Here is a 72,089-nt window from a genome sequence, read left to right on the forward strand (position 1 = left end):
CCTCTTGGTCACTAGGGATATCAGGACCAACTCCTCTCCATGCCAACCTCTTCACACCAGGGGAGTGGGGCAACTAATAGTCTTATAGTCCTTGGCTACAAAGTACTTTATTTGATATTCACAGTATCTCTAGGAGGGAATAGGAGTATCAAAAAATTTGAGAACTGGAAGAGAACTTAGTGGTCATCTAGTCCCAATGGGAAAACCTATTCAAATATACCTGACAAGTGGTCATTCAGCCTCTGTCTGAACAAGGAGGAACTCACTACTGTCTGAATATTAGCATTGCCTTTCTAGATGGATAAAAATAGGTAAAGAGAGTTCAAGTTGGTATGGCATGGAATGGAGTGGATAGAGAGTAAGAAGATCTATGTTTGAGCTCAGATTATGCGTGTGATCTTGGGGAACCCTTTGAATCTCTCCAAGTTTTGGTTTCCTCATCTAGAAAATTATGAGGTTGGAGTAGATTATTTCTAAAGTTGTTTCTAGCTCAAAAATCTGATTGATGATCTTAAATGACTTATCATCATACAAGTAAAGGCCAGAGACAAGTCAGGTCTGACACCCAATTCAGTGTGTTATTCCTGATTTATCAGAAGGTGCTTAATTAACATAGAGTCCAAACAGATTTCAGGGGGTCCAGGAATTTAGATGAAAAAAAAGTTACATCTTTATTGTCACTAACTTCTAACTGAAATTTAGCATTTCCTTCAGTTATGATTTTTCCACTGGATTACTAAAGGGGTCCATGACACAAAAAAGTTTAACTCCTGCATTATATCATGCTGCCTTCCCTGAGAGAGGATGAAGCATGGGTAATGTTTTTAGAAAGAATATCCCAAAGCCTTTCCTTAAATCTGGATCTAAGTGGGGTCTGTGGTCCCCAAAGATCTCTTGGTAATGTTCACATAAGGGAGGCTAGTTGCCCCTAAAACAAGTGCAGGGCAGACCTGGAGCTTGGTACTGCCTTCTCCAGGAACACCAGCCAGCTTACTCACTGGAATCAGTTTCTTCTATTACAAGTTGTCAACTTCAACCCAAAGGCATGGCAAGGGCCTAAATGAAAGGAGACTACTAAGAACTTTTCAACAGGTCTTTATTTTTGCATTATATTTGTTACACAGTGTTTGAAACCTAAAGAAATACATTTTTTCTCTTCAAATTGATGTGTATATAAATATCATTTGTTAAGTCTGTACTCATCGCGCTCAACTCCACGGTCTGTCTTTGCCCTGTGTCCAGTCTAGAATTTCCCAGCTGTGGCTAATGAATGCCAAAGGGCCTCTAAGAACATTTGGGATTTGTGGGTGGAAGGTAACATAGCCAGATGTGCTGAAGAACCATAAAGAAAAATAAACACTTTAGTATAAAAGGAAAACCAGCCAACATTGCTGGGCTGGTTTCTGGAGGGAAGGAAGGGAACCTGCCTGGGGCACAAGCTTGTTTCACTCACTCTTCTCCCCTAGTGGTTTGTAGCAGGAAGATGCCATAGACTGGGGTAAGTAAACATCCAGTAACAATGAACCCCAGCCCCCATTCCTCGGCCAAAACCGGTCTCAGAGTCTACGATTCTTCTCTTGGTAGGGAATAAGTTTGTGAAAGCTAAGCTTTGACTTGGACAGTTGTGAGGCAGAGGGTCCCAGGTGTGTATGTGTATATCTCTTTCCATACAAATCTGTCTTGATCCTTGAAATAATGATCCCACCTCCACCCTGGGATTGTTCAGAGATAGGTTTTGCAGACCACTAAGGATAGTGTGAACTACTTGCCCTGCACTGGCAGGAAGAAAGGTTTAGGGGTCCCTAGATGCCTATCATAAGCCACCCGAGGTGACCTCTGAGGGAGGGTGGGAAGAAGAGGGAAGCTTACTCTATGGCTTAAAGCAGCCAATAATTCCTCTACTGATCACCTTGGTGAAAGGCCTCTTTGCCTGCTGGTTCTTTACCTCTTGCCCTGGCTAGGGATGGGAGTGTCAGATGCTTGATGAACAAGTCTGGAGTAAAACCTGCAGGTGGAGACTCAGAAGCCATGGGTTTGAGAACCCAAAGCTAAGACATAGAAGAAGCTGGATCAGTGTAAAAGGACTGAGCTGAAAACATACTCCACTTCTGCTTCTAGAAGGTCCTGCCTGATTGACTTGCCTCAAGTCCGTGATCTTTCCAGAATACAAATGCATTCACTGTATCAACCCCCAATCCTTGACACTCAGAGGAGGCGGCTGCTGGCAAGGACGTCAGCTGAAGGCACGCATGCACACACAGGCACACGCAGGCACATGCGCGTGCACACACGTTTTTTCTCTCTCTCTCTCGCCACCTGTCTCCCATTTCCCTGCCCCTATGTACTCCAGGGCCGGGGCCAGGGCCAGTTTGTCATGGGTATCATCAGTGGAGAAGCCTGAGAGGCACTGGCAGGCAAGGACAGAATGAACATGCTGGTGACTTTGGCACAGGACAGAAGCTGATGGTTCCAAAGGTGGGAGCCCAGGTTCCCCCACAGCCCTTGGCCACTGTCCCTTTTCTCAGATAACTCAGGAAAGAAAGAGGTGATTTAGGGAATCCAGGCAGCTACAGGGGTCGGAGGCATCTCTAGCACAGAATCCGTAGGCCTCTCCCGGGCTGGGTTTTCTTTCAAAGCATCTGCATCTGTCATAACAAGGGGATTCTCTAGTTCATGACGCAAAAGCATATGGGGACTTGCACATGCCAACAGTGCTGACCCAGAGAGGAAGAACATGTTACAGAACAAATCTCATGAACACTTTGAATTCTTCCATAAACACAATCTCCCTATAACGCTCCCCAAATTCAGAAGAGTGTCTAGGACAGAAACAACTTCCAGGGTGGACAAAGAATTTTCTGAGAATCAGTATAGATTAGAGTTCAAAAGGCTGCTGGGGGAGGGGGATTCCTAAGGTCCCTGGGGAGTTGAGAGAAGCCTTGGCACACGTTCCTGCTTGCAAAGGGAAAAATCAGTGCAAGTCCTGAAAGAAGGTGGGATAGAGCTACCAAAAATCCACAAAACACTACTTGCATCTAAAGAAAGGTGTGAAGTAATTTGGGGAGGAGGGCCAGACCTCAGGAGTCCGGACATGATGATCAAGGGGTTAGAACTGGACCTTTTGGGCTAAATGGACCAGAAAGATGAGATGGCTGATGATTCAGTGGCTCATTCAGTTAAGAAATATCATCCTACTCCTCTCAGGTCCTTGTGTATATTTTCTCGGAGTACTAACAAAAAAACTTAGATCCTAAGTCTTTGATTATGGGTCATCTCCCTGCCAAACCCAAATTTAAGTCCTGAAAAATGCTTCAGAGGCTGACTGCGAAGGCAGCTGCTTTGATTCCCTTCAATAACAGGTCTGCAGATCTACACTCCTCCTCAGACCACTTCCTTACCTTCCATGTCGTCACCATTCCAGTCCCCCAAGCTCAGACTCATTCAGAGCCTACAGACTTAAGCTTGGAGACCTGGGCATTAATAGCTAAAGCTGCCAAGAAACCAGTGATAGGCTAGGGGCAGAGAGAGAGGTGCTATCAGGCAAGACTACTTTGGGATGTACAGGAACCTTGTAAGAAATAAAAATGAAGAAGGGCTGAGAACTATCAGAGAAGGAGGAGTCAGCCAAGTGAGGCATGAGACAAACCAAAGGAATCAGCCCTCTCTGGTTTGGGAGCATACACGCAAGGAATGAAGATGGAGTCACTATCTCCCTAAGATAGAGGAGCAGGAGAATGGCTAAAGACCAAAGAAAAGCCTGACAAAGCCAATCTGCAGTCAGTATTTCCCTAGCTTTGAGCAATGGCCCGAGGGCCATGCAAATCTTCTGCTGTCTGAACTACTGGGCTCATAGTCAGATGGGTTTTGGGGTGCCAAGATGAAGGATATTTTAATCACAAGGAGTTTCAGAGGCTGAAATGCTGCTCGACATGGATTTTTCTGAAATACTGTCACTCTTCAGATCAAAAATACCAATAAAAAAAGTTTTTCTCCTGATTTGAGGAAAGATAATCTTGTGAATGACACGGGGCTTGTTGAAACAGAGAGTTCCAGTCCTCCTACCTTCTGAGGAACTGGGCAGTCACCCCCAGGATTCCATAAGAGCTCAGTGTTCATCGGTTTATAAAAGGGTAGGGAAATCTCTGATATGTGCCTCTTACTATAGCTACCAATGTAACAACTGCTAGGATAGTGTCAGAGCGATGTATCTTGGGGTAGAGAGGGAAGAAAAGGGCAAATAAGAAACTCTTGGCCAATGAAACAACTCCCTTTAAGATATGAGAGGGAGGACACATGGATTCTCCTTGGCCTGCCTGGGTCAAGATAGCAGGTGCCTCGTTGCCTAAAAGGGCCTGGGGGTAGAGGGGGCAATGTAGAGAACTCTGCTTGTGGTCTTAGGTTCAAAATCAACAAAAATGGCCAATCTGTGCAAAAGCATCCTTTTTTCTTTTTCCAAGTGGGAGGAGGCGTACATTCGGGAGAGCACCTAATTCTGTCCAACTACATGGAAGACAGATTGAGCTGCTCGTTGAAGTCTGAGTATAAAGCTTCACCTGCCATCTGCCCCCACTGACGTAGCCTTACAGAGGCCAGAGCTTAAGCCCTTCCCTTGGGTCCTGGTTCCCTGCCTTCACTATTTCAGAGTCACTTGGTCAGCAGCAAATATCTCCTCTTTGCAGCTTTAGGCAAAGAAACACAGACAGTGCTTTGAGGAGTAAAGAGGCAACTGTTCCTTGGGGTAAATTCTAGCTGCTAAGTGCACAAAAAGCCTGAAGAAGGGAACTGAAAGAGGAAAAATCTCATCTTTCATTACTGTAAGAAGAAGGCTTCTAGTCTAGAAGGAGAGTGGGGATTTATGGTCACTGTATGAAGGGTGGGGATGGGGGGAGGTTACTTGAGTCATCAGATGCTAATGGTAGCTGGGCTTGGTCCAGACCTCCTGCTCTTTCTCTGACCTCAGGGTTACAAAGAGTGCAGCAGGACTAAGAAGCATGTTCTTCCCTTAGGTACCCCCTCCCCTTCTAAGATCTTTTCTTTACAACCCCATGGCCATCTTGTGCTTGGCTAGGTGAAAATCCTGGGTCAACTCATGCCTGATCTGGCTTTGGGCCACGAGAGCTCAGGCAAGAAGGGAGAAGGACTGGAACCTATTAAGTGTGAGGGAGATATCATCACCAGGCTCTGTCTGCCTCACAGCATCCTATTTATAGAAATTAAGACAGCTCATAGATCTGTTCCTCCCAAAACCAATTAAGACTCACCTACCTAATATATAGAATATAAAAAATACAGAGCTTTGACATTCTCTCCTTTTTAAGTAAAATTAACATGATCCAGCTGTGGAGGAGGAGCAAGAACGGCTAGACACAAGTCTCCAGCAATCCTGATATGTGTCGCCACCTCTGTGGGAAACCAGGCTGAACCTTGTTGTTCCTTTCCTCCAATAAAGGAAAGAGACCATCACCCGCCATGGATCAGGAGAAAATGTCACCACCTCAGGGCAAGTCCCACCACTGAGGGCAAATTTCAAGTAAACAATGAAGTTAGGGGTTGCACCATTTTGACAGCTGGGTGGAGGGAGTTTTGGAAAAGCAGGATCAGTAGCTATATCTGGGTCGTTTCACCTGAGGGCCTTTACCATCCCCTTTCCTAAGGCCAACCTTGTAACCACAAGACGGCCCATCTCCCAAACCAGGGAAGGTGGGACTGGTTCTCCCAAAGGCCCCCCAGCCCTGAGAAGGCAGAAAGGCAGAAGGGAAGGCAACCAGAATGGTAACATCACAGCCATAGTGTACCAGCCACTGATGAGGGCCAGGTACCCTACTCTTAGAGACCCAAGGATGTCCCAGAAATACCAGGAGGAATTATAATACAAGTAAAATGTGCAAAAGGAAAAAGAAAAAGCTTCAATGACTCAATCCAAGCATCCAGGATTAATATTCCATCAGAGCATGAACACTTATTTTTTTTTTGGATTCTCTCCCTCTCCCCCCGCCACTGGAATATTCCATCTGCTCAAGTACCCAAAGTAAGACTGACACAGTCTGGGGCAGGGGCCAGGGAGGGACGAAGGGAAGGACGAAGAGAAAAATCACCACAAAAGAAAAAAAAAGGTGCAAATTGGTTACCTCAGTCCTCCTTTTTCCACCCTGGGCTCCTGGGTTAGACAGGTATGCAGCAAAAATATAGTGGGTAAGGAGGAAAAACAAGCCCCCTTCTCTCCACGAAAGCAAAGCCTTGGCCTTGGCCTGTCTTCAGAGGGGCCTCCTGGGAAAGGAGGGAGGGAGTGGGCAGCAAGGGCAGTCTCCAGGGCTGGGGCAGAAAGCCTGGCTGTTCTTCCCTGCTGCCGCCACCACTGCCAATGCTGCCACCACCACTGCTGCCACCACCACTGTCAAGGACTGTATGGGCCAGTCTGTGGTGCTTTCCTCTCTTCTCCCTCCCCTCCCCTCCCTTGGGCAGGCATTATAGCTGGAAGCCCTCCATGGGGGCCTCAGGCTGCTGAAAGATGAACTGCTGCTGCGTCTCATCCACCCGAGGAGTCAGGCCTGTGTCTTCATCTTCCACGCCAAAGTAGTGCTCAATGAGGTCAAAGGCCTTCTGGTAGATCTCTTGGTTTTCATGGCTCTGGAGAAACTCAATCTTGTCCAAGCCTGGGGGGATGGAGAAAAGGGAAGTGGAATGAATATTCTCCACTTGAACAGAAACTACAGACACCCAGGCTAGAAGGGACCTCAGAGACCCAGCCTCTACATGCCTAGGAAGAGCATCCACGCCGCCCCCCTCCCCAATTCTTCATCCAAGTGGTTACCCCATCTCCAGGAGAAATCTGCTCCATTTCTGGACAGTTGTAAACATCACCAGTTTTCCCTGACAGGAGCCAAGTCTGTCTCTGGGAGTTCTACCCAACATACCAACGTCCACCTCCAGGGACAAGTAGAACTAGTCTAAAAACTCATCCACATGATGAGACTTCATGTGCCCCTTATGTTCCTTCTCCTCCAGACTAAGCCCCCCAGTTCTTCTAACAGATCTTCATAAGACAGTCTCCAGTCTGCTCATCAACAGTGGCATTTTATAAAAGGACTTCTAACATGTGACCCAGAAACAGAAAATTCTCCACATGAGGGATGACCAGGACAAAGGGCAGGTGGCAGATGGAGGCCCTCCCTCAAGGGGAATGTGGGACTTGGGGCACATGCTGCCTCCAGCCTACAAAGGCCTACTATCCTTTTATCCCTTAAGGATAATGTGTCTTATGTAAATTCTTCCTAGATTAAGGTGGCTGCCCCCCTCCCCCCGCCCCGACATAAAATATTTATTTTCTCACATTCCCTCAAAAGTATACCTACACTAATACATTATCTTGGCATTAAAAAAAAACACCTCATGCCATATGTTTTCCTTTATCTATTAACTGCTTTAGAAGGCAGAAGCCATATCTTTGAGACTGGCAACCACACTTAGAATTCCTAAGACCCAAATAACATTTGCTATATGGATGAGTAATTACTGACAATAGCTGGAGAGGCTAGAAAAGTCACCTTAGCCTTATCCACAGAAGTAAAAGAAATGTGGAGGACTATCAGGACAGAAGCAATGGGATACAGCAGAGAGAATGCTGAACTGGCAGTTCAGCCTAGGTTCTAGTCATGGCTCTGAAACTTATTAGCCAGGTGACCCTGGGCAAGTCACTTTACTGTCTGAGCCTCGTTATTGCTGTTACAGATAAATACTACCTACTTCATAAGGCTGGTGTGAGGAAAATGTTTTGTAAATATGAAAGAACTATAGAAAGCAAACTAATCGCTATCATGACTTATTAGCTAAGCTATTTGAGCCTGTTTCTTCTTTTGTAAAAAAAAAAAAACCAACATACTTAACTTGGTTATGAGGAAACAAATGAAAATACTAAATACAAAGCCCCTTAAGAGTATTATTAAAGGAGGGGGAATGGTCCTAACCTTAAAGGGCTAGAGATACTACCTACCATAAGCTTCTTCAATGAGGCCACAGTAGGGGTTGACCCCTGTGCCTGTCCGCTTAGCCTCTTGCTCACCCAACCGTAGGATGTTTTCCAGGCCATTGAGAGCGACCTGTACGATCTTAGAGTCCATCACAGTCAGCAAGTCACACAGGGGTTTGATGCAACCCAATGTAACCAGGTACCTGGGAGCCAACAGTAAGGCAAATGCGACAGGTTAACATGTACCAACACACCAATAGTTTTTGGCTTATGGGCTTCCTGAGCTCCCTAAAATTCCTCCTGTGGAGGGTTAGATTCCAGACCCATCATAAGAAATTATCTGCAAGGAAACTCAGTCACTCTTTTAGGCATTGATGATCTTTGCCCTACTGAGTCCCAACCCAATTCTCCCCAGCAGCTTTCTGGGCTGCTTCTTTGACCACTTCACAAGGTGTATTTTAAGAATACAAAAGAGCATTTGCTTCTGTCAAAGACAGGCACAGTGCATGGCTTCAGCTTGTTGGATATTATCTAAGCTAAATATAAAGTATATTTTCCATCCACTACTGTGAAACTGACCATTTTCAACTGTCCAAAAGACGAAAAATATTTAACAATATTTGTGGCAAGTATATGTCACTGGGAAAGCACAGCATCCAATCTTTTCTTAGGTTCCACCATTTCTAGTGGGATTCTCATTTCAGGATTCCCATGAAAATCCAGCTTGCCCTCCCTCCCTATCTGTGTTTAAGCTAGAACGGAGGAGGGGCTTCTCAGGCAATGGAGGCTTGGAGGTTTGTGTTCATGTGATGTCAAATGGCTGTACTGGGGGATACCACCTAGTGCCGGAGAGCAGGAGGAGGGAGTGTGTGGTAAATGTCATGGGGAAGGGACTGCCAAGTACCTGATCTGCTCAGGAGTTCCCCCTGATGTGGCATTAGTGATGGCCCAGGCAGCCTCTTTCCTTGTGCGGAACTCAGCTTTCTGCAGGATCTCGATCAATACAGGAAAAATATTTGCATCTATGACAGCCTGGAGCAGGGGGAAGAAAATGGAGCGTGTGGAGGTAGGCGGATCACTCTAGCTAAGGACTTCCTTACTCATGAGAATGGACCACAGAGAAGATCGTGCCAATCACAAGACTTACATCTCTGGGGATTTTCAGCTACAGCATCTAGAACTATGGACTCTCACAGAGATAAGGACAAGGAACAGTAGACTATTTGGCTTAAGTCTTATGGACCACTAGGTTCAACAGCTGCCTTCACTTCTAAGAGTAAAGATAAAATCCTGCCCTTTGGAAGTAAACACCCTGAGGCTCTTCTGCTTGGACTTCCCACAGAGAACCAAAGACTCATAAGGGGCCCTTCTATTTCTTCTCTACCTGTATCTGGGCCCTGTTTCCAGCTGTGATGTTTGAAATTGTCCAGCAAGCTTCTTTCCGTATTGACTCCTTGGGGCTACTCAGTAAGTGAAGCAGACAAGGTAGGGCTGCGCAGTTGAGAATCACCTGAAGAAAACGCGTACAGAGTTAGTGCTGGCAACTTTCCTCTGTCACTCGAATAGTCCCAGTGCCCCAGGACACAGAGAAATCCCTGGCTCAGGACTGTTCTTATCTGCCAGGCCCTGCCTTTGTACGTCCACTTCCCAGGGGGTGGCCTGAGGAAGATGGGGCACAGGCTACTCCTTACCTGGGTCTGGATGTCATCACCAGTGACAATGTTGCCCACTGCTCGAAGGGCGGGGGAGGCCACTTTGTAATCATTGTGCCTGCAGAGAAAGGGCAATCCCCAAAGAGACTGGGTGAGTCTGGGATAAATACCTAAAGCACAGCTTGTTGTCTTTAAGGGTAGTAGGAAAAAAAAGCAATTAGAGAATCTAGACTAGAGAAAAAAAGACCTTATAAATCACCTCACCACCTTATTTTGCAGATGATAAAATGGAGGCCTACAAAGGTTAAATTATTTGCTCAACACTGCAGAGGTAAAGAGCTAGGATTGGAACCTCGGTTCTGACTTCAAATCTAATGAGCTTTCTACTAAATCAAGTTAACTTCACAGGTACTAGTCCACCTTTCAGTTGACAATAAATCCCACCTACAACATTCCCTGTGAGGCCACAGGCTGTTCTACGTCCCATCTAGGAAGGAAAGCTCCCGTCTGGATGGCTCTAACCACAAGCCGAAACAAAACTGGCCTTGTCTGCAGTCTTAGCCATCACTCGACCCATTTAATAATAGAGAATAGGCAGCACTTACATACTTCTTTAAAGCTGGCTAGGTGCTTTTTAGGGACTCCCTCATTTACTTTTTTTTTTTGCTTTCCTCAGAAACTGAAGGACAGTGATCAAATTCACCCTAAGTTTTCTTGCACATTTCCAGGTGGGCAACCTTGATGTCCCCCACGGCTCCTCACTCTCACTTACCCCATGTATCTAATGAGCTGCCGAATCTTGCCATTTTTACCTCCACTGCTTTCCTCATATTTATCCCCTTCTCAGTACTTAGCTCAAGCCTTCGTCATCTCCCTCCTGGGCTATTTCAAGGTCTCTCCCCCTCCCATTCATCCTCAATGATGCTTCCAAAGTGATTTTCCTGAAGTGCAGTTCTAACCATGTCACTTATTCCAATCCCCATGGTTCTAGCTGCCTCTAGAATAAAATACAAATGTCCATTTAGCTTTAAAGCCTACCCAACCGTAGCTCCAATTATACAGAGTGTCCCAAAAGTCTTAGTGCAGCTATTAAAGCTTAAAATTGCACAGAGCCTTTGGGGATGCCCTGCACCTTATTTCTTTTTTTTTTTTTTTTCCCCTTTTCTAACTTAACAGGCCTTCTGGCTGTTTCTCACACTCTATCTCTGGGCCTTTCCTTTTTTTTTTGGGGGGGGGGGGCAAATTAAGATTTTATTGATATCCTCTGTTTCTTATATAATCATAGTTATTCCAGGTATTCTTCCCCATCTTATAACAAATAGTATTTTTTAGAGAAGAAAAAAAAATCAGCATAACCGAGCCAAACACTGAAAAAGTCTTCAAACCCAATGCAACATGTGATATCCAAAGGCCTCCCACCTCCACAAAGGGGCAGGCTATGGGAATCTTCTCATAGCTTTGTGCCTTTTTAGGCCCTTGTGCCCCATCTCCTTCTAGAATCTCAGCTCAAGCACAGGCTCCGATATGAAGCCTGGCCTGATGCCAACAGCAAGTGTCCTTCCTCCACTCTCTCAAATGCCTGGCATTTATTGTTATGGTAAACTTGAGAGCAAAGATTGATTCATTTCTGTCTTGGTATCCCCAGCACTCTGCACAAGACCTGGCACAGGGCTAGCCTTGCACACAGTAGGAACTTAAAAATTCTCTTCTCAGGCTAAATACTCTACTCCTCCAGTAATACCACCAATGATAACTATTAGTATCTCGTAGAAAGCAGGACAAATGTCATTACCCCTATTTAAGAGATGGCAAAATTTAGGCTCAGGGAGCTTCAGTAGTTTGCCCAAGGTCAAATAATTTGAAAGCAACAGTGCCAGGACTGGGACTCAGCCTGCTGACCCCAAGATCAGTATTCTTTCCACTAAAGAAACTGGTTGGGAGGATTTTCCAGAACCATGCAGACACGAAGCTCCATCTGTTCATAACCAATCTGAGGCTACAAGTAAGTTTGGGGGAGGTGTCCTTGCATGCCACACCCCAATTCAGTGGAGCCTTATGAATGACTTCTCTTTGCTGAGAGTCAGGTTGGCTATCCAGCACTCACATTAAGAGCTCCACCAGTCTCCGACAGACCCCAGAGTCTATGACAGCTTGAATCTTCTCATTGGGACCGTCGGACAGATAGGAGAGGGCCCAGCATGCATCTGCCAGCAAGTCTGAGTCACTGCTGAACAGCAGGCGGGACAGCACAGGCAAACAGGGAGACACCTGCAAAGGCACAGGGAGAGCAGCTCAGACTGGGCAGTGAAGCAAGGGTGGTCCAAGGCCACAAGGCACTTCTGGCAAGCATCTGTTTTGCCTTCTCCCCAGAGCTCTAGCCCCCAAGCCATCTCTTAGGAACACAGACTACACCCCTGATGGGTCCTTTGTGGCTTATCACATGCTTCCTGTGCAACCTTGTAACTGACAGGATTCTTCTCTTCTCCCCATTTTACAGATGAGAAAATGGAAGCTGGCTCAGGGAAGTGAGGTGACTTGCCTAGAGTTACACAGCTAACTGTTCACAGAGCCAGGATTTTCAACAACTCTTTCAGACTAACACTAGTGTTCTTTCCACCACCACCTCACCATGCTAAGACCCTTTTCTAAGAACTCCCCCCAAACCCCAATGAACAAGGCTGACTCTAATAATACAGTAGCCAAGGAAAAGCTCCCTCTCTGGATCCATTCTCCACAGAGAGCTGACAGCTCTCTGGCTCTGTGTAGTGGCCAGAGGCAGAGCAGAGGCACAGGGGGCTCACCTTCTCAAACTCGGGGGGCGGGTTCTTTCCTCGGCACAGGTTTGACAGGGCCCAGACAGCATTCCGAGTCATCGTCACACGTGTGGATTTGGTGAGGAGTCTGAGGGAAATGCAGCATCAGGAAATCAAGCTTGGGGTGCTTAGGCCTGGGTGCAAAGCCTGGAGGAGACTCTTTGGGGATTTTCTCCCATATACTCAGCACGACTGAGACTCTAAGTGGGTCAGGAAGCTGAGTTGGGTGCCACTGCCATCTTATACCTGACAGTGGAGGCTAGAGAAGCTTGGACTTCAGAGACCGTGGGTGTAAAAGCCCCACATTCTCACTTTCTGAGGTGGTTCAGATGTGGCCAGTCATTCACTGTTTGCTTACTATGCATAAGGAATTGTATGCTGTTGACTTTGGAAAGCTGTTATTTCATAGGCGCTAGAAGTCTCATCACAGGACATATTTAGAGCTGAAGGGACCCCAAGAGATCATCATTTTACATATGAGGAAAATGAGGGAGGTGATGTGAGGTGCCCAGGATCTCTCAGGTAGTAAACCTTACAGATGGGATTTGAACTCAAGTCCAGAAATCATGTTCTTTCCACTGTATCCCATCTTTCTCCAAATCGTAGCACCTTCATGCTTTAGTAGAGGGTCTCATGAATTGCTATGGCCAACCTTCTAATGATAAGCCTCTCTGTTCTTTGCCAGGCCAGTTCTTAGTATAATTAGTCCCTGGGCCTGTTTTCAAGGTCTTTTCAGCTGAGTGGAACAGTTCATTACATGGAGCATTCTGGTCCTAGGGCACATGCACAAAATGATGGTTCTGGAAACCACAAGAAAGGGCCCCTGAGACTTGCCAGAGCTTCTTGCCTACCAAGATTCAGAATCTCATCAGACAAAGAGATGTGATTAAGAAACAGCAACAATCATGGAAGGTGGTGACTTGCATAATGAGCATAAACATCACCCACCTGTTTAGTCTAAAAGCAAACTAACTCTGGCAACCATAATGACAATTTTCAAGAATTACAGAATGCCCAAGTTGGACCAGAGAAGTCATCTGTTCAATGCCCTCATTTTACACATCGAGAAACTGAGACCCAAGAAAGTACAGTGACCTGCTCTGTCTTGCCCAGGAAGTGAGCAGGGGAACTGTGACTTGAGATGACGTCCTCGTATTTAAAATTTTTCTTTCCTCATCACACCATGCAGCCTCTTAGAAACTCCAAATCCAGAAGCTTTTGCCTGCAGTGTTCCCTTCTACTCTACAACCCAGAGGCCACCCAGCTGCCCACTATTCCACAAGTCCAGAGATGCCCTGGGCTGAGGGGCCTGTGGTTACTCACATCAACAACGGTGGGAGGATGGCACAGTTCAGGACATAGTCTCTGCACACAGAGCTGTCACCAGCTATGTTTCCCAGGGCCCAGACTGCCTGAAAGGAATAAAATGGGCTTCTTAACAACTGGCTACAGAGAATGTTTGGGTCATCTGGTTCACCCCGGACTCATTTTATGGCTGAGGACAAGGACTCACTAACCCAGAAGGGTGAATGGTTTGCTCTAGGACACACAGGTATTAAACAGAGCTAGGATTCAAACCCAGTGATCTTCTCATGGCACCACAGTGTCTATGTAAACAGGCATTCAAGCATGGCTCACAGGGCCAGAGTAAGTTCTGTATGGCTTAGCTCTCAAGCCCAGTCACTTTCTCCACCACTTTCTCTAAACCTCAGTAACTCCAAAGACAGTCCAACCCAGATCTTCCTGGAATGAGGGGGAGATCAGCCTGGTAGCAGCATCTGTAGAGCACCTTGAACAAGACCTTAACAATTATGAGTGACTAAACATCTGGTCACAGCCTCAGTCAGAAACTGGGGGGGCAGGGAGACTGTCTTGTCACTGGACTCGGCCCTACCACTCATCCCCAACCAGCTCATTACCTGTTCTTGTACATCCTCAAAGTCAGAGTTAAGCAATTCTATGAAGATAGGGACAGCTCCAGCTTCGATGACAATTTTGGTCTGTTGCGAGGTTCCTGAGGCAATGTTGGTCAGGGCCCAGGCAGCTTCAAACTGAAAGAGGTATGGTGGGAAATGGATTATTGGTGTCTGTGTTGGGGAGACTGGAACTGCCAAGTGTGAGACAGGGTGCACCATTAAATGTATCCCACGGTTCAGGAGGATCCCTCCCCCCTTACGTGGAACAGAACCCAGATGTTGGTGATCAAGAACTGATAGAAACTGTCTGCTTCCTCCAAAGGAGCCCCAAGCCAGACATGCAGTAGGACCCTCCCTAGAGGTCAGGCTGGGAATGTTAGCGCTGAAAGGGACCTTAGAGATCATTCAGCCCAACCTCCTCATTTTACAGGACTCGAACCCAGGTCTCCTGACTCCCAGTCCGGTGCTCTTTCCATGACACCACGCTGCCTCCCACTCGAGGCTGCCTGGTTTCAGGTGGTCTTGAGGGCGAGGGGGCAGATCCCATTTCTTGCCAGCTGCCTGAGGGGTGTGGGGGAAAGCCCTGTCACACCCTCTCGCTCCCTCCCTCCCCCACCATCCACAGCATAACACAGCACTTGAGGCAGGCAGCAACCAGCACCTCCCCCAGAGTCACCTGTAGTGTGCAGCTCTCGCTCCTCTTCAGAAATTCCACAAACCTGTCCACTACTCCAGGGGTGTTAATCACCTCGTCTATGGGAGGATTTGGCTCTGAGGGGAAAGGCTGAGAATTAAGAGAGGTCTAGGCTACACCCACTCCCTGGCTGACTCCATTCCATCTAGTGATCATGGCAACACAAATATGTGACCCTCAAACAAAATTTTGAGTCTCTTTGTAGGTAAAATGTCTGGGCTATATATAGGCAGTCAGCACTAAGTAGTTTTATGTGAGCAGGTCACCAAAAAAGTTCTACGTGGGTAAAGTGAGGGGAAGGCAACTAAACCGAATGAGGAATATCAAGGACTCATAAGCATTTGTTGTACACTTCATGAACAAATCCCTCTCCCCCTGCCATCTGTGAGTGCCTTAGTTTCCTCATGTGTACCATGGGGAATATTACTCAGCTACCTCTACCTTCACAGGGAATGCCATAGAAATGTTGACTTTTGTTATTCAGAAAGCAAGAGGCCCTGAAAGATAAGCGTTCTTTTCTTTGGGACTACTCTGCTCTCAAGGCTCAGAAAAGCTTCTGGAACCAGCAGAACTTAATGGAATATAACAGGCCTAGAGTGGAATCTTTAAGGAAGATGGAATTTCACAGGGTGCTAAAGCTCAGAGTTGGAAAGGGGCTTCAGAAGACGTCTAGCACAAATCAGACCTGCATGAGGACGCCCTCTAAAACCTTCCTGGCTAGTTAGCATTCAGCCTTTAGCTAACGGTGTGCAGGGAGGACCTCCTGAGGCAGGTGAGGGCAATCTCTAATGACTACTGAGCTGGAGCCATCCCCTCCTCTCATCTGGGGCCTCTGCCCCTTCCAGTATCTGAGGGGTTTATAGATGGTGATCTGGCTTCTATTTTCCATGCTAATATCTCTAGTTCCTTAAAGAGAGAAATGTACTGCCAAACTGTGCCACTATTTCCTTCCCAAGCTGAAGAGCATCTTACCCTTTGAGAGCAGCTTGCGGAATTTCTGTGTGGTTGCTAACTGCAGGTCAGAGTCTTCAGAAAAGAGCATCTCCACCATCTCTCTTGTGATCACTCTATCCTAAAGGAAAAGGATAGAGCTGGGATTTGATAAGTAACCAGAAAATCCAGTTTCCAAGTCCCAAGAGCCCCTTTGTGCTCATTCCCAGAGCATCTACTATGGAAAGGCTCTTAGGTGTAGCATGAAAGTGCAAATAAAAATACTGTTATAGGATCTAATGTTAGAAGTGATATTCGAAATCATTTAGTCCAACTCTCTCATTATAAAGAATAGACAATCAGGCCTTTGCCAATGTCAAACTGGTTCTAAGTAGCAGAACAAACCCTAGCCCCTTCAGGCCAAACCTAGAACTCTGTCTACTATATCTACTCCCTTCATGCTCACTGTATAGAGAAATTCACAGGATATAAAGATCACTCAACAAAGAAAATCCCTCTGAGTTTTATCTCATCTACTGCTGCCACATAGCTTAATGAGGGAAAAAGCTCTGGGATGCTCAAAATTCTGTTCTTACTCCTCAGGATTCTGGGATGGAGAACAATTATCACTACTTTTCAAATGACTTCTCTTGGTGCCTGGTGACCTATAAGGACTATTGGGATGACAAATAGTGACAACATAGAAGAATCTCTCCTAGTATAATTAGGGGTGTTAACAGGAACTGATGTGACATGCCCAATCTTAGGAAATCTCTAATACTGTACATTCAGGCCTTACCCCAGTGGTGGAACTAACATAGGAATCCATGAGTAGTGTGTCAAACATGGCGGCGTCTTCACTGATTAGTTCTACATTTCTTCGTTTAAAAAGCTGAAAGTAAAAGTTAAAAGGGTCAACAGTAAGTATATCTGTTTGTTAGCAGACTCATACATAATATCCAAGGCCAGTCCAGGCCAGCCCTTCCTCTGTCTGTAGCTAATCAATGATAGTCAGACAGCTTGTCCAGAAGATGAACCAATTTGGACAGAACTGATAAGTGTAGAGGCATATAACTTAATAAGCTCCAAACTCATACCAAGAGCCAAGAAGAAACTCATTTGGTAGGGAAACCGTAAGACGATGAAACTAACCGAAATCAGAATTGCCAGCTCTGCCTACAGCATTAGAAAGGGTGGATCTGGGAGTTCCTAGCAGATGGTAGGGGTGATGAATAAGAGTTTAAGTGTCACTTTGTTTTCATCTTATGAATGAATATCTGTATGGAAGAAACTGACAACAACAAGAGAAGGGGCCACAAACAGGTGTTTTAGATGGATACAGGATATGTAAGACATGGCCATAGCCCTTAAGTTTATAGACTATTTGAGGAGGCAGATAAATGAAAATAATGTATGTGCTATGATTTTGACACAAGTTCTAGATGAGTTCTGAGGGCAAAGAAATTACTTGGAGCCATGATGGTTAAGTAAAGCTTCATTAAGAGGTAGGACTAATGCTGAACTTTAAAGGCCAGGTAACAAACAGACAACTAGAGAGGACTCAAGGCAGGGGAGGTGGCGCAAGCTGGGGGGCGGCATGAAAAAAAGGGAGGAAGGCAAGCACATGGCTTGTTCAGAGGGGACAAGGAACAGACTAATCTGGCGGGTGTCTTTCTTCCTTCCATCCACCTGCTTTGCAGGGAGATGCAAATAAGCATGATTAGAGATGGAGCTAACACAAAAGTTCTTGCCTTGCTTTGCAATATCTCATACCAGTCCCTTAAAAGGAGACTGCAGCAGATCCTTCCCCACTGTTTTTTCCACTTTTGCAGAAGGGGTGGTTGGTTCCATCCTTACCTGTTGCTCTCGTTTCTGCTTACGGAGCTGGATTCCTTCTTCCTCTCGCCGCCTTCTCATTTCTTCTGGGTTCAGCGCTTTGTTCTTATAGCTCTTCATCCGGTAATTGTCCTTCCCTGGGCTCGCCATGGTTTCTAGAGAAATGAAAGAATGGCAGCCACCACCCATAAGGGGAGATTCCTTTGCCTGGTTCTCTCCATCCCCCAAAGTGGGCCAAGTCAGACTACCTCCAGCCTGCTCCCAGATGCTCCCACTGGGTACAGGTCTTGCTTTTTGATGTTTGAAGAGGCACAATTAATGGCAGCAATTTGATACAAAAACTCACACTTGGAGAATTTGCAAATCAAGGAGACTGGTAAAATCTTTTTCCTAAATCCAGAAATAATAACAATAGCTTACATTTATGGAGTGTTTTAAGACTGACACAACACTAGCCCCTCTTCCTTTAATCCTCACGATAATCCTGTGTGGTAGGACACTTAAGTATTTCAATCTGCATGTCTCACATCTAATAAATGGCAGGCCCTCAGATCCCAGAATTTGGTGTTTTCCCCATCAAATTATGATGCTTTTCTATAGTAAAAAAAAAATTCTGTGTAAAAAAAAAAAAGGTTTTTCTTTATCTACCAGATGGCTAACAGAAACAATATTTTGTTGACACTGGATTCTGTAGAATGAATGATCTTATCAAAGTACTTTCTCTGGTTCCTGTCCATGTCATGGCCTCTCTGCAGAACTAAAATATAGAGTTGGTATTTTAAGCCAGAAAAAGTGAGCTGAGTTCTTTGTATTTTTTTTTCAGTTGCCACATATATCAGCAGTTATCCTTCAAATCATAGACAATCATAGCTGAAGCAAGAAGGTTACCTTGGAAATCTTAGACCAATCTGGTCCTGAAAAAAATATCTCCATTTCAATATACTCAACAATCTATGTCTAACCTCTGTTTGAAGACCTGCAATGAGAATAGACCCACTGTCTTCTGAGGCAACTCATTCCATTTTAACAATATTAAGTTTCCATATGACCAGCTTACCTTTGCCTCTTTGCAAATGCTATCTAATTCTGCCCTCTAGGACCAAGCAGTACAAGTCTGGTCTCTCTTTCACAGGATAGACTTTAAACTAGTCCTTGTATAGTATGATCAAAGCCATCTGTCATCCTAGTTGACATCCTTTGGAAGCTCAACACCCTTCCTAAAAGGTGGCATTCACTTTTACTGAAATTTTTCCTTCAATTATCACCTCTCCAGCCCTCTACAACTCAATGGAATCATGATCTCAATGTTGGAACTCCCTCCAAAGATGCAGATCACAATCCATCCATACCATCTCAGTGTATACAATTCTTCACAACTTCCTGTGATTCTTTCACAGAAAGCCCACCGAATGTGCCAAAAGCCTATGTTACCAATGGAATACATCTATTGGTTATGGACCTTCTTTGCTAGTTATACATTTCTCTGATAAACATCATTTCTCTTGGGCAATTTTTTCATGTATCTTGGTAGGCCCTGGGGCAGCCTGCAATTTTTAATCTTAGATTTGGGTACTCCACAACTCGCTGGAATGCATCACTGGAAAAATAATGTTATCAGAAAAGATGGGCCTTTGATTCAGGGACAAATTCAGGGGGAGAGGGAAGAATGTCACTAAAAGCACTGCATCCTCTTCAATTCTTGGCCGAGCTCGCTGTTTGCAGCATCTGTCCGAGATATATGTACACTACGTATCATATTCTAAGTAAAAATTATTCATCCACTTGGTTTTCCCAGTATGGACAGTTAGGCTGAACTCAGCTCCAAATCTTTTACAGACAAACTGTTCAACAATGTCTGTCCCATTTTCTAATTATGCAGATCAGTTTCTGAACTGAAGCATAAGACTTCACCTCTCTTCCTATTGTATTTCATCTTTAACATGGTCAGCTCAAAGTTTGGGCCTGTCAAATCCCCTTTGGTTCCTGATTTTGTCATCTAAGAGGTTAACTATCCTCAGTTTTGTATCATTCCTATAATTAAGTATCCTATCTATATGATAATCCAATCTGCTGATTAAAATGTTCAATAGTATGTACAAAGCCAAGCATAGATCTATGAAACATTCCATTAGAGATCTTCTGCACTGTCATGAACTATTAATGACAGTTCTTTAGGTCCAACTGTTCAACTAATTTTGAATTCCCTAACTGTACTAATATCTAGCCCAGTACGCACAACACTGGTACGAGAGAATGCCAAATGATTTGCTAAGATCTAGGTAAACTTGTCAAAAAAATTAATAAGGTAAGTCTGGGGTGACCTGTGCTTGAAGGAATATTGGCGCTTTTGTGATGTTTCTTTTTGCAATTGTTCACTAACCATTCCTTTATGAATACAGTTCAAGAAAATTTTGTCAAGACCCAAAGTGGAACTGATTGGCCTTTATTATATAAACCTCATTCTCTCCCCACCTTTGAAAATCAGCATTTGCCCATTTCCAGGACATTTCCCATTCTCCATCACTGTTCCAAATCACTGACTGTGTGATTCAGTGACCATATCCATCAATTCCTTTAGTACTAAACAGCTAGGTGGCCAATGGACAGTGGTGAAAAATCTGAGTTCAAATTCTGTCTCAGACATTTGTGTAAGAAGTCACTCAACATCTGCTTGCCCCAGTTTCCTCACCTATAAAACCGGGATGATAAAAGCGCCTACATTCCAGGGTTGTGAGGATCAAATGAGACAAATATATAAAGCGCTGAGCACAGTGCCTGGCACACAGGAGGTACTTAATAAATGCATATTCCCTTCTCTTTCCCCTTCCCATTCTGAGCTACAGTTCTACATTCCAAACTGTCTACTAGACATTTTAAAATTGATGACATAAGCACATCAAACTCAAGCTGTCCAAAACAAAACTTATCTCCCCTGAAATCCACCCTTCTTCCAGACTCACCTGTTTCCTAGGGAAACCACCATTCCTCCAGTTACTCTGATTCACAATGTGGGTGCCAAACTTGATTCTTTATTCTCATTTACCCCATATATTCAATCAAGTGCCAATCTTGCTGTTTCTTTCTCTACAACCTCTCTCATATTCATTCCCCTTTCTCTACTTACACTACCACAATCCTCAGCACTTATCTGAATAACTATTCCCTACATTTCTCCCTTCATTCCAGTCTCTCCCCTCCATGTAGCTGCCTAAAGCACAGCTATGACCATGTTCAATAAACTCTAGTGGGTCCTTATTACTTGTAGAATCAAATACAAACTCTTCTGTTGAGCATTTAAAGCCCTTCATAAGCTGCCCTCACTTTACTTTCCCAGCATTACACTTTCCTCTCCTTTACATATTCCATAGTTCAGCCAAATTGGCCTTACTATGTCTTTTATGCATGAAGAAACTGAGGCTCAGAGAGAGCGGATGATGTGCCCAAGGTCATTTGTCAGGTACAAACTGACCTGGATGACCTTTCCTATCCCTTTGGAGTGTGTGTGGTTCTGTGATTCCTTCTAGGCCCAGTTCATGTTTACTTCCTTCATCAAGCTCTCCTTGCTCATTCTCTTTGCTTCATCTCTATATCTTGAAATCTCTAGCTCCCTTCAAGGCTCACCTCAAATGCCATCTTCTACATGAAGCTTTACCTGATACTTGCAGCTGCTAGAGTCTCCAAGCATCTCCCCCTCCCCAATAACCCTGTCTACACTCTGTCTCTCTCTGTATGTATCTGTTTTTTCTCAGAGAGTCAAATCCTGAGGACTGGGGATATTTCTCTTTTATCCTTCTAGCTCCTGAGTCTAACAGTGCCTAGCACATAGTAGGTGCTTAATAAATTCCTACTGTGAACTGATCCAGCCATTTTGGAGAGCAATTTGGAACTATGCCCAAAGAGCTATAAAAATGTTCATACCCTTTGACCCAGCAATACCACTTCTAGGGTTGTATCCTAAAGAGATCACATGAGGGGGAAAAGGACCCATATGTACAAAAATATTTATAGCGGCTCTTTTTGTGGTAGCTAAGAATTGGAAATCAAAGGGATGCCCATCAATTGGGGAATGGCTGAACAAGCTGTGGTGTATGAAAGGTAATGGAATACTATTGTGCTATAAGAAATGGGGATGATATGGACTTCATAACAACCTGGAAAAACCTACACAACATAATGCTGAGTGAGCGGAGCAGAGCCAGGAAAACATTACACACAACCACAGATATATGCATTCTGTGAGGACCAACCCTGACAGACTTTGCTCTTCTCAGCAACACAACGTGCAAAGACAACGCCACAGGACTCACGATGGAGAATGCTATCTACATCCAGAGAAAGAACTATGAAGTATGAACGCAGATTGAGGCACACTTCATGCTCGCCTTCCCCCCCTCTTTTTTTTCCTTTTGTTTTTGGGTTGGTTTTTTTTTTTTGGTTCTGTTTCTTCTTTCTCATGATTCATTCCATTGGTCATAATTCTTCTCCACAACTTGACTAGTGTGTAAATTAATTCAATGAGAAGTTATACATGGAAGTTATATGGGATTCCATGCCATCTTGGGGAGGGAGGGAAGAAAATCTGGAACTCAAAATTATGTAGAACCATGTGTTGTAAACTAAAAACAAAAAAAAACAAAAAACCTACTTGCCACCAAAACAAATAAATAAATCAAATGAATTCCTGTTGATTCACTGATTATAGCTAAGAGGAAGGAATGAACAAGGAAGGAAGGCTTCCTCAAAGTGTGGAAGAAGTATATTTCAGGCATAAACCGTCACAGAATCATACAACTGGAAAAATCAAAAAGGATGGCAAGGGTTATCTAGGTTCACCTGTACCTGATCAGTATACCTTGGACAAATCATTTCAGTTCTGTGGGATTCGGCTAAGGACCTCCAAGTCAACCAGCACTTATTAAGTACTCACTATATGCAATATTGTGCTACATAAGCATAATGTATCCCGGATACCTGAAACATAATAAAATAAAGTGCACCAAATGAAAATAATTCCTGCCCTCAAAGAGCTCATATTCTAATAGGGCAGACAAAATGCAAACAATTATGTATATAGGAGATATAGACTGTAAATTGGAGGTAAAAGGTCCATTCTATTCTTCCACAACATGCCAGTGGTTATCCAATCTTTGTTTGAAGACCTTTACTGAAATGGAAAAGAAAAGCACACTTATGTTCTAGGTACTGTGCTAAGCATTTTACAAATGCTACCTCATTTGGACATCTAAAGTGAAAGCCCTTGTTTCCTAAGGCAGCCCATTCTAATTTCAGCTAAGATCATAGTAGGAAGCTTTTCCTTAGATTGAGCTTAAATCTGACTTGCTTTAAACACTACCCTGTCTCCAAGAAGTTCCCTGAAACACCTGAACACAACTACCAGCTTTCCTTCAGCTATCTCCAGGATAAATTCATCCCCGTTTTCCAGCTAAGTCCTCAATATCTAGTCTTTCCACTAACCTCCCAGATCGGGCCCTCTTCACCTCTCACATGCACTACTGGAACAGTCTCCTAACTGGTCTTCCTGCATCTAGTCCCTGCCTTGTCCCAATTCACCCTTCCCACAACTGCCAAAGGGGCATTTCTAAAACAGATTTTATTCTATCACTCCCCTACTCAAAAAGCTTCAGGGGCTTTTCATCACCTCTAAGATAAAGTAGAAACACCTTTGTTTAGCATTTAAGGTCTTCATAATCTATCTTCAATTTACCTTTTCATACTGCTTACACAATTATTGGCTCTTAAGGTTACACTCAAGTAAAACCACCTTCAAGAGGCCTTTGCTTGTTTCCCCTAAGTCCTTAAAGTCTTTCCTCAGAAATTACTTTGTATTTATTTTGCATAATCTTGTATTTACTTATCCAGGAACTTGGCTGTATGTCTCCCCAGAAGAATGTAAGCCACTTGAGGGCACAGAATACATTTCTTTTGTTTTGTATCCCCATCACCTACCACAGCATCTACATAATAAAATAACTTCCTACCTAGATATACAGAGAATTGACTGGTCCTAAGTATCAGTCACCCGGACTTTATTTCCATCAAGAATCTTAAGGGAAATGCCTAGATAGATGCATATAAGGATGTACGGTTTAATTATAATAATTATTCATTACTATGTAATTACTAAGTGACAGAACTCTATGTCATGTCTTCTGACTTGAAAACTAGTGCTCTTTCCACTATCCCATGTTGCCTCCTGTAGAAAGAATGGGAGTTTCTGTGTTCTTTGGCTATTCTTTGGGCTGAAGAGATGAAAAGGGGAGGACCTGAAGGGTTTTAAATGCCATTAGTATTTAGGCCCAGTCCAGAGATTAGCTTTTTCCAGAATAGGGAGGGGAAAGGTGCTCACCAGAGGAGACATCTTTCTGAACTGAGTAGTCCCCTTCTCCCACTGCCCCCAACCCCAGCCCATCTACTCAACTTTCTCTGCTCAACTAGTTGCAATGACTGGCAAGAAGAGGTTTTGAAACTTCCAGTAGACAACAGATGCTAACTGCTGTTAGCTTTGACTTGCTGTGATCCATTTTACAGAAAGCCTAAGGTTTGGGTAACTCTCCCTTTCCTGTTTATGAATCTAGAGCCTTTCCACCTTCTCTGTCCTTGAAACAGTGGCTAAAAACAGCCTTTTCCTTTCCATCCTCTCCCCAACCCTGGCTATTTGTAAAGGCCATCAGGGAAATAGGTAATGATGGTTTTGATGGAGCAGAAACAGAAGTGCCCTCCTCATTTCCCATTCATAGAGTTCATCTAGTCTTTGGAATTAGAAGTAAAGGAGATCTTAAAGACTATCTAGTCCAACCTTTTTGTTTCATAGATCATAGATTCAGAGCTGGAAGGGACCCTAAAGGGCACTGACTGCAACCCTCTCATTTTACAGATGAGGAAATTGACGACCAAGAGGTCAAGGGATTCAGGGCCACACCGGTGTGAAGTAGCAGAGTGGGATCTGAACCCGGCTCTTGTAACTGCTCTTTATGTAATACCACGTTGCTTAAGGTTAAGACTAGATATGGTCTATGTTGAGATTTTAAAATTTCTTTCCATAAAAAAATTACTATAACCGCCCTCAGTTTCAAAGAACCCTACGGTGTTATAACCAACTGAGGCAAAATGTAACCTTGGTTTGTCACAGAGTGAATGTGATTTATTTCTTCAGTAGTGTTAACTACTTGGACAGATAACCTACGTTTAAAAGGCCTACAGCTATAGGAATGTTTCCTGATGGTCTAAAACTAACTTTACCATCCTCTGGGGGCCTTCCCCACTATTTTCTCACTGTCCTTGAAGAAAGAGTAAGGGTCCTTCATGGAAGAGAAGAAACAATTTATTACTTTAACCCATTCCATGAATTTTGTGGCCACAGCAACCCTTTGCTTAGGGGCCACCCTTCTGCTGATAATATGCTCTTAATTTTGCTAAGGACTATTTCAAGTGCACCTGCTGCCTGGACTTCCAGCTTGGCAGGCTCAACCAGAACCTGAGTTCTGTTACACAACTTTTGAGAAACCAAGATACAAGGCAGTAGCCCTGGTTCTGAAAGCAAAATTGGAAAAGGATGATTTCATCCTCATATTCCAGAGGTACTTGGGGTATCAAGTGCCATCTCCATCTACCTTCGAACGAAATTTCTTATTTTTGATAAGATTTTTCTGCTTCCTCTTCTCATTGTCTCAAGTACTAATACAATGTCCAATTTTTAAAGCAAGTAAATAAATATATGCACTCCCAGAAAACATAAGTTGAAAATATTAATAAAAGGAAGAAAAGTTATAGCAGTTTCTTTTTTCTCTTAATTACATGTAAATTTTTAACATTCTTTTTTTAAAAATTTTGAGTTCCAAATTTTCTCCCTCCCCTGTCCTCTCCTTGAGAACACAAGCAATTTGATATAGATTATACATATGCAGTCATGTAAAATATATTTCCATATTAGCCATGTTGCAAAAGAAAACACTGAACAAAAAACAAAAAGAAAAATAAAGTAAGTTTAAAAAGTATGCTTTGATCTGCATTTAGACTCCCCATCAGTTTTTTCTCTGGATATGGATAGCATTTTTCCTAAGTCCTTTGGATTTATAGAGGAGTTTCTTAATCTGAGATCCACGAACTTATTTTTAAAATACTGCAACAACTGTATTCTAATATAATTGATTTCCTTTGCAATCCCATATATTTTACTTAATGCATTTAAAAACATTATTCTGAGAAACTGTCCACAAGCTTCCCCAGACTTCCAAAGGGATATAATGACCCAAAAAGGTTAAGAATACTTGGTATAAATTTGTGGATGACTAATCAAGAATGGATTACAAGGAAAGCAAAAAACATAAGATTTAGACATAGAGGGTGTGGAGAAATTATCAAATCCAATTGCTCATTTTAGAGATGAGTAAACCAAGGTCCAAAAGAAAGAAGAGTGACTTGCCTAAGGTCACACATGCTTGGCACAAGGCCAAGATTTAAACCCATGTGCTCTGATTCCAAACCCAGTATTCTAGTCTACTGCACCAGAACTGTCTCCAAAGTAAGAAACATAACCAGGACTCTCCAGAGCCGGCTCCATGAGAGCTCCCTGGGGCTGAAAGGGTCATAGCTTTGAGGTTACCACCTCATATATCTAGTTACCTTTTCCTCCAAAAGGGTACCCATTAAAGTGACTAGTCCTTTGGAAAAAACCTTAAGGAAACATGGCTTTATGTAAATGAGAGAATCTCTAGCAATGAAATGGGGGGGAGGGGGGGCACCTTGCGCAGAAAGGTGAGGATGTGGCTTTCTGCCCTTTCTACAGCCAGGCTGACATCTTCAAAGGATGGATGGATGCTGTCAGATTGTAAAGTTACACAATGCACCAGAGCTCTGTCCATATAATATTAATTAATTAAACAAAAAAGGGGGAATGGTGGAAAGAGACAACCCCAAAGCCAGGAAGAACTGGGTTCAAATCCTGTCTTGGACACATAGTAGTTGTGTGACCTTGGGCAAGTCAATTAACTTCTCAGTGTTCCAGGCAACTCTAAGACTCTAATTAGGTTACAGAGAAGGGAGTTTTCTCACTAGGGTGTTTCCTTTACCACAGGCTCAGTCACCATCATTCACAAAATTTTAAGTGTCTAGGGGTGCAGACTACAATGTAAAATACAGAAGCTTGGCCTTCCCAAGCATTCCTCCAACTTATTACAGTCTAGAAGGGTAGATACAAGCACCAATAACCATAAGACAATATTACAGGATAAGTTTCATTAGAAGTACAAAGTCCTATGAGATCTTAGGAGGAAGGGATGAGAATTAGGGAGGGCTGCATGGAGGAAGTGGAATAATTTGGGGTAGGAGGAGGAAGGCCATGCTAGGCACAATAGATTGGGTGTGGGAGTGTGAAGGGCGACAGAAAACAGAACGATTCAGCTGGAGGGCAGCATATTGGGGGCATAGAAACATGGGAAGACAGGTAAAGTAGAGCAGCGCCAAGGTGTAGAGGAGCCCTGAAGCTGCACTTTAATGTGGAGGCAAAAGGATCCACTCAAGAATTATGAGCTAATGTGCCATGCATAGGTCTCTATGCAACAGAAAAATGATCCTGGTCAACAGAATGCAGTCTTGATTGCATGTGGGACTTGGAAAGGTTTTTGTCATAGTTTAAGCAGGTGGTGAGGAAGACCTGGTTGTTTATCTAAAGTGTTGCTTGCTTCCTAGCCTGAAACCCGTAACTTCTAAACTGCCTTCTGGCTTAGCAAACAATGTTTAAACACCTTGGACCCTAGGCTTTTACGGGATGTTGATGTTCCAAATAGTATCGGGTGTTTCCTGGCTGTGATATCAATCCAAAGGAGGAAAAAGGCTCCTTGTGAAGGGAAAGGACCACGTGTATAGGAATTATGAGGTCAATGGACATGCCTCCCACCAAAACAAGTTAACAATAACCATACACATGGCACATGTTTGGTTTGTCCTGTTGTCATCCACTGTCATTCCACGTTCACGAATGACGGAACAGAAACCCAGATTTCATGAGCATGGAACTGAAATCACAAGACCTCACCCTCAGTCCCAGTTATGCTTGTCCTTGGACAAAGAGCCATCATAGTTTGGTTTTCCCATCTGCCCAATGGGCACAGTCTCCTACATGGACATTCCAACATTACTGTTGTCTATCTTCATTCGTGTTTTTCCTCTTACTTAGAATGCCCTCCTTTCTTCCTTTTGCCTATTTATCTTTCAAGGTCCAAATCAAATTCTGTCTTCCATGAATTGAGAATGACTGATGCCTCTACTAATGTGAATTAAAGCAACATTCAAGTTTTACTTCACACCTGGCTGGTATACTAAGTATACTGGTATACTGGTATATTAAGAGTATTATGTTCCATTAAAGTGCTGGGCCTGGAGTCAGGAAGGCCTGAGGTGAACTTGGGCAAGTCACTTCTGTCAGTTTCAGTTTCCTCAACTGTAAAATGGGGATAATAATCATGATAGCACCTGCCTCCCACTGCTTAGTGCAATGCCTGCCACATACAAAGGGCTAAGTGCTACTGCTGCTACTACTTCCACCACTACTACGGGTACAGTATTTAAAGAAGGACAATGATAAAAGATAGAGACTATCCAGAAGCATGGATCAGGATGACGAAGGGCCTTGAGTCCATATGAGAGAGGAACGAGTAGAAGGTCCTGGGGATGTCTAGCAGGAAAAGACTCGGTGGGGATATGATCACACAGGAGAGGGATCAGTCATGTTCTCCCTGGCTCCAAAGAACAAAACAAGGAGCAATGAAGGGTGGAGGGTAAGAGAAAGGCGCAGAGGCAGGTTTAGGCTTGGTCTGCCCTGAAAAGCTTCCTACAGTTAGAATTATACAAATGCAGACTGAATTGCCTGGAGGGAGTAGGTTCCCTTGAATTGGAAGTTTTCAAAGACTGGACTACTACTTGTAGCTATGCTTTAGAGGAGACTTCTAGTTTTACAGGTTGGACCAGAATGCCTTCCAGCTTTGGAGTCCTGCAATTCTATGGCTTTTATGGCAGTCTCAAGGCTCCAGGGATTTAAAAATGAACTTGTGAGATTAAAAATAGAAAGTGAAAAGACTGGGCAGATAGGAACGAAAGATATTTTGCCAATGGAGTACAATAACGTGAAGGACATCCAAAAGAGTTGCTAACACCCAATGAGGCTATGGTGGAGCAGAGGTGAAGACTGACTCTCCAGCAGGCTGGGCTGGGACCTCCCTGGGAAGACAGAACACTACCAAGTTCTTAGAATGTGTCAAACTCACAGCCACACTGGGCACAGTGCAAGTCAACCTAATATAAAAGAGAGGAAGCTTGGTGATATTCTCTGGACACTCCTAAATGACTAATGGTTATTCAGTACATACAGATGGGTAACAAAAGGCTGCCATATTGCCTACTGAGTTTCACTACCTGACAGTCGCTTTTTCATGACCGAGATCCAGATCTACCCAGGATGGCTGTTCCTCTGCTTGCCTTGGCACAGAGCTGACAAGGGGAGTTAGACGGGTGATTATATGACTATTTTCATCACCATGGCAACAGGGGGACTCTCACAAATACTGGCTTATGACTTCACTGGAGGATCCAGGAAGGGGAGTTATGATCACAAGGGAGGAATTCACACTGAAAACATCACTTAAATGAAAAACAATACCTCAAAACAAGGTCCAAAGGAAGAAACATTATCAGAAAGGCTCCTTTTAGATCTGTGTCTGTGCCTATGTCACCAGCCAAGGAGGCCTCCTTGATTCAGCTTGGTGGTAGAAATCCACTTTCTTCCACTATTCAGGTACCGCTATCTAGACCTTAAATGAGCTTCATCATTTCTCTAGACCTCAGTTTCTTTAGCTGTAAAATGGTGGGGGGAGGGGAAAATCATGCTCTCCAGCTAGCCTTTGTGGTCAGGGAAACGTAGTCTAGGCAGGTGGGTCTGGATTGGGCTGAGTGTTCCCCAAAGTAATTATTAATAGATGGTTATCAATTTGGAGGGAAGTTTCCATCAGAATGTTCCATTCCTATCTTGTGCTGTTTACCATCAATCAACAAGTATTTATCAAGCACTTACTATGTTCCAGGCACTAGGCTTAAGTGAGCTGGGGATTTAAAAGAGGCAAAACCTGTTCTTGCCCTCAAGAAGCCTATATTCTGATATAATTTAGATGGCACAATTTAGGTGGCACACTCAGCAAATCTGCAGACACAAACGTGGCAAAGAGAGGTAACATATTTAATGAAAAAGTCAGGATCCAAAAAAGATCCTGGACGGGTTTGAGCAATAGACCAAATATACTGAAATTATTCATTTTTGGGGGCTCAGCATATTATTTTTTTAAAGAATGTTTTTAAAAACCCACATTATTATCTTTTTTTTTTATTTTATTTTTTCCCAATCCTATGTAGATAATTTTTTTTTTTTTTTTGCTTTTTGGCAGGGCAGTTGGGGTTAAGTGACTTGCCCAAGGTCACACAGCTGGTATATGTGTCAAGTGTCTGAGGCTGGATTTGAACTCAGGTCCTCCTGACTCCAGGGCCAGTTCTCTACTCACTGCACCACCTAGCCACCCCTACACCACCTAGCCGCCCCCCCACATTATTATCTTAAAAAAAACCCCAAATAGCCCATTGTCTTCAAGGATCTTACATTAAAAAAAGAAAACAAAAAACTACCCAGATATTTTTTAAGTCATCATGTACACCTGGGCATGGAGTCAGCTAGACTCATCTTTCTGAATTCAAATCTGACCTCTGACACTTACTAGCTAGTTGTGTGACCCTGGGTATGTCACTTAACCCTGTATGTCTCAGTTTCCTCATCTATAAAATGAGCTGGAGAAGGAAATGGCAAAGCACTCCAGTATCTTTGCCAAGAAAACTCCAAATGGGGTCATTTGTCAGACACAACTGAAATGAATGACCAACAACAAACCAGGAGGGGAAGGTATATCCAGATAATTCATCTGAAAAAGATCTGAGAGTTTAGGGGACAGAAAACAGAGTATGAATCATCAGTATAAAATAGCAGCCTGATGAAAGATATCTTGGGCTACAGCAGAGTGTCCACAATAAGGGAGTGAGGAGTTTCCCTGTCTTTTTCCCTGGTCATATCACATTTGGAATATTACATTCAGTTCTGGGTACTCGTTTAAGAAAACAAATAATCCAGAAAGGACCCAGAGGATGACAACCAAAACAGGAAAGGGCTTCAAAACCATACCATGTGAGGGTTGGTTGAAGGAACCAGAGATGCTTCATTTGGAGAAGATGTTAGCCTTCTTTGATTAGCTGAAGGCATGGAAAAAGGATAGATTTATCCTGCCTAGTTCCATAGGACAGAACTAGCATCAACGGCAGGAGATTACAGTGAAATAGATTTTTGCATTGACATAAAGAAAAGCTTCCTAAAAATTAGAGTTTTCAAGAATGAAAGAGACTATTTTCAAAGGTAGCAGGGTGTTCTTTGACTAGAGAACTTTATCCAAATGCTGGGTAACTACTTGTCAGGTATGTTTTAGAGTAGGGCTTTTTATATTTTTTCCACTCATGACCCCCTTTTTGTGGTTAGGCAGTATCTGCTGGTTATGCCTGGCCTGAGGGCATGCATAGTGCAAAGTGTGCATGCTTTGTGTTCAGAACCAAGGCTGCAATGAAGTTGTGAGATGGGCAAAGTGCTGCCAGAAACACCTAGAATTCATTACGCGTTTGATCTTTAATTAATTCTTGGTTGTTGTGCATTCAGAAGCCTTTTACTGTTGCCAAATTTTTCACAACCCCGTATGGAGTTGCAACCTACAGTTCAAGAAGCACTGGCCTAGATCAACAGCTCTTTTTTTGCATCATGGACCCCTTTGGCAGTCTAGTGAGGGCTAAGAACCTCTTCTCAGTTACTGTGCTAGAGCACTGGGATACAAAAAAGAGGCAAAAGATAGTCCCTGCCTTCAAGGAGTTTACAATCTAATGAGAGAGACAACAGGCAAACAAATATGTATGATCAAGCGATATACAGGATAAATAGTGAAACAATTAAGAGAAATTAAAGAGTTTTTGGGAAAGGCTTCCAGTAGAAGGTGAGATTTTAGTTGGGACCTATTCTCAGAATAAGGTTTTAAAATGCACAAACACTTAGGACTATAAAAGAAATTAATTTTATTGAAATATAATTTAAAAATATTAAAAAGCAAACAAACAAAAACAAATTCATGGACCCCAGGTTAAAAATCCCTGCCCTAGACTGAATTCTATGAGGACAGGGATTCTATCATCTAAATTTTTTATATCCCTCCTGGTAAGGTCAGTACTCTATACTAACACTCATATGTTACATTCTACAGTGTTGAGCTTGGAATTTTGATTTTATACTTCATGTTGGTCTGGAACCTTTCTTTAAGAGGGATGACAGAAGTCCTCAGGCCATAATCATTTATTTAAAAAAATGAATCAGCAAGCATTTATTAAGCACCTCCTATTTGCCAGGCACAATGGTAAGAGCTAGAGACCCAAATACAAAAATAAAGCTGTCGCTGGCAACAAGGAGCACACTTTCTATCAGGGGTACCAAACTGTATCTATGTAAGTAGATACGCAATAAACATAATAGGGGCTGGGTGGCTGGGGGTTTACACTAAACAAGAAGGACCTTACAGAAGAGGAAGAGGAAGTGGTTGGCTTTTGAACTGAGCTCTGAAGGAAGTTAGGAATTCTAGGCAAGGAGAGGGTATGTTACAGATCTGGGAAAAGGCTGTGCAGAGGCACAGGTGTTTTAGATCTTAAGCATTCCAAGCACTGGTGAACAGGCTGACCAGATCTACACAGGGTCTCAAACCTGAGTCAGGGGCTCAGTCTATACACTAGGGCCGCCTTTTATAACTATTAGGTCTAAAAACACCCTTTAGCCTAAACTGTTTCTGGGAGGCAAATTCTCTTCATTTAGTGGGAAAGAGGTTTCCTCATGGAGTAACTGTTGAGCTTGGTGAGGGATGGCAGGAGAGAGGCTCTCAAGATCCCAAACATTTCTGAAAAAATTAGACTCCTGTACCACATGCTGGTACATGTGGAGCAAACAGGAATTAGAGTAAAGTCAGGCAGGCATCATTAGGATGGGAGCTCCTGGGGCGGAGGCATTCTTTCGTTCACTGTATTTACATCCCCAGTGTGTCTCTCACCTAGTGCCGACATTAATGAACTGTTCAAGCATTAATAAATCCTCGCTGAATGATTGAGGGTGTGGCCTTTACTTTGTCTTTGTATCCCTAGCAGAGGACCTGGCACCATAGAAACTTAATACATCCTTGTTGATTGTCCAAGAACACGTGACAATAAAATAGAATAGGACCAGCTTCCCTTCCATCACTGCATATGCAGGTCCAGCTTATTTTCAATCTATGTAAGGCACAATTAGCAAAGAAAATTTCCAGACTATGGGGTCAGGATGAGAGAATGGATCCAAAGTATATTCAAATCACATCAAACATGGGCTGCCTAGCAGTTTCTGCCTCCATTAGTGGTTCTTTGGTGAATTAATATGGTTGGCAACTGGGGCAGCTAGGGGGCACAGTGGACAGTCAAGCAGACAGTCGAGGACCTGAGTTCAAATCCAGCCTCAAGACATTTGACACTTAATAGATGTGTGACCCTGGGCAAGTCTCTCAACCCTGATTATCTTGCAAAAGAACAACAAACAAACAAACAAAACAAAAAACACGTGAGCAACCTAGCCAGGGTCTATGACTCAAACTAATTCCTCTAAAGCCAGTTTTGAACTATAGATATTTCTCCCCACCATAACCCATAATGAGGTGGGAATTGGAATCCCAAAGTAGAACTCTGGCCCATCAGGCTTGGGACTGACAATAGCTCCTCCACCTTACTTGTTAGGGAGCCTGGGTTCTCTCAGTCAATAGAAAGAGCATCTCATTTTGGGGACTGCTTCTGGTAGGGATTACAATAGTCCAGTAATGACGAAAGCACATTGGTCTGCAAATGAGGGGTGAATGACCTTAACAACCAGGCCTCCTCTAATAGGGAAGAAACTCAGTGGGATAAGCGAGTATACAATGGAACTTTTCAAAGTTCAGAAGAAACAAAACCTGACACTGAAATATAATACTTGGGTATCAAAAATCATTTTGAGAAGGGAGATGAGGTGAGGTTTGGGAGAAGAGAAACAGAAGTGTTCAAATGCTTTGCTGTCAAGTTGTAAAACTTTCTGAATAAGTTTTGAAGTTTCTATAGCATTAAAAAAAAAAAAACCAGCTCCATTTTCCTCACTAAGAAACTCAGTATGACTTTCCTTTCCTTTCTACTACTGGCTTACGTGAGCCCATCTTGTTTCCAACTTCAACAAAGCAAAATTCTTAGAAAGATAAGGTGGAGAGGGAAGATGGATGGATACAAAGCCCATTTCCAAGTCCCAGTGTTATCCATGACCCTCCTCCCTGCTATCAGCATATCCCAGTCCATCCATGTTCCAAAGATCCTCAATGTTGGAATTTAATATGGCCCTCAGGATTCAATAGTCCCCCTTTCTTTTAATGTAACTTTCTGTTTTCATGGGATTCAGCAAAACACTGGGAATTTTAGCCAAAGTCTGTTTAGGAAATAGACTCTTTTTCTTACATTTCTTCTCATAAACATATTATAGGGGCATATGAGACAGACTTTGTGGAGATTATCTTGCCACTGATGGGACCAAGATTCTTGGGGGAGGAGGGAAGAGAGGGATGGTAGTGGGGAGAAACACTACAGAATTTCAGAATTGAGATGATGATCTCTGAGTCTCTGAAGTTGCTTCCAGCTCCAGCTCAATTTTCTCATTTTATGAAGAAGAAACACCTATACCTAAAGAGGACAAAGCAAACTTGTTCAAGATTAGAAAGTTAGTGGGTGGCAGAAGTAGCATTAAAAGCCAGATGCTCTGACCCCAAATCTTGTGTTTTTGCCTCTGTACCAAGCTGTTTCTTATTTATATTACGGAGACCTCAGAAATCACCTAGTATTAGATTTTATGAGGCAGCTTGGCATAGTGTATAGAGAGCTAGTGTTGGAGCCAGGAAGACGTGAATTAAAATCTAGCTTCGGATACATACTAGCTATGTGACCCTGGGCCTCAGTGTCCTCATCTGTAAAATGAGGACAGTAATAGCACCAGCCTCCCAGGGCTGCTGTGAGGATCACAAAAGATAAACACATGTAATGCTCTTTTCAGACCTTAACGAACACTAGATAAATGCTAGCTATTCGGGAAGATTTCACAACGGGGATTATTCTTTCCTCTCAGCAACATCACCAACCTTCTGAATCTTAGCAGACTGTTTAGGAGTTGAACGGATCAAAACGTCACCTCTTGCTGACCACAGCCTTTGGTGGTGAGAGTCCCCAGAGGCCAGAGAGGCTACAGGCAGCTCTGTTACTCAGTTTCCATTCGGCTGCCTCCATCACACAACGTTTACATAAAGACGGATGGTGCCCATGAGTTAAAACTACTCCCTTACAACTGCCCTTGGAGGAGAGAGAGTAATGTATGTCTTATTACCACACCTACTTTATCAAGAAAGAGACCTAGCTAATTCAGAGTCTGAAACTTAGCTTCTGACTCCACATCCAGCACCCTAATCTAACAACTTTATTTTACAAAGAGGAAATCAATGAACAGAAGGAAGACATGGAAGGCTAGCTACCGACAGAAACAGGACTGCAACACAGGAGATTATTTCAATTGTGTTAAATGGTTCAAGTTATGGGGCAGCTAGGTGCTGCAGTGAGTACAGCACTGGCCCTGGAGTCAGGGGGACCTGAGTTCAAATGTGGCCTCAGACACCTGACACATGTACTAGCTGTGTGACCTTGGGCAAGTCACTTAACCCCAACTGCCCTGCCAAAAAACAAAAACAAAAAAAAATTTTAAAAAATGGTTCAAGTTATAACTATTGTCCTCATAAAGACAAGAAAGTTCAGGAGGACACTGACTAGGATTTACACTAGACCTAAAAGAACTGGAAGATGAGGATGTATCATAAGTGCTTTTTCTACATTAAATTGCAATATTTGCTGGGCAACAACGTGGATAAGAGAAAATGGATAAATATTTTCAGTGAATTTGTGAAGTGACAAGTCAGGTCAGCCTAAAACTAAATTAAGGAAAAGTAATTAGGATGTTGTTTCATCAATTTATTAAGTACTTACTATGTGTTAGTCACTGGAGATACAAAGACAAAAGTCAGACAGTCCAGGCTCTTATAAAGACTTTACATTCTACTGGGTATGGGGGATTATGTTCACAGATAAATAACAGACGTATAAAAAAGACACAGTTTTTGAGGGGGAGGGTGAGCAATAACAACCTAGGGAATAAGGGGAAGAAGGGAAGGAAATAAGCATTTATATAGCACCTACTATGTGCCAGGCACTATGCTAAGTACTTTTTACAAATACCTCATTTGATCTTCACAACAACCCTGAGTGGTAGGTGTTATTGTTATCCCCATTTTACAGCTGAGGAAACTGAGGCAAACAGAGGTTAAGTGACTTGCCCTGGGTCACAGAGCTAGCAGGTGTGGATTTGAACACAAGTTTTCCTGACCCTGACCCAAGTCTCTAAACACTGCAAGGCTAGCTGCCTTGCAACCAGGAAAAAGAATCAGGAAAAGCTTTCTGAATAAGATAATATTTAAGCTAAGCCTTGAAGGGAGCTAGGAGTTCCAAGGGCTGGATGTGAAGAGAAAAGAGGTATGAGGGGCAAAGCCAAGGCAAAGGCATGGAGGTGGGATATGGAATGTTGTGTATAAAGAATACTAAGTAATCCAGCTTGGTTGAAGGGCAAAATTCATGACGGGGATTACTAGCATTACCATGAGAATGCAACAGATGTTAACAAGACAAGTTGTACATAATTCCAGAATACTCATGATGAAACATGGTGCTCACCTCCAGATAGCGAGGTGATGACTCGGAGTGCAGATTAACACTTTCTGGACATGGCCAATGTGGGAATTTGTTTTGCTTAGACTATACCTTTTTGTAACAGATGTATAGATGGGTTTTTTTTTTCCTTGATGGGGATGGGGAATGAGAAGGCGGACTTCCCTTAACTGAAAAAAATTATTTAAAAAAATAAAGACAAAAACACAAGAGAAGTTAGCTTTTGTCAAAGAGGAGGCTGGGATAACTGAAAATACTGTACAATTTCCTAAATGCAATCTAGGAAATTATGATCAGAAAGGTGGGTGACTGACTATTAAATCAGAAGAGGAGGTAACCTAAGCCAGTAGGAGTCCACTCCTGGGACACACACATCCCCACACCCACACTCACACCCACACATCCCACAAAGATAAAGGTGAGAATGGAGAGGCCACCATCTTCACCACCACAAGGAGCACCTGAAGGGATGAGAATGTGAGGATTCACTCCAGAATAGCACACATTCTTCCTTCCTATGTTTTTTCTAGTCTGGATTATTAGCTAATCTCTGAAGAGGCTGTAGCACTCAATGAGATACTGGAGTGTTCCTGGGCTTGTTGGAAGTAGCACATGCCTACAAACAGGACCTGCTTATCCTGGTGAAGTACCTTACACCCAGAGGATCTTACTACCTTTAGGGAAGCTGGAAAGAAATTGAGAGATTTTGTCTAAACCACTAATTTTACACATGAGGAAACTGAAGTCCAAAGTGACTTAAATGACTTGTTCAAGGCCACATGGGTAGTAGAGCTGAGATTCTAACTCAGGTCCTCTGACTCCACATCCATGGCACCACTCAACTTATACACAGGATATGCTTCTAACACAAACACAATGTGGTACAAAAATTATAAAGCTTGAAAACAAAAATAATAAAAATAAAAGTATGTTGGCAGAGCCTGGGGAAACAGACAGTTGTACATTGCTGGGGACAATGTAAATTAAATTACTGCAGTCTTCAAGAGAGCAATCTGTTGTTACTCAACAAATATTATAAAAGTGACAAATACCCTTTGATTGAACTAACTCCAATATTAGATATATACTCTAAGGAATTTAAAAAGGAAAGATTTCTTAAAAGATGTTTATAGACATTATATGACAGCAAAAAATGCACATAATCTACATTAACAATAGTTGGGAAATTGATGGTTAACCCATGAAGAAATCTCTCCCTTCCTATGAAGCTCTTCATGGCCCAACTAAGCTGCCCCTCTCTCTATCAAGGATGCTGTGATCCCTTGTGAAAGGTGATTTCTCCTTTATTCAGTATAATGGAGAGAACCTGGAACCTGAAGTTGGAGCCCCTGCAATATAATCTGGTTCTGTTCCTGCTCCCTATACAGGTCACTTGGGACTGTCGGGTCTTCAGTTTCCTCATCCATAAAAGGAGCAGATTAGACTAGATGACCTCTAGCATTCTAGTTCTAATGAAGTCCTATGAAGATCTGGCTCCAGCCATATGATCCTGGACAAATCTCGTTTCATCTCTGAGCCTTAGTTTCTGCATCTGAAAAATGGGAATACCTGCAATACCTAGCACACAAAGTTGTGAAGAGAGTGCTTTATAATCATAAAGGACTTTAGAAAAGCAACCTATTTCCATCAAGGAAGCAATCATCTGAAGCAAGCTTGCCTGGCAGGGTACAAAACAGCTGCACTGAGGAGATAAGGAAACCAGCTTTCATTTTCCAGTTAATGACAGGATGATCTTCCAGAAGGGGAGGCTGGGCCAGGAGACTATAAACAGGAAACCAATCAGTCTCTTTAATTATGATCATCACCCAGGCAACAAGCTCAGCAGGTCCTTCTTGAAAAGGGAGGTTTTCTAATGAAATGCTACCACTTGGTGCACTCAACCCAGAAATGCCAAAGGTTTAAATCAAGGAGACTGATTGCTGAGTATATGTTGTAGATCTCTGAAGAGCAGGGAGGCTGAAGGTCTCATAACGATAAGCTAATGGCTATTCAATGGCACTAGGAAGAGAGATGGGAGAAACGAATGAAGAACTCCCTTTAATTGACAGATAGCTTAACATCTGGACTCTTCTCTCAAGAATGTTAAACATCCTCCCCAAGCTTTAAGTCACCTCTTTTCTGTCTGCCCCTCCTTTCCCTTTGTACATCCCCAGTAATTTTTAGGACTGTGTAAAGCTCAATCCTTGGGCAAACAGCTCAGTTATCAATAGAAAGCTGTTTGCTGAGACAGCGTTGCTATAAATTAGCTAATTAAATAACGACCTCACTATTACATAACAAAGTGACATGGTTCTAAGCTGGTTTGGAGACCTTGGCCCTAGTATGCAACCAACTCCAAACATGGAAATATTTATTGGGAAAAAGGGAATTGTAAGTGGATAGAACAGAGAGCAGGTTCTCTGGCTCATCGATTTGGTCCCTACTAAATGTGGGTGTCCCCCAAAGCACTGTTCTTGGCCCACTTTTGCTATATTTTCTCTTAGTGATTCAATCCATTCCCATAGTTTAATTATTGCCTCTCTGCAGATAACTCTCAATCTTCAGTCCATCACCTTGATGTCCTACCTTCAACTCAACCTGTCACTAGAGATGACAACACCTCTAGTTTTCCCCTACTGCCAAAGAAGACCATGCAAACTCCTGAGTCTAGCATTTGGGCCTCTCCTCTACCATTCCAGCCTTATCTCACATTCCTCCCCCTTCAAGTATTCCAGTCAGTTGCTCCCTTCATGAAGCACGTCATTTTTTTCCTCCCTGCATAGGACAAGCCATCCACCCCCTATGCCTAGCACTCTTGCCTCCCTCCTCTCTGCCTGTTGAAATCTTTTTCTTCAGTCAAAGCTTCACCCAAGTGTCACCTCCTTCACGGATCATCAATGGTCCAGGCTGAAGTGTTCTCTCCCTTCCCTCTATCTCATTTTGCCTTGAATTATCCTTACACGTATACATCACACTCCTCTCTCAGTAAGGTGTTTATAACCCAAGGTCAGGGATTGTATCATTTTTCAATTCTGTGTTCCCACTTAAGGCGGGACCTTATACATAAAAGGTGATTGGTAGATATTTGTTGAACAAAATAGGAAAAAACACTAGGTCCACGGCTTTACTAAGTCATGGATTTTTAAAAGGAAGCATATAAACCAAGCTCTTTAAGTCCGATTTAATGAGACTCTTAACAAATCACTGCCTTACTAGTGGCACTCAAAATTCAGTTTCTGGCATCCCTGGCAATCTACTCTCCATCGCTGTTTTTACTTGAGCATTAGTGGCACCTAATCCAGTTTGTAGCTACTGTATTTAAACAAGTGGACAATTAAAAGTTGTTATCAAATATTTATCCAAAGTTGGCAAAGCAAACCAAAGAGAGGTCTTTCCAGCTGCTAATTCCTTCACTAAGTAACCTCTATAGCTCATACCAAGGGTATATTTCATTTTTACTACAAGTCCTTTCTCAAAGACTTCTATTAGTCTACCATATAAGCGAACCATTTGAGCCTGTGTGAGTTTGTTGCCTGGATGCAGATGTTTCAAAGCCCCTAAAACCATGTTTGGCCTGCCCTAGTTTCTTTTTTTCAAAGAAGGGCACTGGACTAGAAAACCTAGAAAGTCCTTGACAGCTCTAAATCCAGAGTCCTTCCAATTCTCCTATGTTATTCCGCTTTTTCTGTGGTGACAGAACTACGTAGGGAAGGTACAACATCAACCTAACTGAAGACCACAGATAACAGGGTATCTGTATCTCAAGGAGTACCCACCCCTATCACTATAGTTCTCAAGATATATATCAAGGTGCTTTCTACTAACAGTCAACTAGTAGACACAATTAGCTCTTGGTGAAGGCATTTGCTAAAGGAGACCTGGATGAATCAATGAAGTCAAAGAGGTAGTGATTAAAAGAACAGCAACCTGAAAAAATGGGCACTCTAGGAGCATGCTCCAGAGAGCTGTTTTAGATTTGTGCCCAATATTTTTAATCAGTGACTTGGACAAAAGCATAGATGGAAGACTTATCCAGCCTTTAAGAGAGCAGTCAGTCAACAAACATTTACTAAGTTCCTACTCAGACTAGACCCTGTGCTAAGTGCTGAAGATACAAAGATAAACAATCCCTACCCTCTAAGGATCTTCCCATCACCAGTTGTTGAGACTTTTGTCCTGCCACTGGACTCTAATGACTCTGGAGGAGAGTGAGGCTGACCACTGTGTGCAGCTCTGCCTCACTTAAATCCAATTCACCTGCAAGTCAAGACATCACCCTGATGTCATTGGTCCTCTTTGAGAATGAAGGATGAACCACAACATTTTAAATGATTTGCCTTGGGTTGTATAGCCAGTAGGTACCAGAGACAGGATTTCAACTCAGGTCTTTACAGGTCAGCTGTCTCTTCATTATGTCAGAAGTCTACTACAAGTTTAAAAACACACTCCATGGGAACTGAGCTGTGTTATCTTTGTGTTCTCCAAAGTGCCTATTCTGAGGCTCCTCCAACACAGGGGGATTTCTTTAGAGCTGTAAGGGACCTTATGGATAATTTAGTCTAATCCCTTCATTAAAAAAGAACAAGAATGGAAGGTGACTTACCTAAGATCACACAACTTGTAATGAGCAGAGCCAGCACCAATTTAATGCAAGCATACTCCTTAAAAACCAGAACAGAAAATGGTTGGTGGAACCACTGGAACAAACAGATTTAGGAAGTACAACATTTAATACTGCAATAAAACTGTACTGGTATCAATGCTGGCTGAACCTTTAGAATAGTGTCTTTCAAAAGGATTTTAAAAAGGTGTAACGAGGGGCACCCAGGTGGCGCAGTGAGTAGAGCACCAACCCTGGAGTCAGGAGGACCTGAGTTCAAATCCAGCCTCAGATACTTTGACACATTTACCAGCTGTGTGACCTTGGGCAAGTCACTTAGCCCCAATTGTTTTGCCTTCCCCCCTCCAAAAACAAAACAAAAAAATGTGTAAGGATGAAAAATTACACAATTAACTATGTAAAAAATCCACTGTGAAATTTTATATTTCTTCTCATCTACATAAAGATGTTTTATTAATTTTAAATGATTATTGCTGCTTTCAACAAACATCTGCACTCTACTAGCCATCATCAGTTTGGTTGTGGAAAGATCCAAAAGAAAACCACAGTAGAGCATTTTTCTACTCTCCCATGCATGTGAAAGGCGGTATTTTTTGAAATTTCAGGTAACAGACCTGACAATTGTTTTCCTTCCATGAAGTTAAAATCTAGTTGCACAGCAGAGTAACTAAAGGCCCAATTCTTCTACTTGGTATAGAGTTAAACATTCTAAAAAGAGCCAGAAAATGATGTGCATGAGTATAGGCTATCTTCTGGTTTCATACTATCCAAATTTGGAGAGACAGGAGAGGGGTAAAATGTGGTCTATATTTAGACAAATTTGCACTTGGTTTGGAGTTTGGAGCAAACAGAAGCTTCAACAGAAACAATGGCTTGGAGATTCTTTCAAAGGCTAGAGATGATGATTCTGTATAGCAGCAGCTATTGATAGGAGCCCCAATACCTTCTTTCCAATCTCTTAGTTCCTTCCCTGCTGCCTACAAACAATGCTTTAACAAACAAACAAAGAACTTTAGCTAGATCCTCCATCCCTGCTAGCTGTCATCATATATCTCTCCTTCTTTTCTTAGCTAAACTCCTCGAAAAAGTCATTTTTACACTTAGTATGTCTTTACTTCCTTTTTCTTCCTCTCTTCTAAATCCTCTGGCTTCTGATCTCACAATTCAACTGAAACTGCATTTTCCAAAGTTATTAATGATCTAATTGGAAATCAAATGTTCTTTTTTCAGTTCCCATCCTTGACCTCTCAACAACATTTGACACTGCTCACTATTTTCACCTTAGTTTTTGTGATCCTGCAGTCTCTTGCTCTCCTCTTACTAGTCTGACAGCTCTTTTTCAGCCTCCCTTGCTAGACCTTCATACATGTCCTAAACACTAATAATGGGAGTGCTCCAAGATGCTGTCCTGGCCTTCTTCTCTTTTCTCTCTATAATCTCAGTTGATGACCTCATCAGTTCCCACAGATTCAAGTATCTCTATGCAGAGAATTCCTTGTTATTGTTCAGTTGTTTTCAGTCGTGTCTGACACTTTGTGATCCCTTTGGGGTTTTTGTTTTTTTTTGGGGGGGGGCAAAAATACTGGAGTGGTTTCCATTTCCTTCTCCAACTCATTTTACAGATGAAGAAACTGAGGCAAACAGAGTTAAGTGACTTGGCCAAGGTCACACAGCTTCGAAGGGTCTGAGGCCAGATTTGAATTCAGGAAGATGAGACTTCTGGACTCCAGGTGTGGCGCTCTATCCATCCACTGTGCCACCTAACTGCCCCCAAGATAATTCCTAGGATCTATATATCCGGTCCTAAATTTTCTATTGAGTTCCAGTCCTGCAATAGAAATTGCTTATTGGATATTTCAAACTGGGTGTCCAAAAACATCTGAAACACAACACATCTAAAACAGAATTCACCATCCTCTGCCCCCTCTGAAATTTGCCCTTCTTCGAACACCCCAATTACTGCGGTAGGCACTACCATCTTTCCACTCACCCAACTTTGCAAATTCAATGTAATCTTTGACTCTTCCTTCAATCTCATTCACCCTACATATTCCATCAATTGTCAAATCTTTTCATTTTTTTCCTCCACAACATCTCTATTTCTCCTCTCTACTCAGTCATTCCTCTCTAATTCAGTCGCTCATCATTTCTCACCTAGGCTATTGCAACAGCCTCCTAATTGTACTCCCTGCTTCGAGTCTCTCTCCATTCCTATCCCAACTTCAATGAAGTCCAAAATAATTTTCCTAAATAAAAGGTCTGACCATGTAACCCTCCCTCTACCCTTATATTTGATACACTCCAGTGTTTTCCTATTCTCCTCTTTTTTAAAGCTCTTCACAACCTGGCTTCTTCCTACCTTCTTACACACTACACTCCTCCATGTATTCTACTGGGCCATCCATACTAGCCTAATTGTTGGTACTTACAAGTGGCCTTCTGTCTCTCTGCTATTTGTACCAGCTGTCCTCCAAGCCTGGAAGGTACTACCTCCAGACCTTTTGTCTCTCAGAATCTCTGGCTTCCTTCTCAGACTCCTCAACTGCTACTGACTTTCCCTTGAAATCTAACTTCCATATATTGATTCTGTGTGTATGGTGTACATGTTTACTCATGTACATTTGTAAAGAATAATAATAAATAGCTAGCATTAATATAGCATCTTCTACAGTTGAGGCGCTGTGTGAAGCTCTTTGCAAATATCATCTCACTTGATTCTCACAACAATCCTGGAAGACAGGTGCTATTATTATCCCTATTTTATAGTTGAGAAAACTGAGGCAAACAGAAGTTAAGTGACTTGCCCAAGTGACAGCTAGTATGTGTCTGATGCTGGATTTGAACTCAAGTGTTCCTAACTCCAGGCTCAGGGCTCTATGTACTAAGCCTCTTTGAGGGCAGGGGCTGTTCTCATCATCCATCTTTGTATTTAATACCTGGTGCATAGTAAGGACTTATGTAAATAATAAATGTCTGTTGATTTTCATTTAGGAACTGCCTTCTGAAAGACCTCTTGAAACAATCTATTAACTTCTCAGTGGGGAAAGCCTTCAAAGACCTCACTTAAAAACAATAAATCAATTTCCAGGTAACTTAGTAGGAGAGGATGAGAAGCTGCATCTAAGGAAATTACTTCTGCTTATAATTTGAGGGTTTATTCAGTCTATTCCTCACGCTGGACCAGTACAGATTCAATCCTTATTACTGCCTCCTCATGGAGGACAAATGCATTCTAACTATGAAGCAAGGCACCAGTCATATCAACATCACGCACCAGGTAAATTTCTAAGAAACTCACTCTAGTTACTGAATTTCCTTTGGAATGGGACAATTCATCCTTTTAGGAGTCATTATGGTGCTAAAGCAATGGCAGAATCACGTTTCATTAGAGTTAGAAGGGACCTTAGAGACCATCTAGTAAAACCTTATTTTAAAGTACTTTTGAAACATAGCTACCTAAATAGATTGGTTTCTAACAGGGATGGCTTCGACTGCGTCAATTTGCTGATTTTAGGGTCCTATCATGCCTGAATCGCAGATCTTTTTTATGATCAAAGAGATGTGGTCCTGAAATACACAAGAATCTCTGGGGATGGAAGAAATCTTACTGCTTTATCTCTTTTCTCCCCAAATGTAATTATTTCAAATGGAATGGATTCATTTCAACTGGACTGGGAGAGTTCAGTTTTCAAGTTGTCTTAACTGTAAAACTTTGCACTTCTGTATATGGAACAATCGAATCTTAGAGTTTGCAAGGTCCCTTAGATGCCACCTAGTCCAACCTTCCCTGATACAGAAATCTGTCGTCCAGACTCTGCTTGAACACTTTGAGGGATGAGGAACTATTTGGAAGTGCGGTCAGTCTTTTTGGATAGCTCAAAATCTGTTTTCCTGTAAACTTCTACATATTGGGTCCGATTCTCTTCTCTGAAACAAAGATTAAGTTTTCTACCCTGCCCATATGACAGCACTAAACTATCTGAAGGCCCCTATTGTATATCCCAAGTGTCATCTCCTTCAGGACAAATACCTCCAGCTCCTTCAATATGACATGGTTGCCAGATCCTTCAGCATCCTGGTCACCCTGCTTTGGATACATTCTAATTTGTGTAAGGCCTTCTTAAAACGGCACACAGGGGGCAAGACTCTAGATATGATTTGATTAACACACTGCTGTGACTAACACAGTAGACCCATTACTTCCCTTGACCTGAGCATTGTAAATTCTATGATTTGATGCTCTTTTAAAAAGCAGCTGAAAACTTGTAGAACTGAGTGTTATAAATTAAAAATAAAAAATAAATTTATTTATTAATTTTAAAAAAGCAGCTGAGATCTTGTTCTTTGTTTCAAATATGTGTTAACTGGTGTCATACTCTGACAAAAACACTGAAAAGTATGGTAAGGACCTCAGTCATCTCACCTTCCCTTGCCCCCACACTTCCAATATGGTTCTCAAGCCTTATGTCTCAAACGCAGACTTTTTATTCCTCATGACACCACTCTCACTTAGAGATTCCATTCCCTAACTTAGACTATTTGAGCAGCCTAACTGGTATCTATATTTGCCTCCAGTCTCTTTCATTTTCAATTCATTCTATGCTACTTTAATGCTACTCTTATTGTGACTGTGTCATTCTTCTAATGAGAAAAATTCAAAGGCTCTCTACTACCTACCAAATAAAGTATAGGGTTATTCAGGTTGGCATCCAAGGCTCTCCAAAATTTGGCCTCAGCCTACCTTTCTGGCCTTATCTGTCAATACTTCCCTTCATGCCTCCTGTGCACTGAAATGGACTACTCAGGACTCCTTTCCTAACCTTTTGGCTTAAGTTGTCTTCCCAAACTTCTGTGATATTGTTCCTGTCCCTAAATTTCCGCCTGGAGAAACAACATCCATTCTTTGAGATACAGTTAAAATGCCATCTCTTTTTTTCCAGCCAAAAGTACTTTCCTTCCCTTCTCTATTTAACTTTTACCTCTCCTAAGGCAGGCTATATCACCTTCTATCTTCCATCACAGTAGCATGCATGCCTCATTGCCCCTACTTGATGAAAACTTCTGGAGGGCAGGAATCATGCTTTTCACTCATCGCTGTATTCCCATTGTGCCTGGCACAGGACCTCCTTTCCATGAGGTAGCATAGGATCAGTGTGTTCAACTGAGCTCCTGTCAACCCACTGAAGCTTTAGCATCATTGCAGGCTGTCATCTTCCTGATGACATGGGCCTCTTTGAAAACAAAGGACAAGGCTGTCTTCTAATCCCTTTTTGGGAAATGAGGAGAGAAGAGATGATCAAAGCCCACACTACAACCATACTGGTGTTCAATAGGTTTGAAGTAGGATGTTCCAGATGCCTATGCTAAGTCTAACATTGAGATCCAAACGCTCTTGTATTTGAGAAGCTGCCCAGCCTGGCCCCTCTGTTAAGCTCCATCCAATCTATTAGGAGGTGGCAGCAGGTGTGGCAACAACAGCTCACATTTCCATAGCTCTCACTTTTTTAGACTTGGAAGTACTTTTCATACAGTTTCATTTGACTCTCCCAATAACCCTGGGAGGCAGGAGCTTATAGCTGAGGAAGCCAAAGCAGGGAAGTGACCTGCCTAGGATCACAAAGCATGTGGCGTTCAGCCTCTGCTGCTTTTCAGGAGGAGAACAAACATTAATCTGGGGTCAGAAACCCTGACTGAGTCTTGGTCCTGAAGCTTTCTCACTAGCTTTGTGATGTATAAGGCAAGTCACTCTCTGAGTTTCAGTTTCCCCACATGTAAAATGGGGAAAATCTAGATAGTTGGGCTTCTTCCCTCAGAAAGATTATTTAGAGAATGTGCAGAAGCTGCTCTGTGAATTAAGTACTATGCCAATGTTAGTATCATTCCTACCCTTCTGAAGCAGGCCCAAGTTCAGGTGAATTGTTTTCCACTGCCCTCATGACAAGACCTTCTCCAGTGAATGCCAATAAATTAATCGGGGCTTTTCCTTACACAATGAAAGTAATTTTTCAGAGTGGTGTCTAATCTAGACTGGTCCTAAACAGGAATGTCTTCTACAACTTCTTAGCAAGATTCTATTTTGAAGAACTCCGGTGATGAACAATGCATCAGAAGCTCTGGAGGCATTTCTGAACAATGATAATAATCTGGATTGTTTTCTTTATTCCAAGCTGAAAGTGGTTTCTCTGCCACTTCCATTCCATTGCTCCTAGCTTTGCCCTGTGGGGTCAAGGAGAGAAAGTCTAACTGCTTGCCCACAAATGTCTTAGATCCTTGGAGAGTCATCATCTTGCCCCTAACTCTTCTCTTTTCCAAGCTGCCTATCCTGTCTCCCACATCCAGAGCAGAGCCTTCACATATATTTTTCCCTACACCCAAATCCTGGTTACTTCAGAAGGAGAGGCAGGAAGGAAATGATATATCAAGGGTCTTGACTGCCTACAAGGGTCCCCAAGTTATTCTCTTCTGCTTGCATTTAGCTGCTGACAATTTGTGCCAAGCATAATACATATGGGTAGCATCATTTCAAGTTCACCTTAGTGCCCGCTAAAATTTCTCAAAGTTCAAAGGCCTACTATAACATTGAATTGTATCCAGTTCTGAGCGCTACATTTTAAAAAGGAGAGTGACAAGCTGGCACATGTCCAGTAGATGGAAAACATACTGAGGGGGCCAAGAGGAACTCTAAAGGAACTATATACAGGAATACCAGATCAGAGTCAGAGAGTCTGGTTTCAAAACCTGACTGACATTATCTGTGTGACCTTGGGGAAGCGGCTTTACTTTTTTGCCTCAGTTTCCTCATACATAAGGAGGTTGGATCATCAAATTTTTTTCTTTTGGGGGGGGCGGGGCAGGGCAATTGGGGTTAAGTGACTTGCCCAAGATCACACAGCTAGTGTGTCAAGTGTCTGAGGCCAGATTTGAACTCAGGTCCTCCTGACTCCAGAGCCGGTGCTCTACTCGCTGCGCCACCTAGCTGCCCCAATCATCAAATTTCTTAAGATTCATTACTAAACACAGTAATAGCCCAAAGAAGATAAGACATGGTAGCGACATGAATGCTGTGTTCAAATAATTGAGGGGCAGTCATATAAGAGGAGGATTTGACTTGCTCTGCTTGGTACCAGAGCTGATAACTAGAACCAAGGAGTGAAAGCCATAGGGAGGTAGATTTTAGCTCCAACATGAAAAATTTCCCAACAGCTAGAACTGCCCCAAATTGAAAAAGGCTGCTTTAGAGGTGAAGTTCCTCATCCTGGAAATCCCTTTCCATTCCTAAGTTCAGGATTACTGATTCTATAACTACCAGTAAGGTGGTTCACTGAGCTGACTGATGTTCTCCCCACTTAGAGGCAATACTGTTTGGGAAAAGCAGGGTCAGTAAGATGACTGAAGGGGCAGACACTAAAAGCTATCTGTCAATTCAAAATGAAAGCAAACCAACAATAATCTATCTGCTTCTAGGAGAGAGAAAAGATGAGATAAATCAGGCTAGTGGAGGCAAGCAGGCCATATTAATATAGTTCAGGGAAAGACTTTCCCTAAGAAATTTTGAGAGAACACACTGATCTTGAATAAGTGACTTCCCTCTCTGGGCCTCAATTTCTTCATCTATGAAACAAGGGAGGTGGATCTTTAAGGTCTCTCCTAGCTCTAAATCGTATGAATGAGAGGTAATAAAATCTACTTTGGGGAGAGGAAGGGAGGAAGAAAACAAGGTGATTAATTTAGAGAGATCTAGATCATGTCAGAATATTTGCTCCTATAGCCTTTTGAAAATGTCTTTTTCAGCTTCTAGAATCCTGATCCAGTCTGTCTAGAACTATTATAAAGGAGAAAGCAGTGAGAAACAGGTCTGACAGCATGAAGCACCCAGAATGTTATCTGTAAACTAGTCAACACTGCCAATCCCTAAAAACAATGAGAATCACTACTCTGCCCAGATAACTGGGTCAGTCCACAATAGAGGCTACTACACATTCTGGCTTTGTCATCACAGGGCTTACTGCAATGATTAGGAAATGATGATTTGATGGACAACTGTTTAAAATTAAGAGGTTACTTGTGAACAATATTTATAGATAACTTTTCCACAACTTTTCTCTTGTTCATCCGATGTAAGAATTATAGATAGAAACAGATAATCACTTCCCCCCTAATTTTATCCCTTGCTGAATTAGCAGAAGACACTTTAGCTTCCTAGTCATATTGGTTGGTATCCTACAAAGGTCAAGTCAACAAGCATTTATTGAGCACCTACCTATTATGTGCCTGGCACCATGCTAAGCAGTGGCACTATAAAGATAAACAAAACAGTCCTTGCTCTCCAGGAAGACAACATACAAACAATTATACACAAATAAGATCCTGACAGGATACACTGGAGACAATCTTGGAGGGAATGCACTAGCACTAAGACAGATCAGGAAAGGCTTCTTGCAAAAGGCAACATGGTGTAGTAGCAAGGAGCACTACGGGATCTGGTCTTGGGGACCTGGAATGTGTGTAACCTCTGTGTGACCTGAGGCAAGTCACTTAATGTCTATGGGCCTCAGGGACCTCAAAAGTAATATTGGTAGGTGCACCAGACAGTGATCACTCTTTCAGGGGGTCTGAGAGGTCAAAACTATTTTTATAATAATAATAAAACATTTTTATTTCTAATATGACAAGAAAAGATAGACATAAGCAACATAAACAAAAGTCTTTGGGAGATCCTCAGATCAAAAGCTTTGAAAACTACTATACTTGTTGTTCAGTTATGTCTAACTCTTTGTGACCCCATAGACATACTGTCCACAGAGTTTTCTTGGGAAGGATACTGAAGTGCTTTGCCATTTCCTTCTCCAGTGGATTAAAGCAAACAGGGGTTAAATGACTTGCCCAGGGTCATACAGTACTAAGCATCTGAGGCCAAATCTGAACTCAGGTTCAAACTCCCAACTCCAGGCCCAGTGCTCTATCCACAGAGCCATAGGCAGCTATACTAGATAATGTCTGGGGTCTCTTCTAGCTCTAAGTTCTGATTACACAGCTACAGGGAGCCCTGTGGAATCAGTCCTGAAGACTGCCTTAGCAAAGATCACCACAGGCCCCAAAAGGCAGAGGCTAACCTGGAATTCTAGCTATTCAATAAGCATGAACCAGGGAAACACCAACCTAGGATTCTTTTCTTAGATGCTACTGAAGATAAGACTAATTCCCACTAAACTTAGCATCAAATAAACATCAAGGCCTCCAATGCCTTGCTACAATATGGAGGTGACTCTATGAAGGCCATTCAGTTGGAGTGTACTGTCTTGGTAAAGACCTGCCTACTTAAGTAGAGAGAGGCTCGGGTGATTTTTTTCCTGTGGTAATATACATTCTTTATAAGTTCCTGAGACATAAATGATGGGAGTGGTGGGAGGGGTTTACAAAGTATCTATACCAATGATATCATGGAGCTAAAGTTTGTGGATGCACATATATGAAAATAGCATTTTCACTATTTTTGGTATCTAATCTGGCACCTCTAATTTCAAACCCACAAAAACATGATCCAAATGAAGCAATTTAACAGGATCATAGGATTTAAAGCTTGGAGCATTTATAGAAATCATCTAATCCAATCACCTTGTTTTAATGAGGAATCTATGGCCTAAAGACATTAAATGACGTTTCTAAAGTCACACAGCTAGTCAGCAGCGGAACTAAGGATTAGAACCATATAAATTCCTAATGATGCATTTGGTTCTGGACACTGAGTCTGAACTGCCAGCAGAGCATCTAAGTGAGGCAACCCAGCTAACTCTTAGCAGCTAGAGATCTGTCAGCTATTATTCTCCATAGACACTAGGTGGAGTTAAAAAGGAGCTGTGGCCAGAGGTATGGCCTAAATGGCCTTCAATAATCCTAGAATCATAGACCTTTGGTTCAACAGCCCCAGACAGTACTTTCTCTGCTCATGATAGTCAACAAAAACAGAGCTCAGGTGCTAGGGGTGATGAGGGCAATGAGATCACTGTATAAAGGACAGTCAAGTCTGGTAAAGCTTAGCTTTAGAGGATAGTACAGAGTTTGGATTGAAGACAGGGCTTAAGTAAAAAAAAAAATTACAGCTGACAAAGAGAAGAAAAACTTCCTTTTTCCTAAGAGCCTGGTGCTCAATACAACCAAAGCGGAGAACACAACACAGATAATCAACAGTTTGAGGGCCTGAGTTTTGAGCCTAACAAAAAATGTTGTCTTTAAAGTAAGCTACCTAAAAAGATCATGAAGGTGGACACTATTCATTCCTAATTAGTGATGCTGTCTTGCCTCTAAAGGAAAAACTGTTGAAAAAAGGAAGGAGGGAGAATTACCATTTGATTCAGCTTGCCCCACTAAACTAGAACCTGCCTCTAGGACATTGGTATCAATCTGTTGCCCCATAAAATAAATGCTCTACAAGTGTGTACACAATCCCATTCTCTGGATCTGGGTGACTGTTGAGACAGAGATTTGGACAAGTTGGAAAAACAGGTCAAATATACCATAATGAAATGAGGGATAATTTAATGTGTTTTACTTAGGATAAAAAATAACAGCTGCACAAGTACAGATAGGAGAGAGGTACCTAAGTGGTTGACATGAAAACATGGGGAGTGGTGTCTCAGTGGCCGAAAGCTCGATAAACAGCATGACACGGCAACCAAAAAGTGAATTTACTCATATGCTACATTAAGGGATGCAGAGTGTACTAAACAGAGTAACATTGTCTTCTGCTAGTATAGACAGGACCTGGAGTACTATATTCCATTTTGGAGGCACATTTTAAGGATATTGTCAAGTCAGAAGACATCAACAAGTCCAGAGGAGCCCAAGACAGGAAGAGGTCATACAAGGACTGGTTTAAGTAACTGAAAATGTTTAGCCTGCAGCTGAAAAATTGGGAAGGGAGTGTGGGGCAGGGAAAGATGATAGCTGTTTGCAAATGTGGAAGGATTGTATTTGTTCTCTTTTTGGTCCCAGGAGGAAAAAAGTAGGGATAACTGGTAGAAATACAGAAAGGTAATTTCAGAACAACAGAAGTAAAATTTTCCTAACAATTAGAAGTGATTAAAAGTCAAATAGGCTGCACAGGAAGGATAGTTGTCTACTTATTGGGACTGTTATAGAAGGAATTCTTATTCAGGTAGGGGTTGGACTAAAGGGCCTCTAAGGTCCCTTCCAAGTAGGAGTCTATGATTCTATATTTCCTTCTGAGCTGTCACCTCCAATGACAACATAACTCCAAGAAGTATGCGTAACACATCCAGTTCTAGATATTTAACTGACAATACGTATAGCTGCAATTTTTTCTGGACTACATGGGGGTTGTCTCACCCTAGACCTTCTTTTCGGGTGTGGGGCCTACTTGCTAAAGAACATCTTTCAGCCATGGAGCCCTCCTACTCTGACTGGGAAGAGGTCCAGGTTGACCAACCTTTATTGTCCTCTGGGCTCTCTCTGCTTTGACTTTCTGGACTTATCTCCACATCCCTTCTCTCCTTTCAGCTCCTCTTTGTAAGTATTTCCCCCCCCCCCCCAAATGTAAATCCAATATGTCCAAATGGCAGCTTAAACTAACATGTCCAAAACTGAACTCATTAGCTTTCCTCCCAAATTTCCCTATTACTGTTGGGGGAATCTTCTCATTCCCCCAGGCTCAAACCTAGGTGTCATCCTTGACTCCTCACTATTTCTCACCCCTCATATCCAATCTGTTGCAAAGGCCTGTAAATTTCACCTCTGTTCCTATATGTGCCCCCTTCTCGGTGAAAGAGTCTCAAGATTCTCCCCTTCCAGTCTATCCTCCACTTAGCTGCCAAAGTGATATTTCTGCCACCACCTCATGCCCGCACTACTGTAATATGTTGCTGGCTGATCAGCCTGCCTCAGGTCTCCACACCACTCCAGGCCATTCTCTCTCTATTCAGCTTCCAAAGTATTTTTCCTAAAGTGCAGGCCCAACCATGTTACCCTCTTACTCAGTAAAATCCAGTGATTCTCTAACACCTCCAAAATTCTGTTTGCTGTTCAAAGCCCTTCATAACCTAGTTCCCCAGCCCTGACCTTTCCAGTATTCTTACATCTTACATGCCTCTACATACTCTGATGCAATGACACGGCTTTCTAGTGGCTTCTCAAATAAGCCAATCCATCTCTCAGCTCCAAGCATTTTTTCTGTTCCTGGTGCCTGGCATGGTCTCCCCCCTCATCTCCACTTTCTGGCTGCCCTGGCTTCCTTCAAGTCTCAGGTTAAATTCTATCTTCTACAAGAAACCCTTTCCCAGTCTTACTTCTGGTGCCTTCTCTCTGTCAATTATTTCCTATTTATTCTGTCTATAGCTTGTTTGTCTGTAGTTTCTGCATGTTGTCTCCACTAGACTGTGAACTCTTCAAGGGCAGGAACCATCTTTTGACTTTTTTTTTGTATCCCTAGCCCCTTAGCATAGTGCCTGGCACATATGTACGTAAGCGCTTAATAAATGCTTACTGACTGACTGATTGATTGATATCCAATCAATTGTCAAGTCTGTCTATTCCACCTTCTTGAAAACATTTCTTAGGATAGCTGGGGTGCAGTAAGTAGAGCACCGGCCCCGGAGTCAGGAGAACCTGAGTTCAAATCCAGCCTCAGACACCTGATACACTTACTAGCTGTATGACCTTGGGCAAGTCACTTAACCCCAAATGCCCTGCCTTCCCCCCTCCAAAAAAAAAAGAATATAAAAACATTTCTCATACATGCCTCCTTCTTTCCCTCTGATACTGCCACCACCCCAGTGAAAGCCCTCATCTCCTCTCACCTGGGCTATTACAATAGCCTGCTGGTTGGTCTCCCTGAGAGTCTCAAGATTCTCCCCTTCCACTTCCACTCCATCTTCCACTCAGCTGCCAAAGTGATATTTCTAAAGATCAAGCATGACCATTTTTGTTGTTCTTTAGTCATTTCAGCTGTGTCCAACCCTTCGTGACCCCATCTGAGATTTTTTTTGGCAAAGACACTGGAATGGTTTGTTATTTCCCTCCACAGCTCATTTTACAGATGATGAAACTGAGGCAAACAGGATTAAGTGACTTAACCAGGATCACATAGCTAGTCAGTGTTTTCGGCTGGACTGGAACTTTGGTACATGAGTCTTCCTGACCATATCACCTCCCCACCCCCATTCAATCAATTCTAATAACTCCATATTGCCTCTAGATATGAGATCTTCTATTTGGCTTTAAAGCCCCTCATAAACTGGCCTGTTCCTACCTTTCTATTCTTCTTACACCTTACTACTTCTTTCATGTACTCTGCAATCCATAGACACTGGTTTCCTTGCTATTCCTTGAGCACTAAGAGCCCTCCATCTCCCTACTCTGAGCATCAAAGTGTTTTCATCACTGGCTGTCCCCCATGTCGGCATGTTCTCCTTCATTTCCACCTCCTAACTTACCTGGCCTCCTTCAAGTCTTAGCTAAAGTTCTACCTTCTGCAAGAAGCCTTACCTGGTCCTTCTTAATCTTAATGCCTCTCTTCTAGGATTATTCTCAATTTATCCTGTCTATGTCTAACTGTACCTAGTTGTCTGCATGTTGTCTCCCCCATAGACCAAGTTCCTTGCGGGCAGGAAACTGTCTTTTGCCTTCCTTTGTATCCCGAGCATTTAGCACAGCTACAAGAACACACAAGCTGCCTAATTAAATGCTAGCTGATTTACTGATTGAAATGGAACCATTTAATCAACACACTTGTACACACATGGCACTATGCTACCAACCTTAAACCTGCCTCTTGAGCGGTGACATACTTGTCCTGCAGATGGCTGGGGAAGCCACCTTTCCTGTCTTTGCAGCCCTTCACAAGCTGGTCCCTGTCTACTTTTTCTGTCTTCTGATGCTTTAATTCACCCCCATCCCAACAATGCATATATGCTCCAGCTATCTTGGCCCACTTGCTGAATATGTTTTTGCCCTTCTCTGCATATGGGGCTTATGCAGTGCCTGGCACATGGTAAGTGCCTAACAAATGCTAGCTGACTGACTAGATGGGCAAGAGGAGCCCAAGGACACCTGTCAGTTAAAAGAACCAAGATATCCCCTCCACTCTCAAGGCAAAGTAAATACTTTCTGATCCAATTTGATCTCTGCTTAACTTCTGCAAGATTTTAATCCAAAACGATTGTACCAACAAAGGGCAGGGGTGGAACATTTCAATTCTGCCTACTAGTGAAGCATCTTTACAACCTGTTGTGCCTTCATTGGATTAGTTCTTCCCCAGTTCAGTTCCACATTTCCAAAGGCTCCATCTGCTTATTCAGAGTATACTGGTGCAAGAAGACAGATAAAAAGTGTAACACAGAATCAGTCATCTACCTGGACCCATTCACAAAAGGAAGGCCAAACAGCAAATTTTAATCTGTCCCCCACATGCTTGAGAAGAGACATCATGTCCCCCAAAACTTCTCTCCTTATTTCTTAATCTTTCCTAAATATGCCCTATTTCTTAACCTTTCTTCATAGGCAATGAAGCTGGCGGTATAGTGTGTAGAATACTGACCCTGAAGTCAGGAAGAACTGAAGCCAAATCCAGCCTCAGACACTTACTAGCTGTGTGACCCTGGGCAAGTCACCTAACTCTGCCTCAGTTTTCTCAACTGTAAATGTGTGCTAACAGTATCATCTCCCTACAGAGCTGTGATACACTTAATACATGTATTTTTCCTTATTTCCTTAGCTGACTTGTCTTCTTCTGAACATTTTTCAATTTATCAATATCCTTCTTAAATAGCAGTGTCCAAAACTAAATAAATATTGCACACATAAGGTCTGATGAGGGCAGAGGGCAGTATGTTTATAGCCTCCCTATTCTCAAAGGCTATTCCTCCCTTAATAAAGTCAGGGGAAGGGATTAACTTTTTTGGCTGACACATGACATTACTGACTTGTATTGAAACTGCAGGCCACTAAAACCCCCAGATCCTTTTCGGAATGAATTACATCTGTCTACCCATGTCTTCCCACCTTACATTTGGACTAAGAACACTAACAAGTTTTTTCTTCAGGTTGTGAAACATAAAGTGTGAGTCAAGAGTTCTGCTTTAAAGTCCCAGCTATCACTAATGCTGTGTGACCCCGAGTTAGTCTCTTCAACTCACTAGATTCTCCTTACCTGTAAGGTTCAAACTCAAACAAGCACTTAAAATTCCTGTTATGTACAAGGTACTGTGGTTTGACCCCAGAAGAGGAGTTCACCTAGGTGGTACAGGGAGTATAAGAGCTGGGGTCCATCTCTTGGTTAAATTACTCAGGAACCCCCAGCTACAGCTCCCCTAGCCCAGCAAAAACATCACACTTCAGCTGGTGGGCCTGAACACATCTAATGGCTAGGTGTCTAGGGTAGGTGATCCTTGGCAAGTCATTTAGCTTTTCTGTGCCTCAGTTTCCTCATCTATAAAATGTGGATTAAAAAACCCAAGCAGCATACAAAAATACATATTATGTGCACACATGTGTATACATCATGTGTATGCATACCATATGTATATAATATGTGTGTGTGTGTATATATATACATACACATATATATATAGTTACAGACACATATATTACACACACACACACACATCATCATCGTCATCTTTTACCCTCACAACTCTGGGGGGCGGGTGCTATTACTGTCTCCATTTTACGGTGAGGCTGCTAGAGGCTAAGCGCCTCTCCGAGGGTCACACAGGGGGGGGTCAAGTACCTGAGGCTGCAGGTCGAGAGCTCCATCCACTACAGACACCTATGGACAGCACCAACCCCACAAGGTTTTTTGTTGTTGTCGTTTTTTGGGGGAAGACGTTTCAAACGAGTTAACTACACAAAAGTGCTTGGCAACCTTAAATCGCTCTACAAACGCTTAGTAGTAGTAGCAGCAGCAGCAGCAGTAGTAACAGTAGTATAAGCGGGGCGGGTGGGGGAGGGGGAGAGCCACAGGTCTCCCAGAGGACGGGGATGCGAGGGGAAGGAGCATTTATGAAGTGCTGACGGTGTGTCCGGCACGGGGCTAGGCGCTTGACCGGGCTCCTCTCGTGTGACCCTAACGCACTAAGAAGGGCCAGGAGGGTCCGGGCCGGACACCCGGAGCTGCCTCAAGGGGAGGGTCCCGGGCGGGGAGGAGTGGGAGGCTGAAGGTGGAAAGGCACCCACTCCCCCACGCCGGAAGGGGCTGCGAGCCCCCTCTGTCAGTGCTCAGGGAGGCGTCCCCGGCCCCCTCAGGGGAAGCAAAGAGACCGAGGCAGAGAAGGAAGGGGCGTCTGCCCCGGCCCCGGCTCAACCCCCGGCTCCGCTCCAGAGCCCGCGGCGCGGCCTGCGGCCCGGCCTCTCCTCACACGGCGGCTGGCCCAGGCCGCCAGAGTCGCGCCTCCAGCCCGACTGGGGAGTGGCCTCTCAGCTCCCCCGACCTCCTCGGCCCCCGCGCGCACTCACCCATCCCGGCGCAGCTCCGCTCCCTCAGGACACCTCGGCGGCTCTGGCGGCGGCTCCAGCGGACAATATGGCGGCGCGGCGCGACGGCAGGCCCAAGTGGACAAACTTCCTCAGCCTCGGTCCGGCGCTGGAACGCGCTCCGAACTCAGCGAGTTAAGTTACGTAGCGAGGACGTGCTTAAAGGGGCCGCGTCCTGCAGGGAGGAGGAGAGCGGAGCACGATTGGGGGGAAAAAAAAGACAAGGATAGTTTGCTTCTCATGTTTCTTTCTGGTCTAGCACAAAGACCGTAGTGTTTAGAGCTAGAAGTCCAGCCCCCTGAGAATAAGAGGGGCCTCAAATCATGCTTTACCAGAGTTGGGATTTGAAGCCCTTGCTCTTATTCCGGATCCTTAGGGATCATCTAGTCAAGCTACTTACCACCTGTGTGACCCTGGGCGAATCGCTTCACCCAGTCTGCCTCAGTTTCCTCATCTATAAAAGGAGCTGAAGAAGGAAATGGCAAACCACCGCAGTATCTCTGCCAAGAAAATCCCAAATGGGGTCAGGGAGAGTCAGACACCACTGAAAGATGGAACAAAATGAACAAGCCATTCAAAAAGCATCGGGAGGATTCGAACTCCTGATCCAACCAGTCAGTCAACAGTCTACAAGTATTTACTGTTTTACTGTGTGCCGGCACTTAGCACTGGCCTGTATTAGGCAATTAATAAATGCTAGTCGTTTGATGAATTGCTGGGAGCTCTTAACACTCTATTACACTAGCCTATATTTCTCCCACCACAATCTTGTTCTACAGGAAGCCTTCCCTAATCCTTTTTAATTCCAGTGCTTTCCCTCAGTTAATTATCTCCTTTTTTAATCGTTTATAGAAGTTGGCAGGTGGCTCAGTGGTTAGAGGACTGAACTCAGAGTCAGGAAGACCTGAGTTCAAATCCAGCCTCAGATACTTCCTAGCTGTGTGACCCTGGGCAAATCACTTAACCTTGATAGCCTGACAGAAAGGATCCACTATGGATTGTAAGCTCCTTGAGGTCTTTGTACCACTTTCAGGGCCATTTCCAATTATTCTGATCTGTATCTCAACACTGGACCCAGAGATGGCTCTGGAGGAGAAAGGGAAGCTGGTGACCTTGCACAGCCTTCCCTCACTTAAATCCAATTCACTTGCAAGTCATGGCATCATCTTCCTGCTGTCATGGTCCTCTTTGAGAACCAAGGACAAACAACAATCCCCAGCTCTTAGCACAGTGCCAGGCCCTGTACGTGCTCAAACAAACATTTATTGATGATTGCTTCCACACTCCTATCTTTCATTCTCATTTTTCCCCTTGCACCTCCCCAACTCCTTATCTCACCCCCCTCTTGCCTTAACCTCCTTTTTCCAGTCAAAAATAATTTATTCAGTTAATGAACCCAGTGACCCGGCCTCAAATGCTCCCATTATCTGGTGGGGGATGATCTGAGAAGGGTAAGGGTAAGATGAGGAGGGTTCTTTTCCTTCTCGTTCCCCAAGTAATGAAGAGTGGTTAAGTTTTAACATAGTTTAGAAAAATAACTGTTTACTCACCAGGACACAGGAATTGAAAAGTCTTTCTTTCAAGCCTCCTTCCCAGTGGCCCAGAGGAGACAATTGTAACACTCACTCACCAGCTTTGGCACTTAGTTTGAGCCTCAAATGCTGCCTTCAAGTTGAGCTGAACAGGAGTGTGACCTAGAGGTACCAGTTTGAACTGCAGAGATTAATAAATAACAAATGTTGATTCGAACTAAAAGATGGTGTTCAACCCTAAATCCTTTTTTATTCTTTTTCCAGCTCATATTGAAGATTATTTTCTCTCAGACCATAATTTTTCTTTCAAATATGGTGCTGAAAAATATTTCCTAATTTTTATAGAAAACTAATTTTAGTTCTTGAGGATGCTTATTAACCTCCTCACTGTCCCCACCCCCAACACTCCCATAATTCATAAGTAAAATGAATGGAAGAAACATAGTTTAATATGCAGAAAAGAGTAAATCCTAGGGTTTTGGATTTGGGATATTAGAGATCATTAGACCATTAGAGACTGGCTTTATGATTTTCCAAATTGAGAAACGGAGGCATAGAGAATGGAAGGGAGGTTTCAGGTCACACAGAGAGTTCTGTGCAAGTTAATGGGGGCACAGTGTATGAATATAAAATATCATGTTTTTATACTTTACCTTTTAATTTGCAGCATGTCCCCCTTTCACTGCAATTCCTTGTTTTACATGATTTAGCGCTGAGCTCACAAGATATTGACACATTAATTCATCATGAAACCAAACTTTTATCCCATTAGATAGGGACCATACCAGTGGTGAGATCCAAATGAATTAACAACTAGTTCTCCACAGAACTGAGCTGAGGCACTGATCCCACTGCTGATGTGGTGGGTGCAGGCCCCACCTCTGGTAACAACCTGTTTGCTGAACTCAACCTAAAATTAGGTACCAGTTCTACCCAACTGGTGTGAACTGGCTGGACCATACCTTTGACAAATAGTTCATTTTTCCAAGTCTCTCCTTGATTATAGCCCATTCCTTTCTAACTAGGTGTAAGGCAGGTTAGCTCCCAGGCCACCGAAGTAGGTTTATTTCCATCTCTTCCATCAATATTTTAACTTTTCATGATGTGTGACATGGTGTACGGCTGTATTGTAGTATTTTCTCTCCATTTTGAAATTTCTGCACTTCCAGAATAATCCTGCTTTTCATTATGTCAATATATTTATTAGAGTTCATGATTTCCTGAATCCGGACAAGCCTTTCAAGTCCCATTGGAAGTGAAAAGGAAAAATCTCCCATTTTTCAAAAGAATGTTTTAAGACTTCTGATGAAAATGCCCAGATCTAACAGGCTCTTCTGGACTTCTGATAACAGTTTTGCTATAGCTCTGAAGGAAAAAGTGTGCTTCGTCAACAAAAATGATCTTTTTTTCAATATTGAATACTCCCATCTTTGTATTATCTTGTCTATACCACCATTTCCCCCTTTCATAGCAACAGTGAGCCCCTTTTAAAAAATGGGTCTTGTAACAACGTTACTAGCAGCTGCTATGGGGGCGTAAGGCCAATAACACCAGCACACAGGAGGGCTGCTAGCACAATTCTTTGATCTGCTTTTCTAAGGAAAGTAACTTTAAGGGGTTTACAATCTCACTTTAATTAAACATACTTTATCATTCACTTAGTTCAGGGGAAAAAGTCAGTACCCTGAACTTCAGAGAAAACACAAACAGAAATTACAAGCAGAAATTATGATCAGAGCAAAATAAACACAAATCAACAGACAGGCTTCTAGCTGTCTGACGAAGACATTACATACATAATTACCAGAGAGAGAAGCACCAACATCTGCGTTTTCAAAGCCGAGGGAGGGGGTGCTCCAATGGCTACCCAGAGTTTTGTCTGGCCAAATCACATGGACACTCTTCCCATGAGTAAGCCCCCAAAGCAAAATGCCAACCTCAGAGCATATATACCCTGTTTAGGGCCCTGGGGCTTAGCACCTACTTAGCAAAAGGGTATAGGCCTCAGGCTTAGCATCTACTTAGCAAAAGGGTATGGGAAAGATCTTTAATCACTAGCACCACATATATTATTATATTACATTATATATTATATTATATATTATTTCCAATCAATGACTCTTGATTCAAACAAAGGCAAAATTCAAAGGCACTTGATTGCCTTAGTGCTGAGAAGCACTCCAAAACAAAAAGACAACAAAAGTCCCACTTTACTTTCCATTACAGGTTTTCTCAGTGTTTCAAAGGTTTTTGCCTGTTTTCTGAATATTAATTAGGAAATTTTACAGCAATAATTTGTCACTTCTTGGTGATTTTTTTTCCCCCAGCAGCACTTCGTTCTGTGCTTTGGTGTAATTGATCCTGAATTTCCTTGTGGGATTTGAATAATTCTTGAATGACACCAACAACCACTGGGATATTGCTAACAGTCACTGATGTGTGCTCTTTGAGACCTTTGCACATTTCCTTGGAGTGACAGTCATTTTTCAAAACAGAATGTGAAACAAATGAAACATGCGTATGGCACAGAACTCAGAACTCAATTGACAGAGAACTAAGTAAAGGTGGAGGAAATCAGCTGGATCTAGTTTTGTTTGGCCAAGATTAGAGGTTCCAATTCAGCCTAATGGCCATTGAAGTACACTCTTTATAGAAAATAACTATTGCTGTCACAAGAAAAACCATATGAAAATTGCTTGCTCCACGTAATAACCATGCCACTGTAATTGGCAGATTCTTACCCAAGCTACACCATTATAATAACCAAATCAATCACTGCTATTGCAGGATACTCCAATCAACTGCCCTATGGCTGGCTGCACTCACCATCCACGTAATTTTTCAAACCAAACTAGCCCTCCCTGGCTACCACTCCATTCTACTTATCTCCCCCCATTAAAACATAATGTCCTTGAAGACAGAGATTGTCACTTTTTTTTTAATCATTAGTATTTAGCACAGTATTTGACACTCAGTAGGTGCATAATAAATACTTTCTCATTCAGCATAGGATTTAGAATTTGAAGGGAAATTCTCTCTTTATTTCAGGGGTACTTGGTCTTTTTTTGTTATGGGCCCCTTCTCTGAGTAGCATTTTTAATGCAAAAATAAATGGTGTATGTACATATGTGTGTATATACATGTATATATACATATACACACATATACATATACACATAAACACACACATATATGCCTTCCCAGTCACCAATGGAGTGAAACAAGGCTCTGTGTTTGCTCCCATGCTTTTTAGCATGATGTTTCCAGTCATGTTGTCAAATGCTTTCAATGAGGATGAACATGGCATCAAGGTCAGCTACCACACTGATGGTAAATTCTTCAACGTGAAAAGGCTACAAGCCAAGACCAAAGTGGAAGGAGTGTTGGTGCATGATTTTCTGTTTGCAAATGATTGTGCACTCAGTGCAGCCTCTGAAGCTGAGATGCAATGAAGTATGGATCAATTCTCTGCTGCTTGTGCTATTTTTTGCCTAACAATTAACACCTAGAAAACACAGGTGCTCCATCAGCCACCACATCATTCATACGTGGATGGATCAATTACACCAAATGGAGAAGTTTTGGATGCTGTGGATAAGTTCACTTACCTTAGTAGTGTACTTTCCAGGGATGTACACATTGCTAATGAGCATTGCAGAGCTAGCTCAGTTTTTGGGAGGCTCTGAAGGAAGGTATGGGAGAGGAGAGGTATTAGACTGACTACCAAACTGAAGGTCTACAGAGCTGCTGAACTGACCTCGTTGTTGAATGCCTATGAAACCTGGACAGTCTACCAGTGCCAAGCCAGGAAACAATCACTTCCATTTGAATTGTCTTGGGAAGATTCTGAAGATCACCTGGCAGAAGGTACCAGACACTGAACTGCCAAGCATTCAAAATTTTCTTCAGAGAGTGCAACTCCAATGGGCTGGTCACGCTGTTTGAATGCACAATGTAGGCTTGCCAAAAAGACCATGTTATGGAGAACTCACACAGGGCAAGTGTTCACATGGTGGTCAGAAGTGATACAAGGACACTCTCAAGGTCTCTCTCAAGAACTTTGGAATTGATTGTGTGACATTGGCACAGGACTGCTCAGCACGGCGTTCCCACATTGGAGAAGGTGCTATGCTCTTTGAGCAAAGCAGAATTGAAACAGCTCAAAGGAAACACAGGATGCACATGTTAGGAGTATCGACTCCAAATGTCCACATGGATTATTTGTGGACAACCTGTGGTAGCAAATCCTGAGCTCGTATTGGTCTGATCAGCCACAGTCAGACACAACGAATCTTGACTCAAGCATAGTGATGTCATTTTGGTCCTCTTCAAGAACGAAGGACAACAACTAACCAACCATATATGTACACACACACACACACACCCCCTAAAAAAGGAAACCAATTAAACTGAACCACGTAATGTAATAAAAATATTTCAAAAGCAAATTCACAAATCCCAGGTTAAGAACATCTGTTGGTCTAACTTTGCCATTTTATCAGGTTTAGCTGAGAGATTCAAATTTGACCAAAATCTCACAGGCAGTGAGCTGGTTTCAAGCCCAAGGTCTTCCAACTCCAAATCTGGTATTGTCATTTTGCTATTCAAAAACAATGTTTGCAAAATACATCTATTCTGTAATGCAGTGATTTCAACTATTTCCAACACCTGTGTGTACATAAGCATCTCAAGGAATGTCAGGAAGTTACCAAAACAAAATTAATTCACATTAAACATACACCTATCTGATCTAATATCAATATATGCCCCATATGCACTCTTCAGACAGGAGTTCAGCATCCAGGGAATGATGCTAGTTAGAAGGGCCCTTGGAGATCATGGGGTCCAATGTGTTCATTTTATAGATGAGAAAACTGAGCTCCAGAGAAAGTGACTCGCCAAAGGTCATATAGGGAATTAGTGACAGCTGATTACAATCAGAATCTCAAGAATTAGAAGGAATATTAGTTATTATCTAATCTGAGCTATTGGTACCTAAATAGAAACCCTCCTTTATAATTTCCCCCAAACACATGGCCATCCAGTTTCTGCTTGGAGACCTCTGGTGACAGGTAACTCATTACCTACCAAAGCAGCCCATTCTAATTCAGGCGTCCTGGTCTAATTTCCTAACAACCGATCCACGGGAATGTCTGAAACAGAACTGCTGCCAACGGAAGCATGCAGTCATTGATTAGGGAGCCCTGGGACCCAGCTGTATTCCTTCCCAACCCAGAGACCTAGGAAGTTCCTCTCCTGACTCTGCCCTGTAATAACCACAAGACACGGGTCATTGGGAGTACAAAAATATGTCATTTCTTTTCTCCTTTTAATTACATCAGTTATCAAAGAAAGAAGCAGTCGTAACAAAAATACAGAGCTCTGATTTTTTTTGTGGGTTTTTTGGTTGTTTTTTTCTTCCCTCCCCCCAGTCCCACCCCATCCTCCTGAAGTGGCCCAGCCAGCCTCGATTCAGCTGAACTTGTGCTCGGGCTGGCGATGGCTGGTTGAATAGGAGTACGCCTTGCCCAGCACCAGCCGGTCCCGCAGCAGCTTGAAGAAGGAGTAGTAGTTACTGAAAAGGATGAGTGCCAGAGAAATGGTCTGGTGCCATTTCTCTGAGGAGACCAGTGAATACAGCTGGTAGAAGATGACAGCTCCCTCGAGCAGAAGAAGGATGTTGAGGATCCTCAGTGGTTTGCTAAAAAAAAACTAGCAGAGGGGAGGGGTTAGTGTTCCACAAGGGTTTTCTTTGGACAGAGACCCAGCTAGGATGCTTCCTCCTCCAGAAAGGCCTCCTGGGATGCCCCAGTGACAATGACCTTTCCCTCTGCTCTCTGCACACAGCATCCTGTTCACATCTCTTACACCCACTCACAACATATTCATTTGCATTATATTTATTTGTGCAGGTGCATCCTCATCAACTAGAATAGATTATAACCCCTCAAAGGTCTGATCTGTTTATATCCCAAAGACTTATGTACTTAGCACCAGAACACACACAGCACTGGATTTACTGAATTGAATGCTTGGCGATGCTGCAAGTGAGTAATTGGAATCCTCAGGTGGCAGCAGGATCTGCCCCACCCACACCCCATCCCACCCCTCACGTCCCATTTCCTGGTACAGAAGACACTCACATGGAAGCGGAAGTGGGACACATCTGAAGGCACCGCCACATTGTAATGGCCAATGGCTTTGTAGACATTTTTGCTGTGTTTCACCAGTACACCCTGTGGCCATGTGCACTCCTCTGTCCACCTGGAGGGAGAGTCCAGCAATGTCCTGTCACACCAGGCCCCTGCCTCTGTCCAGTGGCTTGAAACCTATCTATGGGGATGAGAGTTGCAGGAGCACTGAGGGTGGCTTATGGCCCCACCTCTGCCTGTGAACTGATGTGTGACCTTGGTCAAGTCATGTCCCTTCTTTCTCACCTGCATGACACAGTGGTTGGACTAAATGCTATCTGAGGTCTCTGTCAACAGTAACAGTCTACAAATTGGCAGTGTGATATGGCAGGGAAAAGAAGCCAGAGTGAACAATAGCTGTTATCTACACTGCCCAGTACTTGGACCTTAGCGTAAGCCCTCATTTGCACCCAATAGGGGTTACCATTAAAGAGCCTACTCTATACATACTAATATACCCTTCACCTGCAGCTGGAACAACCTTCTTTATGTAGAGACCTGGTTATGTTACTCCTTGGCTCAAAACCTTTCAATGGCTCCCCAGTGACTACAAACCAAAGTTCAAAGTACTCCGCCTGGCATTCAGAGCCCTTTATAATTTGGACTCCCCTTTTCTTCTTTGTACAATCCCATATACGCTACGCTAATTGAAAACTGGCTGTCTTGCATATGCTTCCTGCTTTCTTGCCTGAGCCCTGTTCATCTTCCCATCTACTGAATTTCTACCCACCCCGTTTTCCAGGCAGTCTTCCCTGATCCCCTCAGCTGGTAGTCATCTATTTTCACAGCCCCCTCATACCATTCTGTGCATTGGTCATGGTGGACTGGGCATCCCAGGAGCACAGAGGCTTACCCTGCCTTCCCTAGCTCTGTATCGTGCCTGACTCCTAACACAATTCTTTGCACACAGCAGACACTTAATAATCACCTATGGAATGGGAGCAATACGGTGGCCTTGTAAAGGGCTCTCAAGAGAAGGCTGGATAACCACTTTCAAGGGCACCACAGAATGAGTTGGCCTGAATGTCCTGGGAAGGCCCTTCCAGTTCTGAGATCCTGTCCTACCCTTTTCTAAAAACTCCAGACTGGTGATTTTAGGGAACCTTCTGCCAATGGATCAGCGTCTCTTTGTCACGTGCCTTCTTGAGAACTGTGGGGAGCACCTGAGCCCAGGCTTTCCTGGCTAGCCACAGCCATGCTGCTTTTACTCCATGCAGAAGGAAATGTGACTATAATGGGGGTCTATTCTTTGGATTGGTGGGAAGTTGGAGGATCCACTTGACTGTGAGGTCCTCGAGAGCAGGACTGTTTTGTGTTTGTCTTTGTATCCCTACTGCTTAGCCTGGCAGATAGCAGGCCCTTGAAACACACTTGGTGACTTGAGGCTGAGGCAAAAGACCCAACTCAAAGCCTCTGTCTCAGGAAAACCTCACCTAAGTTCCTTCTCTTTCGCCTTCTCCCTCTGAGCAAGATGCTAAGACATACTCTTGTCCTCCTCCTGGCCTCGCCCTACTTCAGCTTGGGCACTCCTGCCCCTGGGCTCAGACAAACCTAAGTCTTCCTTCAATAGGCCGAACATCAGTCACCACTTCAAACAACACAGCTAGCCGAGAGGATGCTGACTGGCTGGGCAAAGAGGTCCTTAGAAGAATGAGTTCCCACTGGGTCCCTCTGCCCTCCTAGATCAAACTTACTGCTTGAGGTAACTCCCTATTCTCACTTTCTTTGCCCTAGTCTCTGATAACATGGTGGCCTTTTCATTGCCAACATCAATCTCTCCATAGTCCCTTGACCCTGTCTTGGCCTCTCCTGCCTTCTCCAGCAGACTGCCATTCAATCACTCCCCTACCCCCTCGAATCTTCCGTGGCCCCCCTATATGCTCATTCCTTCCTGACTACTACCTTCAAATGTGCCCCAATCTCCCCCATCCTTAAAAAGCCTTCACTAGACCCTTCTATTGTCACATGTCATCATCTCTGAGCTCCCAGAAAAAGGTGCCAGCATTCACTGCCTCAACTTCCTCCCCTCTCACTTCAACGCTCTGAAATCTGGCTTCTGACCTCATCGTGCGACTGAAACGGTTGTTTCAAAAGCTATCGATGGTCACTGAACTTGAGGGTCTTTCTTTAGTCCTCATCCTTTTGGTTCTATCTACTGCATCTGATTACTGCCATCCACCCTCCTCTCTTGGGTTCTGTCACACTTGTCTTTTCTGGTTCTCCTCCTCTTAAGTCTCCTTGGCTGGCTCCTCATTCATATTTCGTCCTTAACCGTGGGTGCTTCCCAGGACTCTGGCCAACTGTCCTCTCCACACAAGCTTTCTTGGTAACCCCATCTGCTCTCAGTACTTTAATGCTCAATGCTATGCCAATGGCTCACCGGTCTTCCAGAAACTTTGGTCCCAGGTCACCAATTGCTTACTGACATCTCAAATGGACCATCCGGAAAACAGCTCACCCTCAGGATCGTTCCTTGAAAATCCGCACCTCCAAATACTATTCTGAAGAAGGTACTACCACCCTTCCAACCCCCCAGGCTGGCAATACTGGCATTCTCCATGCTCTTCACCATCTCGCTCCACACACACAATCAGTTGCCCTAACATCTCATACCTGACCCCTCATCTTGCCTGGATTATTTCCACAGTCTCCTAATTGGTCTCTTGCCTCAAGTCTCCCTCTACTCCAGTACATTTTCCCCAATGATGCCAAAGTGATTTTCTTTAGATGCAGATCTAACCAATAAGCCCCAATGGCTGCCTATTACCTTTAGTATTAAATACAACCTCTGTTTTGTTTTTAAAACCTTCATATCCTGGACTCAACCTATATTTCTAATCATACTACAGGACATTACTCTCTACATCCCAGCCAAACTCGTCTTTTCTAGGCTCCTCCCATGCAACATTCCATTCCCTATACCCACACCTCTGAAAACAGCCATTTCACATGCCTGGAGTGCGCTAGCTCCTCACCTCCACTTCCCAGAACAACCCTCTGCCTAGGGGGAACCCTTCCTGCTCCTCAACTACCAGTCCTGCCTTCTTTGGAACAACCTTGTCCTTTACTTGGTATTTATTCTTTTCACTTTGATTGTGTAGAGATTTCCACATGTACTTGTACTCTGCCCTGGTAGAAGAGGAACCCCTTATGATCAGAGGTGGCTTTGTTCTCTGTCACCTGGCACCTGCTTAATTAAGGATGGTGGAGAGAGGCTCCCTCCCGTGACTAGCAGTGCTAAAAGGGGTGTCAGATTTAGATCAGGAAGCCTAGGGCAAGGGTGGCACTGCCTTCAGAAAGACTTTAAATCATTTTCCCCTTTGAGAATCGGAGATCTGGATTAAACTTTTTTGTCTAAAATATATTCACGTCTGGAATCTAGAGACACTAAAGCTAAGAAGAAACTGTTTATATCCTTAACTGAACCGGAAAAGCTTTGGTTTGACTATATACACATATCAGCCCAACATGGCTTTGTTTTGTTTAATAAGAAATGTACAAGGTCATGGCGGCATTTACATGACAGTGAATAAGAGCTTTTTTAAAGAAAGCATGACATACTGGCTGAGAGTTCGGACCGGGAGTCACAAGACCTGGGTTCAAACCCTGCCTCAGACCCATGCTTGATGCGCAAGTATGGACAAATCAGTTAACCCTTAGCACCCTCTTCTTTACTGGTAAAATGAGGCTCATGAAAATTATCTGGGCTACATTCTAGGGGTCTGCTGTGAGGAGAATGTTTCTCAGACCTAAAAGAGCTAGAAAAGGGAAAATGATGATGACGATGTTTCTCCACCTGTAAAACACGAGCATTAGCACACTGCAGAATCACAGCCTCTCAGAGGGCACAGCGTCCGGCTGTTCCTGAGCAGACTCTCCTTCGCACCACTGTGGACAGGCAGTCCCACAGACTCCACCGAATGCCTGGAAGGCGTGACCTCCTGGGACATCTAGTTCACCAATCTTCCCTTATCTGCTTCAAGGACGTCTTAGCATCACAGATTTGGATCTCGAAGGGACCTTAAAAGCCACCAAGTCTAACCCTCTCATTTTTACCGATGTAGAAACTGAAGCCCAGAGCAGTTAAGTGACTTGTCCAGGTTCACACAGCTAGTATAAGTCTGGGGAGGGATCTGAACCCAGACATTTGTGACTCCAAGTCCAGAGCTTAATCCATGACTCTTCGAGGAGAGTCTGCTCCTGCTTCCACAGATTACAGAGGGCTAGAGTTGGGCCTCAGATACTTACTAGCTGTGTGACTCAGTTTCCTCATCTATAAAATGGGAATCATAATAGCGCCTACCTACCTCCCCAGGCTGTCGTGAGGATCAAAGTGTAAACTAGCACAGTGCCCGGCACATAATGGGCAATGTGAGCTTAGGACTCGTGCAATCAATCTCATTCTTGCAGTCACAGAGGGAGAAGCTGAAGCGCAGAGTCAAATGGCCAAATGTCGCGCACACTGGCAGAACTGAGTTTAAATCCAGGTCCTCAGACTGGAAATCCAGTGACCTTTCTGCCCAGCTGCCTCCAGAGAATCCTCTAGTGAGGTGAAATGAGTGACTGGGGTTCTCTGGCAGAAGCCTCAGTCTGGCAGAGGGGCTTGTTTTTGGTCCTGCCTCTGGCAAACACAGGCATAAGCCCTCCTTGAGCCCCTTCAGCTGTGGTCCCCATCCCCTCCGCCCCGCCTCCCCTCCCCTCCCACTTACTGATGCTGAAGCACGTTGGAGCAGAGGGCAGGGTCCACCTTTTGCCAGCAGCCCAAGTGGGCAGCAGCTTTGTGAAGCAGGTCACAATAGTGTGCAGGCAGGAGGTGCTGGGTGAGGATCACAGAGGTGCTGATGGACACCAGCAGGAAGAGCTCACAGGACCAGCGCTTGTCATAATAATGGGTGTTCTGGGGAAGGAGACAAAGCAAGGGGAAAGTGTGGCAGCATCAGACAATAGGAGAGACCCATCCCCTTGGGGCCTGCCTCTTACCCAGGCCTCCCCTTAAGGACAAAGCCATCTTCCCGTAAGATTTAGGCTACAAGGATCCTTCGAGATATCTAGTATAAGCTCCTTATTTTCCAGATAAAGAAACTGAAGACCAAGGGGAGGAAGGTCAGAAAGGTGGTTTAAAGGTGGGAGAGGTAAGATTCCAGGATCACAAAATCTCCGAGTTGGAAGGGACCTCAGAGGTGGCCACCCCAACCCAAACCTGAGTAAGAAACCCTTCTAAAACAAAGTGGATGAGCATGGTAATCCAGTTTCTGTGCAAAGATCCCTAGGCAGCCTGCATCCCTCTGGGGCAACACTGTTAGGAATTCTGTCCTTACATCCTGTCTGCCTCTTCCCACCATTTCCCTGGGATCAAACAAAACAGATCTAATCCCTCAGGCAAGGGTAGTCCTTGAAATGCCAGAAAGCAGCTAACTTGACTCGACAAGCCTTCTCTTGTCTAGGCTAACCCGATGCCTTCAAGAACTCATTCTTCCTATGATCTTGGGTTTTTTCCTCACCATCCTGAGGGTCCTCCCCCAGATAGCCTGTCAATGCATTTCTTAAAATACAGGTACTACGGCTGGATATAATACTCCAGAGGTGACCCAGTACAGTCCAGCAGAATTACCACTGCCCTAGCCCTGAACACTGGGGCCCTCTTAATTCAGCCCAAGATTATCTTTGCTTTTTTTTGGTTGCCTCAACACAACTAATATATCTTTTAAAATAAAATTTTATTTATATCTTCTGTTTTTACATCTCACCATCTTTCTTACCTTCCCCCCTTCCCAGAGAGCCACCCTTTATAATATTTTTTAAAAAAGAAGAGGTTCTGTGGAATTGACCCATGTATCAAAAAGCCTGACATAACAAGCTGTTTTTGACCCACGATCCTCCATCTCTGCAAGTAAGCCTTCTTGGCAGCTAGGCAGCACAGTGGATAGAGCACAAGGCCTGGAAGTCAGAAGACCTGAGTTCAACTCTAGCCACAGACACTAGCCGTATGACCTCGAGCAAGTTATTCAACTCTGCCTCATTTTCCCCATCTGTAAAATGAGGACCTCATAGGGTTGTGGTGAGGATCAAATGAGCTTGCTCTGCAAACCTTAAAGCGCTATACGTATTGTATTAGTGCTCGTTGTTATCATTATTTTTATTGTTACTTTGGGGCCATGCTTGGTTGTTATAATTTTTCAACATTTAGTTTTGATTGATATTGTTCGGTCCATTTACAGTGCCACAGTGATTAAGCATATATTTTTTACTGTTTCTGTTTACTTCTCTTTGCATCAGTTCATAGAAGTCTTCGCATGCTTCTCTGTATCCATTCTGTCACTGTTTGTTTTACAGCATAATACTGATTCCGTCGTGCTCAAGAGCCACAATTCCTTTAACCATACCCTATTTGATGGGTAGGGGCAACTTGGTGACAACATGCAGACAACTATGTACAAATAAGATAGAGACAGGATAAATTGGAAATGATCAGGGAAAGGATGAGAATTTAGGGGGATTGGGAAAGGCTTTGTGTAGAAGG

General features: G+C 43.3%; 2 protein-coding genes across 3 annotated transcripts in view; both read right to left on the reverse strand.

Moving 5' to 3' along the window:
* Positions 1–1,079: 1,079 nt before the first annotated feature.
* On the reverse strand, positions 1,080–57,899 carry KPNA6 (karyopherin subunit alpha 6). 2 transcript variants are annotated; one of them, XM_036743423.1, is made up of 15 exons: positions 57,829–57,879; positions 41,344–41,401; positions 17,829–17,962; positions 16,771–16,863; positions 16,014–16,113; positions 15,024–15,118; positions 14,351–14,482; positions 13,755–13,843; positions 12,420–12,519; positions 11,723–11,886; positions 9,658–9,736; positions 9,351–9,476; positions 8,871–8,998; positions 7,991–8,169; positions 1,080–6,653 (listed from the first exon to the last, which is right to left on the reverse strand). In XM_036743423.1, the coding sequence occupies exons 3-15, from the start codon at positions 17,955–17,957 to the stop codon at positions 6,466–6,468; spliced, it is 1,602 nt and encodes a 533-aa protein (XP_036599318.1). In that variant the 5' UTR covers positions 17,958–17,962; positions 41,344–41,401; positions 57,829–57,879; the 3' UTR covers positions 1,080–6,465. The 2 variants fall into 2 exon arrangements, with proteins under 2 accessions (XP_036599318.1, XP_036599317.1); XM_036743422.1 differs by lacking the exon at positions 41,344–41,401 and having other exon boundaries at positions 57,829–57,899.
* A 6,789-nt stretch (positions 57,900–64,688) lies between these two features.
* TMEM39B (transmembrane protein 39B) overlaps positions 64,689–72,089 on the reverse strand; it is a 15,612-nt gene continuing 8,211 nt past the window's right edge. Inside the window, exons 7-9 of the mRNA XM_036742605.1 lie at positions 70,279–70,466; positions 65,522–65,642; positions 64,689–65,090 (exon numbers count right to left, since the gene is read on the reverse strand). Coding sequence (XP_036598500.1) covers positions 64,851–65,090; positions 65,522–65,642; positions 70,279–70,466 — 549 coding nt within the window. The 3' untranslated portion in view covers positions 64,689–64,850. The remainder of the gene's footprint in view (positions 65,091–65,521; positions 65,643–70,278; positions 70,467–72,089) is intronic.

This window comes from Trichosurus vulpecula, chromosome 2, assembly GCF_011100635.1.
Source record: "Trichosurus vulpecula isolate mTriVul1 chromosome 2, mTriVul1.pri, whole genome shotgun sequence".
NCBI classification, from domain to species: Eukaryota; Metazoa; Chordata; class Mammalia; order Diprotodontia; family Phalangeridae; genus Trichosurus; species Trichosurus vulpecula.

Coding starts and splice junctions, on each gene's coding strand:
- KPNA6 (XM_036743422.1), bottom strand. Junction 12,520..13,754: donor ATCCTCCCACCGTTGTTGAT/GTGAGTAACCAC, acceptor CATTTCCCTCAG/ACTCCTCACCAAATCCACAC. Junction 8,170..8,870: donor GGAACTCCTGAGCAGATCAG/GTACTTGGCAGT, acceptor GTTGGCTCCCAG/GTACCTGGTTACATTGGGTT.